Consider the following 72,089-nt stretch of genomic DNA (forward strand, 5'->3'; position numbering starts at 1 on the left):
ATCCCAGGGTCCTGGGATCAAGCCCCACATCGGGCTCTCTGCTCCGCGGGAAGCCTGCTTCTCTCTCTCCCACTCCCCCTGCTTGTGTTCCCTCTCTCGCTGTGTCTCTCTCTCTCAAATAAATCAATAAAATCTTTTTTAAAAAATAAATAAATAATAAAAAAATAAAAAAAAGTTTTTTTTAAATAAAAGCCAGGAAAAACAACCATGTTATTCCTCAGATCCAGCTAAGGTCCCCAGCTGCTCTGCCTTCTCTGAACCTTTCAAGTCTCTTCTTTTGTTTTATATATAATGCTTGGGAATTTTAGTTGTACTTAGTTGAAGGAGCAGGGAAAAGTACTTCAATCTGTCTTTCTGGAAGTGTCTCTCATGTTTTTGTATTTCCCATCTTCTCTATTTTTCAGTTGGGATTTTCTTCTGGTCTGTTTCCCAGTTTACTAATCTTCTTTAGTTTGTCCAGTCTTCTGTTAATTTCATCTATTGAAGTCAATTTCAGACATATTTTGGCTCTAGGGTTTTTATAATGATTCTAGTTCATTGTTCCTAGTTTTCTGCTAAAGTCCTCCATTGTTATCTTGAACATATGGTCATAATTCTTTGAAAATAATTTAATTATATCTGGTAATATTAAAATCTGGAACCTCCTGTTGATCTGTTTCTCTTCTCTACTTTCCCTCTTGATTTTCAGTCAGTTTTTTTGTTTGTTTGTTTGCCTGGCTACTTTTATTTGAATGCCAGGCATTGTGTATGAAATTACTGAGACAGTTTGGAGCCCAAGATGTTATCTTTCTCCAGGAAAGGTTTACATTTACTTCTGACATGGAAATAGAGGAAAGGAAAATCATTCTAATCTAATTAGGTACTGTACTGATTTGAAACTAGGTTTCAGTCTTTTTTAGGACTAATCTATTTCCAGGCTAATTTTACTCCTGAGGTATGTACTCAGGTAGTCTCAGTCAGTTTGGGTTCCCCTAGAGGAAGACCCTTAGACCTGAGTTTGAGTGCAAGTAGTTTATTGGGGAGGTAATTCCATGGAGAACTAGTTGTGGAATGAGGAAATGAGGCAGGGAAGGAGAAACATTTAATATAGGGTACATCATCAAGCAAGTTACCCACTTGTGGATAGTTGGAGTTTAATACCACCGAGGAACTCTGGGAAGCACAGGTGTCTTAAAGTTATCCCAGCTGAGGGGCCAGAGAGAGATTTATACACCAGCTCCTGTTAGTCACTGATTTAGGGTGCGCTGCATAAACACCAGGGGGGTGTTAATTCTTGGCACTTCTGGACTCTGCTTTTAGGCAGTTTGGGCTCTGGCTCAGGCAAAGTCCTCAGGCAAAAAGATGCAAGTATTGATAGGAGAAGTGGGACCTGTGTGTACTATTTTGTTAAGTCCTGAGGGGATAAGGAGGGTACAACATCTACTACAGTTCATTCTTTGCATTGTTGAGATCCACTTAGGACCTACATTAAGTTTACTCTTTCCTGTTACTGCTTCCTCCAGGTGATGGCTGGTCATAATTTTAAAAAAGAAGGAAGGGCACCTGGGTGGCTCAGTTGGTTAATCATCTGACTCTTGATTTTGGCTCAGGTCATGATCTCAGGGGCATGGGATCAACCCCCCTATTGGGCTCTGTGCTTAGCATGGAGTTGGCTTGTCCCTTTCTTGCTGCTACTCCACCCCCCACCCCCGCTCTCTCTCTAATAAATAGATAAATAAAATCTTTAGAAAAGGGAACTTACAAGAGGAGATTCATTAGAATAAGCTGTAAAGTCTGCGCTGCTGTAATTGGCCCTGAGGCCAATACTGATATTTATCTCCTCTCTCGTCTACCACACACTCTAGATTTGTACTCTGCTGGTCTAGAAGGCTTGCCCCTAATGGGATGCCCATACCTTCATCCCTTCTGAGGCAACTGAGTCCCTGCTTACCTTGCCCTTGTAAGGCCATGGTTGGTACAATTGCCCACTTGTAATTATCAAGTCATAGATGTAACAAGAGAGAGTCTGCCCAGCTCCTATAGCAGCAGCCATGTCTTTCATAATAATCAGGCCAAACTCCCTGCCAGTATGCTACCATCTTTATTTGGCTGATGGTCAACCAGCATGAAGAGCCCCAAATATTCAGGCAGCAGTCATACCAGCAAGTTTAATGGAACTCTCACTGGGTATCCCCTTGTGGAAGCTTCCTCCTGTCCCTGGAACAGAACCTCTAGTTCAGGACTGTTCCCAAGTGAGTTGCTGGAGCAGTGGTGAAAGAAGCCATTGTACCTCCACTTACTGTTCCCCAGACACATGTTCCAACCAGTGGGGACATAGCAGCATACAATGGTCACTGGTTCAAAGTATATACCACATCATGAAGGATAGTGCTCTCTCTCAGATTATTACCCCTAAGTTGGTGTCTTGGCAGCACTTTTAAGAGGCTGTTACATATTCTATCTGATCAATAGCTTGTATGTGAGGTGGTATAAAAATAGGACTGGTAAATCCCATGGTCATGTGCCCATTGTAACACCTCCTTTGCTGGGTGGCCCAGTCGGTTAAGTGTCTGCCTTTGGCTCAGGTCATGATCCCAGGCCCTGCTCAGCAGGGAGTCTGCTTCTCCCTCTCCCTCTGCCCCTTCTCCCGCTTATGCTCTCTCTCCCTCAGTCACTCTCTCTCAAATAAATAAAATCTTTTAAAAAAATACCTCTTTTGTCATAAACTGATACGATTTTTAAGCAAGATCCCATTATGATAAGGCAGACATTCTGTAAAACCCTGGATAGTGGTGCTGGCCAAAGCACTAGGGCAAGGAAGGCTAACCTGTATTTGGAATATGTGTCCAATTTCACTTAGGGAAAACTGCTGTCCCCTCCAGAATGGAAGCAGTCTGATACAATAAATTTGCCCCCAGATGGCTCATTGGTCTTCTGAAGGTGAAGTAGCATACTGGGAGACATCAACTTCTGCTGCCAACAGGTCAGACAGACAGCAGTGGAGAAGTTATATCAGTCTTAATGTCCCCACTGGATAGAATACAGTTTTACTGTTGGGCCCAATCATAGTCTCCATTCCCGTCATTAGTTTCAAGGCCCCATGGGCAGGAAAGGGGGTGGCTGGCCTTTCATAGATGGATCATCCGAAAAACTTGAGTATTCAGTGCCTGCCGTGCTCTGAGTAAATGGGTATCTTCTCCTGCCCACACCTGTGGGTCTGTCCACATGCTTTTTCTCCAGATCTTTTGTTTCCAATCTCTCGGTTGTTAGTCCTCACAGGCCCCTGGCTTACCCACTAACTTATTTGCCCCTGATGCTCAGGAGTCCAAGTATATACTTACATCAGGTCACCTTTGTCCCTAAAACAGGTTAATGGCCAGGTATACTGCTCAAAGCTCTGCCCAGTCTTTCCCTCACCACAATCTTCAAGAGTCACCCCTGAGCAGGACTGCAAAAGCAGTCCATTTTCAGCTATACCATCCTATTGAGCTGTCCCATCCATGACAGGCCACCCACTCACCTCCTCCCTCCAGTGCCCCAAGCCCTAAGGTGTCAGATAAGAGAGAAAAGCTGGTGTAACATAAGTACATGATGTGACTTACTTGTGCCCTCTGGACCTGCCTTTAGCATCCCATCAATAGATTGTGTTGGAAGACAATGCTCCGTGAACACTTGCATATTTCTGCACAATTAGGGTTTCCTGCTCAAAAATGACTGTCATTCTGGGTTAAAGAATGACGGAATGACAAACATATCTTAGAAATTGGAGATAGTGAATTACTCCCGAAATTTTAAAGATTCATCTGCCCTGGGGCCACTTGCTTATATTCTAAGAGTAATAAAAACCTAGGGACTCTCAGGGTGCCTGGCTGGCTCAGTTAGTGGAGCATGAGACTCTTGATCTTGGGACCATGAGTTCAAGCCCCACACTGGGTGTAGAGCCTACTTAAAAACAACAACAACAACAAAAACCAACCTAGGGACTCTCCCCCGTCTTCCTCCCAGAGAAAAGAGAAAGATAGAGAAGGCACGGATGTGCCAGCCACCCTATATCAGATCTGAGTCTCACAGCTTCAAAGCTCTGCTCAGAAGCGACCCTGGGGGACTGCAGATATATCTGACCCTCATCACATGGCCCCGTGGAGAGTGGGGAGGTGGGGAGTCAGCACTGCAAAGATGCTGTGTGAGAAAATGTTCTGTTGTCTAAATCCAGACGTCTCATGGGCTGTGTGTGCGTGTGTGTGTAGCACTGTGACGGCGTGGCAGGCTGACTGGATCATCCAGGATAGATAAAGTCTCAGACCTTCCCAGTTTTGGACTTGACAGATGGCTGCTGCCCACCTGACCTCATGACTGTGTGTGCTCATGTGTGTGTGGTGGGTGGGGGTGTTTGAGAATACTCAGCTGAGTGGGCAGCTCGAGTCACAAACTCACTTGATGTCTCATGGTCAGGGTTAGCTGCATGCCAGAAGCTACTTTTCAAATGGTGAACAGATCCCTGCTACAGACCGCACAGCCTTGCTGCAGAACCTGAGAGATCTATGCTGCCACACTTCTTTGGAGGCTTTCCCACAACATCCTCCTCTACATGGAAACTTCCAGCACCACACCATATTCCATGACCCAAGAGGCAGGGCTGTTCATACCACAGCCTGACTTGGTGCATTGCTCGGTCTTGCACTGGGCCTCACTCAAAATTGAAAGCCTTCTCAGTTACATAGTAAATGAGTAAGAGCAGTATTTCTAAGTGGGATATGTGCTATTTCCAAAAGCATAAAGAGGTCTACCAACCACTGCTGCTCTCTTTTAGTGGTAGAAGTTACAGTGGGTCTACTACTTTGCAGAGAATGTACTGGTAGGTCCTCTTCCTGAAAATTTCGCTGATATGGGAGACTCAATCTTCGTAGGGTTTACTTCCCACCCTCTGACTTACAGGTGTGTTTCCAGAGCAGTGTACCTGCCACTTCCCCAGGTTTGATTTAAATGAGGTCATTGATACGAACCATGAGAGGCCATGGACTCTCAGAAACAAACTGAGGGTTTTAGGGGGAGGTGGGGAGGGATGGGTGAGCCCGGTGATGGGTATTAAGGAGGGCACGTATTGAATGGAGCACTGGGTGTTATACATGAACATTGAATCATGGAACACTACATCAAAAACTAACGATGTAATGAATGGTGACTAACATAATAAAATAAAATAAAATAAAAATAAAAATGAGGTCATTGAAAAAGTGGGCTGGCGTGATGTTCTGTGGAATGTGCCGATTCTGTGGCAGAGAGTAGGAGAGCTTATGGCGTTGGGACAAGACCATGGACAGGAATTGCTGGCCTTTCCATGTAAATGTGACTTTCTTCTGTTCTCATCCTCTATCTTTATGTGATTATAAAGACTGCACCTGACAAATCACTAGCTGCATACTGGTTTTTTGTTTTTTGTTTTTTTGCATACGGTTTCATAGACTGTTGATCTGATCTAATAGATACTAAACCTGATACAGTAGCTAAAATTAGGGCTACCACTTGGTTAAATTTAGGGTAATCCATTGTTATCCACCATGATCCATCTTATTTTTATAGATGTCAAATGGATGAGTTAAATGGGAAATAAAACCATCCCTACGTTTTTAAAGACTTTGAAGGTATCATTCATTGATCTTTAATAGTCTACCTGAGATGCAGAATTGCTTCTGATTTACTATCTTGGCTGGGGTGGGGAAGAAGTTTCAGAGGCTTCCACTTGGCCTTTCCTACTTCAATATCTCTTCTACTGCAGCTGAGGGATTAATGTGAAGATTTCATCAACTGCTAAATTGTCCATCCTTATGTCAAAGAATGGGGCCATGACTACAGAGTAAGACCTTGGGACCCATCGGACTCACTGTGAGACAGACTTGGGCCAGAACTCCATTTACCATCTGGACTCTATGTGCTCTACTCTAACAGGAAGGCTATGATGGTTATTTGGGTTTCCCTAGGATAAATACCAATTCAGACCCTGCCTTATTTTGGACTGTTAAAACAAAAATACCATTGACTGGGTGGCTTAAATAATATTTATTCCTTGCAATTTTGAAGGCTGGGAAGTCCAAAATTAGGGTGCTGATCAATTTGGTTCCCGGTGAAAGCCCTTTTCCTGGTTTGCAGACACCTTGCTCTATCTTTACATGGCAGAGAAAGAGACTGAGAAAGAGCAAACTCTCTGGTATCTTCTTATAAGGGCACTAATCCCATCATGAAGGCTCCTAATTACCTCCTACAAGGCCCTATCTCTAAAATACCACCACACTGGGGATTAGAATTTCAACATATAAATTTTGAGGGACACAAGCATTCAGTCTTAGAGCAGACCCTGACTCAAAAGGCCCTCAAAAGTTCTAGATATTCCAATTTCACCAGTTTACATTTACTATGGTAATGGTCTTTGGGGAAAGCAAAGAAGGATTGGCACTGTATACACTTGAAGTGCTGAAGGATTCTTCCTTAAGGGGAACCCAGCCTTCCCTTCAATCTATGGGTTGTCAGTCTGAGCACCAACTCAAGCCTGGCAACTGGAGGGGCACTGCAATCTTTTACCATGGTAGCTAACATCAGCCTTCTGCTCTTTTGTTCTTGAACTTTTCTGGTTTTTATATACATCAAGCAGCACTCTCAAATGCTACCTCAACACTAGGAGGGGTGACATAGTTGTCACAGATCCCTGCAGGTCAGGGCTCTCCTAGCTGCCAATTTGAATTTGCTGACACATTACATCCACCTTGCCTCTGATGATAAAATAGTGTACCCTGACCTCTGCTATTCTGTAATCCATTTATCCCAACTGACGCTAAAAACCCAGTTCTTTAGTAATATCCCCCACTGATAATCCTGGCCTTTAGGGGAGACCTACCTCTAAGCTTCTCAGTGATGCTAGGTGTCCTGTTCCTTATTGATTTAGTGAAGATAGTGTCCTGTGGCTCCTATGGAGCATGGTTAGCTGATGGATTCTCTCATCTAACATCATAAATTCACTTTAGCATGTCTATTAGTATCACTCTAAGAAGTCTGGCCTTTTCCTCAACATTCTGTCAAGACAATTCCAGCATCCCCTCCTTATTTTACCGTAGGTCATCATTTTTCCTGAGTTTCAAGGTGTGATCTCAGCAGCATACTAGGACAAGCTTCAGGTATCCTTGGAATTAAGTCCTCAGCCAAGGGAATATTTCCCCATATCAACAAATTCTTCTTTACCCAGCCTTGTATCATGCCATTCTCTCCATCCCTGGTCCAACATCTCCAAGTTCAATTCCAGTCATGTTCTCTCAGTTCCTGCTCTACATATTAGCCAGGTATTGTGACACTTTTGGTAAATACCTTTCTTCCCAAAGCAGTCATAGGATTTCTCCAAATAGGCCACGGTGAAAATCTGATTATAGTCTAGAAGCGATGAGGACAGGCAACGATGGATCTTCAGGAGGAAATAAATCATTTTGTGAGGCATCTGCTTTATGTGAAGGCTTTTTGTGGTCATCTGAAAAACTGGAGACATTATCCTCTAGCAAGGGTCGGGGGGAGTGGGCAACTTCAACCAAGTCAGAGGGTTCAGGGAATCTGGAGGTTCAAGGTTCTCAAGTATATCCCATTCCAGGTCAGATAACCCCACTCTCTGACCAGGGTCCAGATATTAACACTGAAGGGCTGGCTGTAAATGTAGCTTTCTTTAGATTCTCCTACTTCCACAGTCAGGTACAGGACCTGTTTTTTTTTTGTAGGAGAAGAAATTCTCTTTAAATGCTGCTGTAACCAGGGCCCAGTTTTAGGAATTTAATATATTTTCTAGAACACTTATAGCATTTGCCCATGCAATATAACCTAAGAATGTTTTTTGTCATATGTTTGACAATGCTTCCCACATAATATACCAAATAAACAACCTGATTAGTCAAAAAGACTTCATTTAGAATTCAAATCCTGGGAAGTTTGTTAAAAACCTCAGAAGGATTTAAAGCCCATGCTTAAATAGGATTACACATTATAAAACTCAATATTTAATTATCTATTTATTTAAGGTGGCATTAAGAGATTCTAAATGCAAATACAGAAGGTTATGTACTTGTTGGCAAAACTTAGCTTTTAATATTGAGAAGTTTTAAGTTTAAGTAATCAAAGACCTGATAAAGACAACATAGAAATTTTGGTTCTCTGGAAACAGAGAACAAAACAAACCTCTGTTTACAATTTATTATCAAGAGCAGATGAACAATCCAAGAAAACTTTGTCTTTTTAATGGAGAGAAAAACCAAATCTCAATGTTAAACCAGTGTACTTTTAAAACTCATTCATTCCAATCTTAGCTCTGACCACGCATAAAATTCTTTTCCAAAGATTTCCTTCAAAACCTACAACTTTCTTTTTCATTCTGGTTTTGTCTTAAGCCTTCTCTCTCTAAATAACCAATCTCATTTTAGGACAAAATTACTTTCCTTTCCCTCAACAAAACTGTATTCCCATTCCTCACACCTTTCTTATCAAAAACATATCTCACTTTCCTTGCATACAAAGTTCCTTTCCTTATTTTCCAGCAGTCTTAATTACATTTATCAGAATTTTTACTTATAGAAACCTTAGTCTCAAACTTCCAACAAAGTAGGTTTAGAGGGAACATATCTCAACATAATAAAGACCATATATGAAAAACCTACAGCTAACATCATACCCAATAGTGAAAAACAGAGCTTTTCTTCTAAGATCAGGAATAAGACAAGGATGTCCACTTCCACCACTTTTATTCAACATAGTACTGGAAGTTACAGCCATAGCAATCAAACAAGAAAAAGAAGTAAAAGGCATCCACATTGGTAAGGAAGAAGTGAAAGTCTATTTGCAGATGACATGATAACACACGTAGAAAACCCTAAAGACTCCACCAAAAAAACTAGAATTGATAAATGAATTCAGTAAAGTCTCAAGATATAAAATCAACATACAGAAATCTATTGCATTTCTATACACTAATCTGACGTAGCAGAAACAGAAATTGAGAAAACAATCTCAGGGCACCTAAATGACTCAGTTGGTGGAGCATGCAACTCTTTTTTTTTTTTTTTCAAGATTTATTTATTTTGAGATAGAGTGAGAGGGAGTGTGAGCACAACAGGGAGGGGCGGAAGGAGAGGGAGAAAGAGAGAATCTTAAGCAGATTCCCTGCTGAGCACAGAGCTCTACACAGGGCTCAATCTCATGACCCTGAGATCATGACCTGAACCAAAATCAAGCATCAGATGCTTGACTGAGCCACCCAGGTGCCCCTGAACCCTGCAACTCTTGATTTTGGGGTCATGAGTTTGAGCCCTATGTTGGGTGTAGAGATTACTTAAAAATCAAATAAAAAAAAAACAAAACAGAAAACAAAACTAGCAACCAATCTCATTTACAACTGTACCAAAAATAATAAAATACCTAGGAATAAATTTAAACAAGGAAGTAAAATACCTGTACCCTGAAAACTATAAAACATTGATGAAAGAAATTGAAGATGACACAAATGGAAAGATAGTGTATGATCATGGATTGAGAGAACAAATATTGATAAAATGTTCATACCATCCAAAGCAATTTACAGATATAATGCAATCTCTATCAAAATACCAGTAGCATTTTTCACAAAAAGAGAATAATACTTAAATTTATATGAAACCACAAAGGACCCCAAATAGTCAAAGCAATCTTGAAACAGAAGAACAAAACTGGAGGTATCACAATCCCAGATTTCAAAATATACTACATTGGTGTAATCAAAACAGTATGGTAATGACACAAAAATAAACACATAGATCAAGAGAACACAATAGAGAGCCCAGAAATAAACCTACAATTATATGGTCAATTAATCTTCAACAAAGGAGGCAAGAATATACAATGGGAGAAAGTTTCTTCAATAAATGCTGTTGGGAAAACTGGACAGCTACATGCAAAAGAACGAAACTGGACCACTTTCTTACACCATACACAAAAATAAACTCAAAATGAATTAACGACCTAAAGGTGAGACCTGAAACCATAAAATTCCTAGAAGAAAATAAGCAGTAATGTCTGACATCAGCCATAGAAATATTTTTCTAGATGTGTCTCCTTTTGCAAGGAAACAAAAGCAAAATTAAACTATTGGGACTATACCAAAATAAAAAGGTTTTGCAAGGTGAAAAAAACCACCAATAAAACAAAAACAGAACCCACTGAATGGGAGAAGATATTTGCAAATGATATATCCGATAAGGGGTTGCTATCCAAAATGTACAAAAAACGTATACAACTCAACACCAAAAAACCAAATAAACCAATTAAAAATGGGCAGAAGACATGAACAGACATTTCTCCAAAGAAGACATATAGGTGGCCAACAGACACATGAAAAGATGCTCAACATCACTCATCATCAGGGAAATGAAAAATCAAAACCACAATGATATCACCTCACATCTGTCAGAATGGCTAAAATCAAAAACACAAAAAACGACAGGTGTTAGTGAGGATGTAGAGAAAAAGGAATGCTTGTGCACTATTGGTGGGAATGCAAACCAGTGCAGCCACTGTGGAAAATATGGAGGTCCCTCCAAAAATTAAAAATAGAATTACCATATAATCGAGTAATTACACTATTGGGTATTTACCCAAAGAAAACAAAAACACTAATTCAAAAAGATACATGCACCCTTATTTTTACTGCAACATTATTTACCATAACCAAGATATGAAAGCAGCCCAAGTGTCCATCAATAGATGAATGGATAAAGAAAATGCAGTGTATATATACAATGGAATATTACCCAGCTATTTAAAAGAATGAAATCTTGCCATTTGCAACAACATGGATGGATCTAGAGGGTACTAGGCTAAGCGAAATAAGTCAGTCAGAGAAAGACAAACACCATGTGATTTCACTCATATGTGAAATTTAAGAAACAAAACAAAACAAAGAGACAAACAGCAACAAAAAACCCAGATTCTTAAATATAGAGAACTTGGGTGTTACCAGAGGGGAGGTGGATGGGTGGGGGAATGTGTGAAACAGATGAAAGGGATTAAGAGCACACTTATCACGATGAGCACTGAGTAAAGGATGGAAGCGTTGACTCACTATATTGCACACCTGAAACTAATAGAACACTGTATATTAACAATACTGGAATTGAATGAATGAAAGAAAAAAAGAAAAAGAAAAGAAACCTTAGTCTCCAGTGAAAACTAAGTAGGTAAACAATTGTAAACTCTCAGGGCGCCTGGGTCGCTCAGTCGTTAAGCGTCTACCTTCAGCTCAGGTCATGATCCCAGGGTCCTGGGATCGAGCCCCGCATCGGGCTCCCTGCTCCGCGGGAAGCCTGCTTCTCCCTTTCCTGCTCCCCCTGCTTGTGTTCCCTCTCTCGCCGTGTCTCTCTCTGTCAAATAATCTTAAAAAAAAAAAAAATTGTAAACTCTGTTACACCAGAATTCTTTAGATCAGAAATTTATTAGTATATTTCATAATTCCTAAAAATGTTTTTTTTTTTTCAGTAAAGCACAAAGCAGGTTTACCAACAGACCCAAGCATCCTCAGTTTCTCTGCAATATGAAGCCAAAAGAAGACAAACCTATGTTCTGTAGGGGCGCCTGGGTGGCTCAGTCGTTGGGCCTCTGCCTTCGGCTCGGGTCATGATCCCGGGGCCCTGGGATCCAGCCCCACATCGGGCTCCCTGCTCAGCGGGGAGCCTGCTTCTCCCTCTCCCACTCCCCCTGCTTGTGTTCCCTCTCTCGCTGTGTCTCTCTCTGTCAAATAAATAAAATCTTAAAAACAAAAACAAAACAAAACAAAACCTATGTTCTGTAATCAATGCTTCAGTATTCTATCTTACTTGAAAAAGACTTAGATAGCCAATGAATTCAACCCAACTCATCATTTAACTTAGCAAAACTTTGAAGTTTCAGGTTACCAAAAGTTTTTGAAAGCTTTAAACCTTTTCATTTACTCAACCTACTTGTTCTTAAGTTGTACACAAAAACTTTATGACACAGACAAAATTAATATCATTTTATGTCATCTTTCTGCTGACAAATTGCAGCAGAAATGACATGAACTTATTTGACCTTTAGTAAACCTTGGCAGAATAAAAGTTTTACATTTAATGCTGATAGCTCCAAAGATGTGTCTATTTTAATGAAACCAACAAACTTAAATTACCTTTAATCCTGAATATGTTGCACCTGTGTCCACTAAAAGTCAGTTTCTTCTCCACCATCCATTTGACTTGGGACTCCTGTGGGGAAATCTGAAGTGGGTGGTTTAAGTCCAGGGGAGCTCTTGGGCCCCTTCATGTTGACTTGGGAGATGCTGCATTTTGAACCTCATAAGGAGGTGGCCCAACAGCTTGGGGTGTGTTTTGTTCCTCTCTAGTGAGGGTGAGGAGCAGGGGCTGATGGCACTGCAGGCACTGAGGATGGTGTAGGAGCTGGTGGTGACAGGCACAGGGGCGGGGGGAGGGGGAGGCGGGGGCAGAGGCAGCAGGGGTGCCACCAGCAAGGCTGAGGTCGATTTTAAGTTTGGACTCACATTGCTTTATCTCCATCTCCTGTCTCTCCCTCCTGCAAAATAGGCTTTTTCTCTGGTTTTCAGGCCTCTGCCCCATTTATTCAAAATATGTCCTGGTGGGCTTTATTCGAGAACAGGAGTATTCCCCATCTTCCTGTCAAAAGTTCAGAAAAAACACAGAGAAACAAATCTATAACTGAGCCCAGAGTTTCTGCTGTTAGCATTTGTTCTTCCCCAAAATCAGTGTGTGTGGTGGGGGTTGGGGAGAGTTCACCGACTGAACCAAACAAACAGCTTCCTAGAAAAGAGAAGAGAGCTAAACCCAAACCTGCTGTTTGGAGGCAACCAAATGGAAGGAAGAAATCCAAGAGAGCCATTTAGAGCTTAACAGAGACATAGGCCAGGTGGTGTTACAATAAAAATCATTTTCTTCTTACTCTTAAGTTTATAATTAAAAGTAGACCAGTCGGGGGTGGCTGGGTGGCTCAGTCGTTAAGCCTCTGTCTGCCTTCGGCTCAGGTCATGATCCCGGGGTCCTGGGATCGAGCCCCGCGTCGGGCTCCCTGCTACATGGGAAGCCTGCTTCTCCCTCTCCCACCCCCCCTGCTTGTGTTCCCTCTCGCTGTGTCTCTCTGCCAAATAAATAAAATCTTAAAAAAAATAAATAAAAGTAGACCAGTCAGCCAACCTCCTCCTCAGAGTCTTTGGGAAGGGATAGAGCTAGCACTCCCTATCCTGTACACAGGTACACACACACACACCAGTTCCAACAGAGATCTCGCCAAATGCCTTCCCTGGCTTCCTGTGTACCTCACGTCCTTCCTCTCTCCAACGGTCCCTTCACCAATTACAAGCGGCCCCTGCCACAACTCCAGCGATGGGTCATGAGCACGCTGTGAAGGTGCACACACAAGCTGTGTATTTCCACAGTGTTGGCTTTACTCAATCATAAAGCAAAGTTAATCCAATTGTATAAGGCAGGTTCAGGACTCCAAACTCCATGACATTTCACCATGGGATGAAACTTGGCTTCTTACACAGCACACAGAGCAGGACAGAAGACAAACCACACAATAAACAAGATAACAGAAAGGTGTAGGAAGTGAACGAACCAAATGGGAAGTCAGCCTGCAGACGCACAGCTGAGATAAGGTCTCGGTCAGGCCCAGGTCAGCTCTCGGCGCTAACTGCTGCTTCTTACGTTCAAGCAGTGAAGGATCTCTGTTCTGTTTGGAGATGCATCGGGCAGAGCCTTCCATGGCAGTTGCCTTTTGTAGGTGGTCAGACATTGAGAGGTCATGTCTGAAGAGTCTGACAGTTTGCTGCAAAAATCTTCCCCTCTTTAAAGGGATTTAATCAGGGGCACCTGGGTGGCTCAGTTGGTTGAGCATCTGCCTTTGGCTCAGGTCAGGATCTTGGGGTTCTGAGATGGAGCCCTGCATTGGGCTCCCTGCTCAGCGGAGAGCCTGCTTCTCCCTCTCCTCCTGCTTGTGCTCTCTCTCTCTCTCTGATAAATAAATAAAATCTTTAAAGGGGTTTAATTGGTCTTGGGCCCCTGCAGCCCTGCATTGGTTCTGCTCGTTATCAGCTGATGCTGCAGTACTTTTAACTACTTGTGTCATTGGTTGACACAGCCTCCTGCTTGACATGAGAGACTCCATTTTGTTCTCTACACTCTGCAAACCTGAACAAATGGGTTATGAAAACCCAGAAGAGATGCACCTGGGTGGCTCACTTGGTTAGGCATTTGACTCTTGACTTCGGCTCAGGCCATGATCTAGGGCTGTGTGGGCTCTGCGCTCAGCACAGTCTGCTGGTCCTTCTCTCTCTGCTCCTCCCCCCTCCCCCGCTCACACTCGCACCACACTCCCTCTCTCATATAAATAAATAAAATCTTAAAAAAACCACAAATGGTTCAAAAGAACTCAACAGCTGGGAACCAAGGAGGGACGGGGTCGGATGTGCAATTATCCGGGGAACTTACGAGGAGCAAACTTCTAAGGCCCACTACTTCTAATTTGTTTCTCTGCTTCACCAAATGCGCTTAAGGCAGTCCATGCCAGCTCTGGGCAAGGGAGAAAGGAAATCCTCCGAACGAAACAGGTTTTGGCAGCTGTCCTCTCCGACATCTCCGTCCTCCCGGCTGAGATCGAGCAGTCAAGAGTAGCTGACCCCGATCTATCACTGCCATTGCTCGGGAGGCAAAGAGTGAGCCCTGGTGAGCTTCTGAGGCCAACTGCTCCATCCGGAGAATCCCGAGGAGGCTGGACAAATTGAAAGCATGCTCCCGCATGGCTCACCAAAATTAGAGCCAGGCCCCCTGATAGCACTTAACAACAAAACAAGCCTCGGTCTTTATAATTCCCATTGCCATCTCTCAAAAGCCGGTGATGTTGTATAAGCCAGCACATCTCCTACCACCTGCATCCTATCTCAGTTCACAAGTGAGGGTCTAGGTGGTGGTGCTACAGCATTCCGGGGATTATCAGCACCCCACATATGGTCCTTGTTCACCATCTAGTCAGTGAATGATCCAATCAAGAGTCCCATCTTGGGAACCCCATTTTGTAGGACCATTTCTTGGCCCAAAGACTTTAGTTTGTGGTTTTCCCAGAGGCAGAAGTTCTGAAACATGATTTCAAACGCAAGTAGTTTATTTGGGAGGTGATTCCAGAAAACACCTGTAAGAGAGTAGAGAATTGAGAGGGAAAAGTGATGACATCCAAGACAAAAGGTATTATCAAGGAAGTTCCTATTGTGGGTGCCTGGAACTTAATACCTCTGTGGAACTCTGGGAGCCAGCGTAGAAGAACCTCAGAATATTCTCCCCAAGGGGCAATGTTGAGGACAGCTAGGGTGGAGAGAATAAATTCTTGGCACTTCAGCCTGCCAAACATAGAGTGGGCTCTGCCAGCCAAAAGAGGCCTTCAGACAAAGAAATGCAAATGAGAGAACAGTCGCTGGAAGTTAACCTCCATCTACTGTAATGGGAAAACCTGAGGGAAATGGGCAGGGCACCAATGGTGTCTGCCACAGGATCCCAAGTAAAAAATCTGGGGTCCTCCTTGTCAGGCTTCCAGCACCCATTTTTCCCTCCACCCCATGCAGCGACCTAAAATTCTGCTCAACCTTTCAGCCACTATTGGTAAATTCCCTAATACTTTGAAGGGTTGCTTCCTTGGTCCCCCCACATTTTCTTTTCTCAAGGATATTGGTCCCTCAAGTCATCGCTGCCTTGGTAACTCCTCAGTTTTTGCAAGCTTATGCATTTTACATTTTGTTCAGATTTTCTAGTTATCCTGCCATTGCCAGAAGCAAAAATCACAGCCACAAAATATTGAAGAGAAAAAAGAACATGGGAAGGATCCCTCAGATTTTGTTTAAATCAACCAACAAAAAACCCTTGGTACATTCTCCTAAACAGCAAAACTTGGGATTTTCATTTTGCATGCAGATTAGCAAATAAATATTTGTAAATCTGTATTGCCTACTGTAAATTCTTAGTTTCCCTGCATCATGTGGAATTTACCTCCACTGCGAGATTTTAAGTTTGGTAAGTGTCAAGCATGGAATAAATCCCATCGTTCTGCCTTTAACAAAGAGCTTTGAATTGCAGGTTCTAGAACGTCTCCTTTCATATGTCTCACATCCCTCTGGAAAACCCTGTGTTTCTTTGTAAGAAAAAAAAAATATTTGACAGAGAGAGAGATAGAGCACTGAGCTGGGAGGAGAGGGAGAAGCAGGCTCCCCGCTGAGCATGGAGCCCGATGCGGGGCTCAATGAGGGGCTCAAGCCCAGGACCCCGGGATCATGGCCTGAGCTGAAGGCAGACGCTTAACTGACTGAGCCATCCAGACGCCCTCACCCTTGTGTTTCTAATCCCTGAGCCCTAGTCAGTGGTATTTTATTATGTCATATATGTAGTGTCTCTCCTGATCAGATGGGGGCCCCCAGATGTGGGGCGATGATGTGGGGGGACAGTGGCATGGGCAGTGAAAGAATTCACCCAAGGCAGAACAAAGGAGATAGAAATTTATTGTGTACAGTGCTAAGGAGCAGGGGGCAGGGCAGCAAAGCAGAGACTGTCTGCTACGAGGCAGTAGGTGGGGGCTGTTTTTTAAAGAGGGAAGGTGAGGAGGTATGGGAACATATGGAATTTTCCCTTTTCTGTTACGTGTGCCTGATTCTAAGTAACCCATTGGTTAGTTAGGGCCTATGGATACTTTGTGGTGGGTCACCTGATGGACCTGTCTATATTCAGCCCGGTGGTTGCTGTGGGCCCTTTTGCCTTGATCAAGTTAAAAGCAGCCTCTACAATATACATGTTGCCTTACATTATTTTTTTGTCTTGTAAATTGAAGGCATCCATACATTATGTCATTTATTAAAAACTGGTATTTTCTTTTTTTACTGATATTTTCAACATTGATATTTTATTATGCAAAAAACAGATAAGTAATTCTCATTGTAAAAGATTCAAACAATATGATGTAGATCAAAATATATGGAAGCCCAGCTTTTTAAAAAAATTTTATTTATTTATTTGTCAGAGAGAGAAGAGAAAGAGAGAGAGCACAAGCAGGGGGAGCGGCAGGCAGAGGGAGAAACAGGTTCCCCCCCAAGGAAGGAGTCCGACGCGGGGCTCGATCCCAGGACCCTGGGACCATGACCTGAGCTGAAGACAGACGCTCAACTGACTGAGGCACCTAGGCACCCCTGAAAGCCCAGCTTCACCCACCTCCTTCACCCCCGTCACCGAGGTAACAGGTACAGAATCCCATTCCCTTTCAGGTCTCTCTCTGTGTATTTGTATCTGTACATATGTACCCATTTTTTAACTTCACAAATAAGATTGTGCCTGTTGCTTTTTTAATTAACAAATACAAGTTTTCTATAAGATAGATGTGGCAGATTTTTTTCTAAAAATGTCTCCAACTTCACTTTGGAACTGCAGGTTCCATCTTGTTTTCATGGAACACTTGCTCTCAGCAACTCCCTCTTGAGGGACTGCCTTTTGGAATCCAGCTCCCATGCTATGAGAAGCCCAAGCCACTGAGAAGGGCCACATGTAAGTCAATAGCCCCAGTCTCCAAGTCATCCCAAACCACCTTCCAGGTGTTTCCAGACCTCTGTCATTTGAGTCACTCCCCTGTCCCAACTGTTCAAATTTTCCTGGGTTAGGCCCTAGACGTTATGGGACAGATGCAATCAGTCTCCACTGTGCCCTACCCAAATTCCTGAACCACAGAATCTGTGAACATAATAAAACAGTTGTTATTTTATGTCACCAAATTTGGGGGTGATCTGTTACATAGCAATATATAATGGAAATGAATTACTGGGATTGGAACAGCTAAATCAAAAGATATGCTTATTTAAAATTTTGATTCATAATGCCAAACTTCCTTTCACCAATAACTGTCTTAAGATGAAATAGAAGAAATAGAATAGGAGTGCCTGCAGGGCTGGCCCAGTTGGTAGAGCATGCAATTCTTGATCTCAGGGTTGTGGGGTGGAGTCCCAAGTTAGGTGTAGAGATTACTTAAAAATCAAATTAAGAAAAATTTTTAAAATAAAATCTTAGTGGTGCCTGGGTGGCTCAGTTGGTTAAGTCTCTTCCTTTGGCTCAGGTCATGATCCCAGGGTCCTGAGATTGAGCCCTGCATTGGGCTCCCTGCTCCTCGGGGAGCCTGCTTCTTCTTTTCTCTCTGCCTGCCACTCCCCCTGCCTGTGCTTGCACTCTCTCTCTGACAAATAAATAAATAAAATCTTAAAAAAAATAAAATCTTAAAAAAATAGAACAGAAGACATAACAAGAGATTGAATTAGTAGTTAAAAACTTTTGCATGAAGAGGGGGGCCTAGCTGGCTCAATCAAAAAGGTATGTGACTTTTCATCTTGGTGTTGTGAGTTTGAGCCCCATGTGGGTGTAGAGATTACTTTAAATAAAACTTTAAAAAAAAAATCTTTGCACAAAGAAAAGCCCAGGCATAGATGTCTTCACTGGTAAATTCTACCAATGTTTAAAAAAATTACCATCAATTCTTTGTAAACTCTTAGCAAACACAGAAGAAGAACACTTCCCAACTTATTCTATGAAGCTAATGTTAACCAGATACCAAAAACAGACAATGGCCTCACAGGTAAAGAAAACTGCAGACCAGGGCACCTGGCTGGCTCAGTCAGAAGAGCATGCAACTCTTGATCTCAGGGTTGTGAGTTCAAACCCCACATTGGGTGTAGAGAGTACTCAAAAATAATATCTTTAAAAACAAAATGAAACAAAAGAACTACAGGCCAATATCCTTTATGAATACAAATGCAAAACTCTCAACAAAATACTAGAAAACCAAATACAGCAACATATGAAAAGATCGTACTGTGACCAAATGGGATTTATCCCAGGAATGCAAAGAATATGGTTCAATATATGAAAATCAATCAGTGTAATGCACCAAATTAATACAATAAAAGACAAAAAACACTTGATAACCTCAACAGATGTGGGAAAGTCTTTGACAAATCCAACATTCTTTCATGATAGAAACACTCAACAACCTTGAAATAGAAGGGAAATTCCTAGAATATTATTCAGTCATATAAAAGAAGAAAATCCTGCAATTTGTGGCAACATGGATGAACTTGGAAGACATTATGTTAAGTGAGATAAGCCAGACACAGAAAGACACATACTGTAAATTCTGATTTTTATGTGGAATGTAAAAACCATAGAACCAGAGAGTAGAATGGTCGTTGCCAGAGAATGAGGGATAGCGGATGGGAGAGATGTTGGTCAAAGGATACAAACTTTCAGTCATAAGATGAATAAATTGGGGGGGTCTAATATGCAGCATGATGACTATAGTTAATATTACTGTATTGAGTACTTGAAATTTGCCAAGGGAGTAGATACTAAGTACTCTACACACACACACACACACACACACACACACACACACACACACGGTAAATTATGTGAGGTGATGGATGTGTTAATTAATTTGATTGTGGTAATCATTCCTCAGTGTATACGTATATTAAATAATCACTTTGTATACCCTTAACACATACAATTTTATTTGTCAGTTATATCTCAATAAAGCTGAAAGAGGAAAATTCCTCAATCTGATAAAGGACATCTATGAAAAACCCACAGTTAACACTGTACTTAATGGTAAAAAGACTGAAAACTTTCCCCTTAAGATCAGGAACAAGAAAAGGATGTCTGATCTTGGCATTTCGGTTCAATAATGAACTGGAGATTCTATCCAAGGCAAATAGGCAAGAATTCCTCAGAAAGGAAGAAGAAAAATTCTCTATTTGCAAATGACATGAACTTGATGTGTGTCAAGAAAAATCCTAAGGAATCAATAAAAAAAAAAGAGAAAGAAAAATCCTAAGGAATCTACTGAAAAAACGCATTAGAACTAATAAATGAGTTCAGGAAGATTCTAAGATACAAGACCAATATATAAAAATCAATTTTTTGTATCTCTATGCACCAGCAGTGAATAATTTGAAAATGAAATTTAAAAAATTCCATTTACAGTAGCACCACGAAGAATGAAATATTTAGGGATAAGCTTAGCCAAAAAAGTTCAAGGCTTTACACTGAAAACTACTAAAACATCATTGAAAGAAATTAAAGAACATAAGTAAGTGGAAATACATTTCATATTCATGGGTTGTAAGACTTAATGTTGTTAAGATGGCAATACTCAAATTGATCTAAGATATAACAATTCTTTTTTTTAAGATTTTATTTATTTATTTGAGAGAGAAAACAAGTGGGGGGAAGGGTGGTGGGGGGGAGAAGCAGATTCCCTGCTGAGCAGGGAGCCTGATGTGGGACTCGATCCCAGGACCCACGGATCATGACCTGAGCAGAAGGCAGATGCTTAATGGACTGAGCCACCCAGGCACCCTAAGATGTAACAATTCTTATCAAAATCTCAGCTTCCTTTTTTGCAGAAACGGATATGCTAATTCTAAAATGTACATGGAAATAGCCAAGATAATTTTATTTTTTTATTAGAGATTTTATTTATTTATTTATTTATTTATTTGAGAGAAAGAGAGAGCAGGCAAGTGAGGGGAAGAGCAGAGGGACAGGGACAAGCAGACCCCATGCTGAGTGTGGAGCCCAACATGGAGCTCCATCTCATGACCCTGAGATCATGACCTGAGCCAAAATCAAGAGTTGGAGACTCAACCAACTGAGCCACCAAGGTGCCCCCAAGACAATTTTAGAAAAGAACAAAGTTGGAGGATTCACGCTTTTCAGTTTCAAAACTTACCACAAAGCTACAGTGAGAATCAAGATGGGATGGTACTGTAATTAGGATAGACATACAGATCAATGGAGTTGAAATGAGAATCGAGAAACTGGGCATTTTTGAAAAAGGTGCCAAAACAATTCAAAGGGGAAATAATAATATTTTCAGGAGCTGTTGCTAAGACAACTGGATTTCTACATGCAAAGAGTGGGGTTGGATCCCTACCTCACACAACATAGAAAAATTAACTCAAAATGGATCATATACCTAAATGTCAGAACTAAAACTATAAAAAAGCATAGGAATAAGTCTTTATGAACTTAGATTAGGTAGTGGTTACTTTGATAGGACAAGAAAGGACCTGGGATAAAAGACAAAAATAGATAAATGGGACTTCATACAAATTCAAATTTTTTTCTTTTGCTTCAAAGGATAGCATCAAAAAAATGAAAAAACAACCTACAAATAAAATATTTGCAAGCCATATAAAGAAATTATGCCCTTGTATGCAGAATATGTAAAGAAGTTTTACAACTCAATAATGAAAGGTAACCCCATTTAAAAATAGGCAAAAGATTTGAATAGACATATCTCCAAGGAATATATACAAACAGCCAAGAAGATATGCAACATTATTATCAGGTTTCCTTGCAATTAACCAAAATGAGATAACACTTCATACTCACTAGGTCGGCTACAATCAAAGAGGCCAACGATAATGTGTTGAGGATGTAGAGAAATTTGCTAGAGGGAATGTAAAAATTGTGCATCCATTCTTTTTTTTTTTTTAAGATTTTATTTATTTGACAGAGAGAGACACAGTGAGAGGGAACACAAGCAGAGGGGGAGTGGCAGAGGGAGAAGCACGCTTCCCGCGGAGCAGGGTTCCTGATGCGGGGCTCAATCCCAGGACCCTGAGATCATGACCTGAGCCAAAGGCAGACACTTAACCAACTGAGCCACCCAGGCGCCCCTGTGCATCCATTCTGGAAAACATTTGGGTCCTTCTTCAAAAAGTTAGATGTGGAGTTGCCATGTGGCCCAGCAATTCCATCCTAGGTATATACTCAAGAGAAACGAAAACAAATATTCAGGGGCGCCTGGGTAGCTCAGTCATTTAAGCATCTGCCTTTGGCTCAAGTCATGATCCCAGGGTTCTGGGATCAAGTCCCGCATAGGGAGCAGGGAGCCTGCTTCTCCCTCTTCCTCTGCCTGCAGCTCTGCCTGCTTGTGCTGTCAAATAAATAAAATCCTAAAAACAAACAAAAACTCAGATCTATCTATTGTTGCTTTGTAATGCTCAGCAAGTCCGTTGTTCATCTTCATGGTCCAAAAGCCCTGTTTGAACCCCAGTCACCATGCCCATTTCCCAGCTACAGGCAGAAGAAAGGGAAGACATGACCTCTTCAAGGCCACTGGAAATAGCCCATTCCACCATCCAGAACTTAATCATGTGGCCATACTCCTAGTCTCTCCGAGGGAGGCTAGGAGATACTTTTTGAGCAGTCATGTGTCCAGCTAAAAGTTGGGGATTCTAAGAAAAAAATCAGGGAATATCAGGGAACACTGTTAGTTTCGGCCACACAGGTGTACAGTGCTGGGGATCTACCTGTTATATTAGTTTTTCAAAATTTTAATACAGTGCTCTTACTCTTACCATATCCACCAGTCCATAGGCCCCACCTCTTTTCCCTAACTTTTTTCTGCAGATGGTAAACCTGTTTTCTGCTGTTTAAGGGCAGTCACCTGGCGGTGTAAGTTAAGGGGAGCACACAGAGAAGGTGGCTACTCCTTTTAGACTCCAATAGTCTCATCTGTTTTCAGCCCTGCTCCTTGCCTTAAAAGAAACCAGTGCCCCCAGCTTCTGAGACTTCCCTTGGTCCTGTAGTATTGATCTAAGTTATGGCTGGCTCTCCGCTGCACTGCAGGGGCTTAGCAGAACAGAGAAAGCTAAAGCCACACCAGTTGGTCACCTATCCGCTTGCTTTCTTTCAACATGGATTATCTGTCATCTACCATCGACACTTTGTGGGTTTCTAAGTTTTACATGGTTATTCGAATGGACATTGACTGGGTACTTGACCACACTCACAAAACATGGCTTCCGTTCTTGCTACTGGGCCATGAGGATTTCAGTTCATCTTGTGTCTCTTTCTACAGTGGCTAAGGCAAGCATGGTGGCTTTTGGGACTTTCATTACCTTCTACTAGTTCAAATCAAACAAGAAACCTGGATTCAGGGCTTTAGTAGTGTCAGTAGCTTTTTGCTCTAACAAGAACAGCCACAGTTCACGGACTGATTATTAGGACAGGACTGTTTTAAGTACCTTCCTTTCATTTTAAGTATTTTATTGTGAACTTCCCAACCACTCCATGAGATAGGCATCATTCAACCACTGTAATTCTTATTTTATAGATGCAGAAAACAAGGCTCAGAGGTTGAACTCTTTGCCCAGTGACACAGCGAGTAGCTGAGTATCTTTCTCCAACGTTTCACGTAGGCACGTACAGTCTGTTTTGTTCAATGTTAGGGCGTACAAACCGTATTTTTTGGAAGTGTAATTTGTCTCCCATGGTTTTAATCATTTACAGATTATGTAACCTTTGAAACCAGACACTCCGACTTGCCAGCACCTACCGTGTCCTTGGTTTTGCACTCACCCCACTCTTGATTACCTGTCTCCTCCTGTAAACCTGAATTTTGGTATCCAATTCTGTTTATTACCATAGTGCTAAAACTCAGCAGAGCATCGGACAACATGCATCTACAATTTGTTGGCTGACAGGTTCTTCTACTTTGGTCACTTGTCATAGACATCCTCACCACAGGACAGACGTATCTCGGATTTAACCTTGGGCTAAGTTGCTTCTAAATATTTACCTATTTCTAATTCACAGAACCTTGTGCTTGCAACAACCCCTCGTTTTTCATATCCTCAACTTCAGTATTCTGACTAAACCCAGGAAGTAATATTGTGCAAGTTCTCACTTCTCCACTTACCTAGTATTTAATGCTTGCTACCTGACAAGTACTATTACATGCTAGGCATATAGGGGTGAATGACAAAAAGGCGGATTAAGCTAAAGAATTAATCATGCAGGTCTCTCCTGGCAAAAAGGTCTTAAACTGTTTTACTTGCATTCAGAGACTACTCTGTTAATAGATGCCGGTGGCCTGAATTAGAGTGGTGGCACTGGAGCTGGGAGTTGAAATGGACAGAACTTGACCCATCAGACGGGAGGGCTGAAAGGGAAGTGAGCTGAAACTTTCCAGGGCGGGTAGATGGCACTTTTATGAAGTGAAACACTGAATATTTTTTGACCGTTTGGATGAGTCTGAAGTATATGTGAGCCAAACAAAAGCAAAAGCGGCCTGAAAAAAAAAGTTCTCTGGAGGCACAGGCCTTCTGATGGTATTTAAAACACCAAGGGAAAACCGAAAGGACCAAGACGAGAACTGGAGCCACAGCCAACTCCAGTGCGTCAAGGTTATTAGAACAACCAATGCAACAGTCATTGCTTCTCTCTTTATGTTAACAAGGAGTCTCATGAAATTTTATTCCATTTCAAGGGTACAGACAAGCAGCAGATTTCACAGTTAACACAGAAATAATGCAGCAATGTAATTACTGGTTTGGATGGCTGTACTTGAGGTGGTTCTGAGTGCCAACAACTATCTGGAAGGTCAGCTATCCAGTTTTCTCCGTTCTTCAACTGTTTGCCATGCCGGGGTCCATTACTCCTAACTAGAATGGAAATGAGGTGTATTTACAGAGAAAATATTAAGATGCCAGAGAACACAGAATAGAGGCCTCAGTCTATAATGGGTCTCTTATTTCCCTAATAGGTTAACCTCTAAGTCAACTGCGTAAGCACAGCCTTCGGGATTTCAGCTTTAAAAAATGGTTTAAACTATTTTTGTCCTTAGATATTGTAAGACAGTTACACTGACTGGAAACTCCTGAAACGGAATAGCTCAATTATATTTGATAACTTTGTCACATCCCAAAATCATTGTATACACTTAACGCACAGTTCCCAAGCCTGCCATCAACAGCCATCAACATTCTGTCATCGTTTGAACAAGGTATCGGTCCCTCCAGATAGTCTATGAAACAGAAGACTCAGCAGATTTCTCACCAGTGTTTCCTCATGGCACTAAAGGGGAACCACAAGCAGGTGAGCTTTTCATTTAAGTTTCTTACTAAAAATTACTAAGGTGACAGTGATTGAGTGCATCTGTAAATATCCTCATCCTTTTCTTTTTTTAAAGATTTTTATCTGAGAGAGAGAATGAGAGAGAGAGAGAGCGCATGAGAGGGGGAGGGTCAGGGGGAGAAGCAAGCAGGCTCCCCGCCGAGCAGGGAGCCCGACGCGGGACTCGATCCCAGGACTCCAGGATCATGACCTGAGCCGAAGGCAGTCGCTTAACCAACTGAGCCACCCAGGCGCCCTCCTCATCCTTTTTTCAATTCATTAAGAGGTGAGACTATGCTCCTAGAATGAGAAAAAATTATTTTTAAGTGCATGGAAAATAAAAGATTGAACTTGCCAAGTCAACCAGAGAAAGACAATTATCATATGGTCTCTCTCACTCATATGTGGAATTGAGGAAACAAACGGGATCATAGAGGAAGAGAGGAAAAAAGACGAAACCAGAGAGAGAGACAAACCGTTAAGAGACTCTTAGAGGAAACAAACTGAGGGCTGCTAAAGGGGATGGGGGACGGGGTAACTGGGTGATGGGCATGTGTTGTAATGAGCACTGGGTGTTACGTAAGACTGATGAATCACTGACCTCTACCTCTGAAACCAATACATTATGCTGTATTGTATAACTAACTGAATTTAAATAAAAGAGATTAAAAAAAGGATTGGATTTGATATGGCTGCTCACTGCCCAGTTAAACAGGGAGAAAAAGTTGGGAAGCCTTTCTAATCCACATTGTTGTCATACAATTATGCATGACTGGGTTTAGACACAAATCTACTGCAATTCATTTTTAAACAAAAGCCAATTATAAATTCATTATTTTGAAGTCAAAAGTACTTATATCTTTTAGAGTCCACTTAAATAAAGCCTACTGAAAAACTTATATTTTAAACCTTTAGGCCTCAGGTAGGCTGGTGAATAGAAACACCTTCTATCAATACTAAAGGACAAATACTTTACATAAAAAAAAAAAAACCATAGCAAGGCAATTTACCAGAATTCCCAGAAATGCTTAGCCTACTTTACATGGTACCTGTAAATAGCGTCTGAGGAAAATTTTCACAAAGGTAGTTCAGTAGTCCAAGTGATAATGAACACTAAAATGTTGGCATGTTACACTTAAAGCCAACCAATATTTGTCAGTTCCCAATCTCCTGTAAAGTTTCATTAGTAAAATTTCAATACCATTATCCATGTGTTATGTCTAACAACTTTAAACCATTCACCTAGGATTTTAATTGATTTTTATAGATTGGAAGGATCCCAAATGATTCCACTTATGATACATTTACAATCAAGAACCTGTTAAGACCTTCAAAGCCAATGGGGAATGATATGTCTGTTGTCTATGGTGGGCTGGAGTGTAAAGCCCAACTGTTAAGACCGGCAGAAAAAAAATACTATCTCAGGATATGGATACACGTAAAGATATGTTTGCCAATGCAAAGGTCTAACATTAGGTACCCTCCTCTTTAAAAAAAGATATATTAGGTCATGCATTCACAATAGGGGTGATGTCACTGCCAAGTGGGACCAAAAACAAAAAACATAAAAATCACCCTTACTCTTTTTCATGTATAAAGCAGATACATCTCTCAGTCACATGCATTTCCTCTCACCTCCATCACTATGCTATGTCCAAATATGCTGTGGCATTTTTGGTATTTGGAATTTTCTAAGAACAGAGTAATAAATATCTCTAGGACAATACTCCCAGAATAATTAAGAAACCTATGATCAGCTCTAAACACATATTTAATTATGGCACCTAAGGAGACTTACCCTTAGAAACCAACACCAAGTTTGGAAAATCAACTAACATTTATCCAATCATAATTAGAAGTACAATTTTAACATCTAGATTAAGCATTACATATTTGAGGCCTTAGGTGGGCACTGGCAGCTGAGTTCCAAAATTACCACTTAAAATTCAAAATGAAAATCTGCAGTCTTTAGGAAGCATTCCCTTTCTTTACACTATACTGTCACAGGTGACTTATCCATTTACTATAATACTGAGGTAAGTAAATACTACTTTGTCATTATGAAGAAAAAAACTACGATCAAAGATCATAATGTAGTTCTGGAAGACTACACACTCTTTCACTATACACAGTATATAATAAAATAGGGTACACTTTGTATGACAGTAACATGCAATGGTTTGGCTGTAGAAATAGTAAATGTAGTTTCCACTACATCAGAATTCTGTGCGGGTGTTTACGGTTTGGGGGTCCTAAGGATGAGGAGTTATTCAATGCTTACACAGTAAAGACGTCTGAACGCGTAACATACAGCTACTCCTAGGTATTGACATGGGATATATAAAAAAAATTAAAGAAGACTGTCCTATAACCTAAGTGTAAGGATGGACTTTATTTTTTAAAAAAAGTCTTTTGAGGACTACAAATTACAAAGTAAAAGCAGATCACTATGTAGAAACCTAGTGAATACATTTTGCCTGTGCATGAAAACTTTATCAAAATTATTCATTTAACAATTTCACCCCATTCACAATGGTATCAGTTATAATGTTCTTCATAAGGTTATATATTACATGTTATTCCCTCAAGATGAACTTTTAAACACCAAATTCTTGGCTCATAAGAATGGCACCTTTGAAAGGGGCAATTTCCATTCAGTCTCTGGTGGCATTATTCCAAGCTAGTTTCTTTCATCAAGAAAAAAAAACACCTTTCAAAATGTTCACTTTTAACATGATGTCTCTCCACCAAAGTGGTCGTATTTGTTTTCTAATGACTACATATATATATATATGTATATATATATAAAATATATATATGGGTAGCAGCAAGAAAAGAAAAATGGAAATTAAAAGGCAGCCATTAAGATAAATGGATCAATTGTATAGAAGATATTTGGCTCATGGCAATTTAAAAAGATGGCAACTCAGGTATGTTAATAGCCAGGTGCCTGAGCTGTGAGTATGTTAAGGGAATGAAGCTGATCCAGTATGATCAAGTGGGAATATATTACCATTGCACTTCATTCTTTACAACAAATACTCTAAGCCAAGAGGAAATGAGTTACATTTAGAGTCTCAATTAGAACATGCTGACCACTTAGTATTTAACAACTTACTGGGGTTAGTATAGTCATTTCCTTTACTCGCACTATTTTTATTTATTTTTTTAAAAAGTAATCTCTACACCCAATGTGGGGCTTGAACTCATGACCCCGAAATCAAGAGTCAAATGCTCTACCAACTGAGCCAGCTAGGCACCCCTAACTCACACTCTTTTGAATCCTTTCCTTTCAATCGAAGTGCATGACAAGTGTGAAATACTTTAAATGACAAGATTTTCCTAAGGTACATTTGAAAATGGTTGTAATGAAAAGAATATCCACCTGTTTTGCCTGGAAAGATACAAACTGAATGCAGAAGTTTCTCAACGGGAAAAAGCTCAACTTTCTTCTTCCCACAACCTCTGCCTCATACAATTTCCCAAAGAACTCACTCTTAAGCTTGTTCTCAATGGCTTTACTAACGAATGAAAACCAGAGAACAACCAACCAAGCTCAAGGACATCAGGGGTTAAAAATGCAAGAAAATATCAACATGCAAGCAATGGTCCAAATACTCAAGATTCATGTTAATGAATTCAATTACTGTATATGAGATTCTCATTGATGAGCAGGGCTTTGGGCATACCAAATTATCACACAAATCATTGCCTTTTGAGACTTTGGATACTTTTACAGTTTAATTTGCAAACAGAATTTTTATAACAAATTATTTTTAACCAAATCATATCTTGAAAACTGTTTGTATAGAAAACCCAGGGAATAAAGTGAACTGTTCATTGTGGAAGGCCTTAAATTACATTATTACAGTAGAAAATACAGGAGGTAGAAGATAACTGAAAAGACTAATGCAACATTAGATTCAAATCTATAGCTCCTGTAGCTACTTAAAACATGGTTTTAGAAACTAAACCCAACATTTCCAGTAACCATAGAAACAGTTAAAATAAAATTTGCCATGAAAGCCCTTATATCATGCTTGATATAGGGAGGTAGGAAGATGTAAGAACCAGGACACATGAGACATGACATTTTATCTACAACTCCTGTTTGCTTTACTGAGGGTGTAGTTTCAAAATTCAGTCACCTTCTTCAGCTTCAGACTCAGATTCTAGAAAAGGGGAAAAATGCAGTCAAGCATTATATAAATATCAGAAAGCAGAAGTTCCCATTTATAACTTTGAAGCTCTTTATTACAATTAAGTAATTATATTAATAATCCCCTACTTATGAGGGGAATATTCAAAAGCCTTCATTTGTAAACCTAGTATTTACTAAATAGTCTTAAAATTTTCAATTTCCCTTGTAAGTATGTTAGTATATTGGTCAAGCCAAAGTCAAGTTCTCTCCACCTGTCTTAAAGCAAATGAATATTTGCAGGTTTGTCACGAACAAAAATCTGTACTCAAGGTACAAAATGGTATCTCAAAAACGGTAGCACATTGTATGGCCGCATTAAAATTAGTTCTCGGGCTTTACCAAACAAACTGCACTAAGGAAAAGACTTACCTTCTTCAGCATTTTTGAGCCATTCTACAAACTTTTTCATTTGCTCAAGGAAGACACTTTTCCCCTTTGCAACATGTGCATCTTTATACCACTTCAGAATGGGCTCTTCACTCAGGACTTCAGCTATAAAGAGAGCAATCATTACATTTGGGAGTTTTCAGGCAGTCAGAAGCCATCTAACGTGCAAATGCCTGCATGGCGAAAAAAAGCCTACTGAAAAGTTAGGTATGAACAATTACTGTATTCAAAACACTCAACTGGTTTCTTCAATTTTTAAAGGCAAGCCCTCTATTAAGAAATGCTTTATCAGGGGTGCCTGGGTGGCTCAGTCGTTAAGCATCTGCCTTCGGCTCAGGTCATGATCCCAGGGTCCTGGGATCAAGCCCCGCATCAGGCTCCCTGCTCTGCGGGAAGCCTGCTTCTCCCTCTCCCACTCCCCCCGCTTATGTTCCCTCTCTCGCTGGTCTCTGTCAAATAAAATCTTAAAAAAAAAAAAAATTGCTTTATCAACTTGTTGCCAACATATGACCTGCAACTAGGAAAAACACTTATTAAACCAGTGATTCTCTCAACTGAAGGCAATTTATACCCCCCTTTGCTGGGACATCTGACAATGTTTAGAGACATTCTTGGCTGTTACACTGGGGAGATATGCTACTCAACACTCTACAATGCACAGGACTGTTACCAACTAGAGTTAAATGGCCCAAAATACCAGTTGTACCAAGGTAGAGAAACGTTGCGATAAACTATCAGGGATACGCAATAAATGACCAGGGATATCTGACGGATTACATTAAAATTTTTAGGTGTGAAAATGGTACTGTGGTTTTACTAAAAACAAAAAAAAGTCCATGTACTTTATAAACCCATACTTTTGAAAAATTAAAGGTTTCTAGGATTTGTTTACAAATAATTAAAGTGGGAGGAGGATGCAAATGGGGGTACACTTTCAAGAAACCTAACTATAACCAAAGCATGGAGTACTTACTTAGGAGTTCATTACCCTATTCTTTCTTAAAAACAAAAAATTCTGGAGATGGGGACATAGACCTCTGTTCTAAGTTTAGAATATAGGAACCATCAAAATCATTTATGTAAACTAGGTCATGGAAATAATACGTGTGCACACAAACTACACTTACTGGGGTCAAACTGGTCTGATTTATGCAGAATCGAAGAAAACATTACTAACAACCATAGTAAACTAAATATTGCAATGGACTCTCTCCCAACAAAGTCCTTACCTTTCTTAACCACTTCAGACCAGTTTTCTGAAATAGGATCACAGAAAAGAGAATAACTGAAACAGGTTTTATAATAAGCACTGTGAACTGGTCTTAAAATACAAGTAAAAGTCTACTTTGGGTAATGGGGTAGGATGAAGGGAAGTCAACTTGTCATGGGCCAAAGACTAGAGAGATTTGGAGACTACGTCTGGGGAAGAGAACTGGTAGAGAATGGGAGGTGAAGTATGAGGCCACATCAAGAAGATTTTAGGTTTTAACTTAATATGATTTAGAGATGTTTTGATATTAATGGACTAAAAAATACCCAATTTAATTAGAAACAATTTTGTCCTATGATTAGAGTAAAATATTTCATGGAGCTGATGTTCAGACAACTATTCCTTGGAATTATTAGGGAGTATTCTAGGATTTTTTTTTTTTTTTAAGAATTTATTTGAGAGAGAGAGAGAGGAGGGTGCGGGGGGGGGAGGAGAGAGAGAAGCAGACTCCCTGCTGAGTGTGGAGCCCCACAGGGGACTCAATCCCAGGACCCTGAGATCAGGATCCAAGCCGAAGTTAGACATTTAACTGACTGAGCCACCCAGACGCCCCTAGGATTTTTATCACCAAATTTAAAATTTAAATTACCTTTATAAAAAAGCACCACGATTTTCTGGAAGGCTTTCATGAAATGAATGTTGTCATAGCAATACTCCTGAATCTTCAGTAACAGAGTCAGCTCAGACTGACCTTGAGTAGTAAAGGCAGCAAGTAGAGGGCTGTATTGCTTTTAAAGGGAAAGGAGAAAAAGTCTTGTCATTTATTATAATGACCCTCCATTCCAAAATTCCTAAAATACAAAACAGACCTTTTAAAATCACTGTGAATTATATTCCATGTAGTGGAAACTAAAACAAACAAATAAATAAAACAAAACAGAAGAATCTACTAAGCATCTAAGTCAAATAAGCAATACTGCACCAGGGATTCCAGACAACTGTCAATACGATGTTAGTAATTTAGAGAATAAAAAAGGAGTGCTCTTATTTTCCAATATTCCCTCAAAAGCAAACACCAAATTGCAGGCATATGCTATTTTTAAATGTGTATTTGTTTTTTTAAAATTTTATTGTTATGTTAATCACCATACATTACATCACTAGTTTTTGATGTAGTGTTCCATGACTCATTGTTTGTGCATAACACCCAGTGCTCCACACAGAATGTGCCCTCCTTAATACCCATCACCAGGCTAACCCATCCCCCCACTCCCCTTAAACGTGTATTTGTTTTTAACCTGTGAACCAAAGAAAGGTGAAGTCAGACTTTTTAAAAGATTATCAATAGTTTATAACTATCACAAATAGTTATTTGTCTACTCACTGGTGGTTATCCCCAGGAACCACAGGATGTGATACATCCTCTAAGTACAGTAACACCTCACTTATCCCCACTAAAAAGCAGAATGTTTTGCAAAGGCGTAGTTCTAATACCTTCAAGTGCTTGATGGCTTGCTCTGCTACAAGCTCTTCCTTTTTGTTCCATTCCACGGTGCTCATTACGCTGGACCAGACTATTCCAATGACAACGGGTTCTGGGATGTTGTTTTTTTTCATCTCCTCCTTGACATACAAAATTATCTGCAAAAAGATCGATTTTAGTAAAAGAAATCAATTTTGGTATGTACACTCTACACATCAAACTCAGACCTTTTACAAAAACGTAAAACCACCTTTCCATGCAATTGGCAATGACCACATGTGTGCCACATGTGATCAGAGAACTTTTAGAACTGGAAGGGATGGGCCTGTAGTCCAAACCTTAATTTACACACAGGCAAACTGGCTAGGAAAGGACGGAGATGGAAACAGATGATCTACCCACTGGCTTGCACCCTACAAAATCCCCAAGCATTTCAATTTCTGGGCACTAATAAAAGCACGAAATATGAAAAATGACGAAAAGCCCCAGCATAACATCCTATAGCTATTAATTAAAACCCACTCTGGTGAAATACTTTAAAACTAGTCAAGCGAATAAACATTTTCTTAGCCAGAAAGAAATCATTAAGATGGTTTAAACAAAAATATCTTACATCCTTAAATGGATCACCACGGGACATCTGTTCCTGAAGTTCTTTCTGGAGTTCCTTTCGAGCTCCTATGGTTTGCTGATTTCGAACATATTCTGAAAGTTCTTTCAAGCCTGCCTCAGTAAAATACTTAGTGAAGTGTTCAACGCTTTGTTTATTGGCAGGAAAAAGTTCCTGAAAGGAGAATTTAATCTGGTTAAACGGTCTTTAATCCTATCAAGAAAAACACCTCCTCTCTCTTCACAAATTAGAATAATGAGAAAATTCCCTTGTTACACCAAGTGTTGGCAAGAATGGGAAGAATGAAACAAATTACAAACCATCAGTCTGTTATCCATGCTGACTTTCCGAAGACTTGCAGCTACTGCATTGATATCTTTTTCATTTATCCATGATTTAAAGAGCTTTACAGCAAAAGCTGCTGAAACCCCTGTAGAACAAGAGAGCTTACTTAACAGAAGTGTAAGTGGATTTCAACCACTCTTATCTCATTTCAACCACACAGAATTACTTACTTTATCCCTAAACTTCCTTCTGCCACTAAGCTGCTTACCATTTCACTCCCAATTTCTCTCTTTTATCATTTGTTAGTTATGTATTTTAGTCGTTAAACTGCCTTTGAAATGTGTAAAATGAGGGTAATAGTACTGACACTCAGACAGGGTCATTGTGGGAAATAAGGCACATTAAGTACTTAGTACTCTAGTTGAAAAAAAGTTAGTTTCTGGAGCGCCTGGGTGGCTCAGTCGTTAAGGGTCTGCCTTCGGCTCAGGTCATGATCCCAGGATCCTGGGATCGAGCCCCGCATCGGGCTCCCTGCTCAGTGGGAAGCCTGCTTCTCCCTTTCCCAAATAAATATAAATATAAATAAAATCTTAAAAAAATTTTTTTAAATAAAAAAAGTTAGTTTTTTAACTGTAGAGAATTATTTAACTATGAAAATGACAACAGGGACCTTATTTTCTTTTTGGCTCAATATTTCCCCCAACCGGAATTATTATTTCTGGGTTTCCCTCCCACTTCTTTTTATGTTATAACCACATTTTGTCTGAGCTTTGGGTATCTGCTGTATGCCTAAAGATAGCCAAAGGTATACATGAAATATCTAATGAATTTTATTAAATTTAAGGATAGTTAAGAAAACTATCACACAGCTGTATCTACATAACCTATATCCTAGCTTTTGTATCAGTTCACATCTTTCATGCTCTTATCTATCCCCTCAGCCAAGGAAAGACAACTCTTTACTAAAGGTTGATTACCTTCTTTAACCAAATTCTCATTATAAAGGCTATTAAGAATGGATGCATTAAGTGTTCCATTAGCCAGAAGAACACCAGTCAACATAGCCAGCTTGTTCCTCTCCGACTCTGAAAAGCCCTTTAAGAACAGCAGCAGCTATAAAAGTAAATAATTAAAAGTTAAAAGAGCAATTACATTACATAAAGAGAAGCAGTAAGGCAAACTATATTGGTTAAAAGTGTGGGCTCTGGGCTAACCATCCAAATTTGTATCTCAGTTGTAATAGTAGCTGAGTGATCCTGGGAAAGTTACTTAACTCTGTGCCTCAGTTTCCTCATAAGTAAATGTGGATAATAAAACTTGCCTCATAGGGTTTTTGTATTAAATGAGTTAATAACTACAATGGTGCCTGAAACGTGATGTTATTATTACATTACTAGATTTTTTGGTCTGCCTATATACAGAATACCTAAGACTCCAATAACAAGTATGTTAAATTTCTTTCTCAATATGCTTAGCTCTGATCCTCTACCCCCTATCTTGAACAGACCCCATTTTGATCTTTAGCCTTTTGTCACTTGTTTGGACACAAAGCTAAGAAATATTATATAACAAATTAAACTAAATGATATACTCCCAAACCACATTTCAGGCCTATGTAAACAGCTAATCATTTCAAACCTGTGGCAGTATTAAGATACAATGTTCTCCTCTTTGACCCCAACCTTTTGTTTCCATAAAGCATACTGTTCTTCATACCTTTTTTACTTCATCTTCAAAACCTTTCTCCAGGTATTTGTAGCGCCTGATTAACTTGTTAAAAACCTATTAAGAACAGTGAAGGAATTTAATAATTTCATAACTACAGATGCCAGATTCCTAAAAGATCTGAGTATCTCATAGTATCTTTTTAAAACATCAAAGTAAACCTTCCACTGGATGAGTTTACAAGCTGTTAAAGCCAGCTTAGGAAGAGTCTGTCAACTCCCAAACCCTACAATATACCGATCTTAACACTTAAGCCACCCCACAATAGATTTTTATTGCCAAATGTTAAAGCAAGGACTAATCATTGCTCAAATACAAGTCATTTACCCATTTTTTTTTTTTTAGTCATTTACCCATTTGTAGGATATTAACAGAGTAAGATCACAGAATATGGTTCTACTTTCCTAATGACACAGACAACAAATATCTAGGCTAGATACACTTGAATTCTTTGCTTACAATGACACAAACCTAACTATGTACGAAACCTTCAAATGAAATTTTGATTGGTAAGCTAATCTGCCTATAACCCATTCATCTTTAAGAAGTTATATGCAGGGGTGCCTGGGTGGCTCAGTCAGTTAAGTGTCTGACTTTGGCTCAGGTCATGATCTCAGGGTCCTGGGACTGAGCCCCTGCCTGTCCCTCTGCCCCTCCCCCTGCTCATACTCTCTCTCTCAAATAAATAAAATCTTAAAAGAAAAGTTATATGCAGAATAATTCTATGATGCAAATCATGACAAGGATATGATTTTCCTTTTCAGCTTGAGGTTTCTCTTAAAAATGGACTAACTCCAAAGGAACAAGTAGGAAAATAACTAATTCAATCTTTTCTGCTTTGTTTTCCTTAACCCATTTCATTATACTGCACCCAAAAGTATCTCTAAATCTTCAGTTCTAATTCCTTCAACTTTCCACCCACAACCTCTTAAAAGTAGACTATTCCTATTCAGATGGATAGCAGCTAACTGAAATAAATATGTAAAATCTCATTTACCTGAGCAAATGCTTGCATGGTCTCTAGGTCTTCTTGTGCTGCGAACACACAGACATCTGTACGCATCATGTCATCTGCCAGTGTACCACCTGGGGCTAGGGTATATTTTACAAAAAATTTGCAGTGACATTTAAAATTAGTAATTGTTTCCATCTTACTTTCTGTAAGGATTCCCATTATAAAATGAAACGATAAAAATTCTAAAAGATGACCTGAAAGCAAATTCAGTATCTTAGTAGGAACATGGCTAGTTGGTTCAGTATGTGTGAAAAAAGTGAAACAATTTAAGGGAATAACCCCCTTAAGCAATCCAATTAAACTTGCTGTACTAACCATTCAATAGTATCAAATCTGTCACACAAGTGGAGATGTTGAGTTGGTTTTGATAATGTAACTTTTCATACAGAAAACAACCCTTCAAGTTGCCAAAGAGGCTGGGCTATAAAAACCTACAAGTTAGAGACTTTATGTTTTACATACATTTGTACATATTTATGGATAAAGTGATGTTTGATATACACTTTGAAATCTGGGGAGACGGATGAAGTCAGTGGGGACACAACCAGACTAAGACCATTGACAATTACTGAAGCTGGGTAATAGACAAGAAGTTTGTTTCACTATTCTCTCTAGGGTATCTTCAAAAATTTCCTTAGTAAAGGTTTTAAAAAAAGAATTTTAAAAGAAGGCTTATTGATAATACTGTAACTAGAAAATGGATTTTTCTTACTATAAACTGGTAATGCAGTGGGAAGGAAATACTCATTGGACTAGGCATTAGAACATAGGAACATTCCTTGGTTCTACCACTGAGTAATTATTTGCATGTGAGTCACTAAAACCTCTCTAAGCCTCTACCCTGCAAGCTTACAAATAGAGTTCTGATTCTATCAGCCTGGCTGTGAGGGTCAATAGTTATCACTGTGAAAACATTTTGAAATATCTTAAAGAGCTATGGAAATGAGATTGCCATCATCATTTGAATATATATAGCTAAACGGCACATTCTCTTAAGATACCCTGAGCTGCTGAGGGTGGAGGTAGAAGTTAAGTTAGAGCAGTGCTGTGCAAGAGAAACAGAATGTGAGCCACATGATGTAATTTCCTATCGTCTAGGAACTTTATTAAGAATATTAAAAATAAAAAGTGTAATTTTAATATACTCTAACCCCACATATCAAAAATATTGATTTTAACATTTCAGTATTCAAAATATTATTGAGAGGTCTTAACATTCTTTTTTCTATTAAGTCTTTAAAATCCAGTGTATATTTGACACTTATCGCACCTCTCAATTTAAGTAGCCACATTCCACGTGATTGATAGCCACATGTGGGTAGTGGCTGATGTATTCAAGAGCGCAGTATTAGTCCTTAGGCATACAGAGGTAGTATTTCATAAGACAGAAGAGGTAAGGGTTTCTCCATTAACTAAGAGTGTTCAAACACAACCTGGAATAATTATTGACTGGGGATGTATTAAGGACATAAGTATCAGAAAAGCCATCCCCAAGTGTTACGGTTTTGTAACAGATTTCAACTATAAAGCTAGACAAGGCACAAGGCAAGATAATTTGCTAAGTTACTATGATCTGGGAGGAAAAAATATGGAAAAATCCCAAAGAGGTAAAAAGCCAAAAACAAAGCCATCCCAATTTGACAGGACTGTCAAATAGTTCATATTCTGGATTCCACATAATCTCTATACGTTACACCTCCCACAAAACCCACTTACCCAGCATTCCGCCGGCCACCAGAATGTCAAAGAGTGTTTCTGCATATCGGCGGTAATCAAGTTTTGCTCCAGAAGCATCAAGAAACTTTGCTACTGCTTCCAAATCAGTACCAGTTTCAGTTAAGCCTTGAATAATACAGTCTTGAAACTGAGTAGGGTCAAACCTCTCTTTTTCATCTGGGGGGAAAACCCCACAACATTTAGTTTAAAAGGCTTACCAAAATGCCACAAAACCACCACCTTATGAAAAGGGTAAGTACTGAATAAATTAACCACATTTAGCACAATCTCATTTATTTCAACAGCTGGAAAACACAAACACAAGAAAAGACCTAACCATACACTCTCCGCAAATGCAAGGCACGACTGCCTAGTCACAAGAATTGTGTGGCTTTTTTTCCCACTATTTTTTTTACATAAGTCTCATAAACGAGTTAAATGAGCTAGTGTGTTCCTACGGCCAGGAGACAATTTCTACCCTGAATGCTCTCCTACTGCCTCTGGGCTTTTCTGAAATTTAGGACATCCTCTAAATTTCAGGTAAATTTTTTTCTTGAGTGAAATTTTGTCCAAACACTGGAACTCTTCATTCTTTTCTTTAAATGCCCATAACACTTTCTATGTTGTTGTTGTTGTTGTTTTTTAAATCATTCATTTGGTACTTAACAGTGCCTTACACACATATCCAGCCTTTCCTGAGGTGCTATCACACACTCCATGACAGGGTTTGACTTCCCTATCTAGGTTAGATGCTATCTTAATTTTCACACAGCACCAGAGTGATCAATTCCTCCCTGCTTGTCCAGGACTTTCCTGTTTTAGCACTGAAAAGCCTATGTCCTGCGAACTGTGTTCAGTCCCAGACAAATTCGGATGATTGTTCATGCTACCCAGAACCCCATCATCAAAACTAGGAGGGCATGAGTGATCTCAATCTGGAACTGGGGAAGTGACAGCTCTTTCTGATGCCAGTAACAATAAAATTACTTGACACTACCACATACGCAAGAGGATACAGACTTCCCCCATCACTGCTGAAATGCTCTGGTTTCCAACTTCTGTTCCTCCTCTTGAGGAAATTTACTAGGTTAAATCTAAAAAAATTCGTGAAGGCTAGAATCGAATCTTCTTCAGTCTCCCCACTACAAGAGGGCAGTCTATGATCAGGGATTACAAGACTCTGTAAATACACATCTCAAAGTGTTTGTTACCCAGGGCAGAGAAATAATTTATAACCAGTAGCTGACCCAGTTCTATTTCCTCAAAATTTCCTGTAAAATACGGTCAGTATGTGTTTTTGAGCAATAACACTTAAAGATTTTGGGGAAAGTATTAAGCCCAATACAAAATATACCTGAGACCACATCTCATTTAACTTTGTATCACTAGTATAGTGCCTTGCTACAGAATTAAATATTCACCTAACCACCCACTAAGAGAAGCAGTTAACATAATCCTAGTACTTTTCTTACTAAGTCTGTGAGAAATATTTAATTTCAAAGGATATTACAGTGTGAACTCTGTTCCATAATTAACTTCCATGCATAAGGTCTGGTTTTTCTCTCACAAACCTTCACAAAGTTTGGGAGGAATTAGCAATCACATTAGGAGCTCTCCTTTCATAAGTTAACTTTTTCCCTCAACCATAAGTCTGCTTGAATAAAACTCAGCTAGTGAAAATGCACTCCATACTTAAAAAAATGTACTTTAGCAATAAAAAGACCATTCAGTAACCTGCTTAAAGATATATATGTTGATACTAAAAACTAAAGGCTTAGAAAAACAGTAGAAATATTAAGGATATTATCTGAAATGGCAGTGAACTAGAAATTCAAGTTCCTTTCTGGTATTTTCTCTTAAAGTTTACTATTAAGAGAGTGCCTGCCAGAGAAACCAAGATATAAAAGTTATTCTGGAAGTTTGAAGAGAGATATTAAAACATAAATATTTACCTCTTTTTCTGGTTTTAAAACGCTGGCCTGATAGCGTTGGCTTTTGCTGCTTTTGATTATTCATAAAAGACACCCTAAGAAAAGAAAAATAAGGCCTTAATTACCTTTGCCTGAATTAAATGTAACTTCAAACCTGCATTTCTCCCTACAAGAAACCCTTTAAAGATGTGGTGCACACTTTTTTAAATGGCTTTACAGCTCCATAGTGACCGGTGGCAAATCACCCATCATAAACATAATTGTTTGGTTTCCTCCTTGTTCCTCTTTAAATTCCCCTACATATTCCACTACTTCTAAGCACCACAGTAGGCTAAAAGAGATTACCACCATAGTCAGGAGGTATCCAAAACGTGTCGGTCCATTTTCCAGACACCGGCAAAGGCGAATCCCTTCTACAGAGGGGCTTATGAGCAGCACCAGCCTACCAAGTCGTGCCTGTGACCGCAGCGGCCGCTTGCACCACTCCAGCCTGCAAAATGAACTGGGAGCCGGCCTAGCCTCCTTTGCCCCATACCCTGCAATCCAAGTCTCCTCCCCGGGCACGTGTCTCCCCCTCCACACCCTTCCTGTGTCTGCCGCTCGAACGCGATAACGCGCCCCCACCCCAGGACCCCCTTGGCCAGCGCGGGGCGCCGTAGGGGCTGCTCCTGGCCCGCAGCCCCTTCCCCACTGACCCCGTTGCCGGCGGTGGTGGCCGCCGCAACGAGCGCACCACAGGAGCCGAGGCGCTTCGCGCCGGGGGCCCCGCCGCCCCGTACATCCGCCCGCCCTCCAGCGAAAGCAGCGGCGGTGGAGGCGGCCGCAGAGGTGGTGGCAGCTCCTCCGCCCCGCCCGCCAGAACCCCCCACGCGTACATCACCCAACAGAGGCCGCAGCGGCTTTGTTACCCAGACGGGGCAGGACGGCAGCGGGGGCCTGCCTCGGCCACTGCCTCGGTCTCCGGTGCCGCAGCGCACACCCGGGCCCCACGTTCCGGCCCGGGCCGCAACCCCTCGACCTCCCTACGGAGGCGGCGGTGGCCCTCGAATCCAGGCCCCGGATCCGGCCTGACCTCATGCGGCGGCCTCCGCTCGGGCCCATTCAAGCCCGGCCGCACCTGACCTGCCACCCGCCCCGTCCGACGACGAGGGGCCACAACCTCGGCCAGGGCCAAGCGGGCGTCGCGCCTCACCGAATTTAAGGCGAAGAGAAAAGAGCCAGAAATCCTCGATGTGGCGGCAACTGTGGCGGTGTCTCCTTTGCGACCGGAACTAACGCGAGGAGGAGGGAAGAGGTGTCACCCCCGCCCCGGCCGGCCTCCTATCGCGAGATTTCTTCCCCTAGCGTCCTCCCCCGCCACCCTCTCTGTCGCGGCCTTGAGCCTCCGCCTTTTCCATTCCGTGGGGTTCGGGGTGGGACAGTAGGAAAGGAGAGGAAGGAGAGTTTTCAAGGCTTCTTTGTTTCTTTATTGGGTTCCAGGTTTTCCGGAAACTTATCCTAGGCTAGCCTCTCTTTTTTCCTTCTCCGCTTCATCCGGCCTCTTAGCACATGGAAGGGTTAGAAGAGCAAATACCCCGCCCCCACCCCCTCCAGTCCTGAAGAAGTTGGACACGTCCGTCCGGAGTCCCTTCCCGTAGACGTTCCCCCCGCCCCCAGGGCAGGAAGTTGAAGTCCCAGGGCCGGTTGCGCTTGGACCCTTCTGGAGCGGTGACTAAGCTTGGCCTAGGGGCGGTCTGCCGACCTGGGCTCCCGCCGGGGCTGGTAGAACTCGCCCAGGTTAAGTCCGAAGCGGGGTGACTTTGCTTTGCGGTGCTGGCGGGGTGGGTCGTGCACTGCCTCTCAGGAGGGAGGGAGATCCAGATGGAGGGGTTCAGAAGAAAATCTGCCCTCCAGCTGTGGCCGCTACTCCTTGCAGTGAGTGGTCTTTGTCGCTCTCCTCTGAGTGTAGTGTTTGCGGGGACCTGGAGAGCATCAGAATCCCCTGAAGGACTTTTTAAAACACAGATTACTCGGTCCCACAAGCACGGATTATGTAGCTCTCTTGTGGGACTCAAAAAATGTGCGTTTCTGACCAGTTCCATGTGATGCTGATGACCCTGGTCTAGGAACTACACTTTGAGAACCACTGAATTAGAGGGCTGGGGATCAGGGTAATGTGTGTGAAAAGCACTGTGGACATTATAAAACTGAACAAATAGCGATGCTATTTGTCTCGCGTTTTTATTCCGTTTGTATTAAGTGGTTTGCCTCTGCATTGTTACTTATCCTCCTACCAAAAAAAAAAACCCAACACCAAAACCCCATAAAATCAGGGTTTGTACCTACAGTCACCTTTCCTGGACTCTGCTTCTCTTCCTTACCAAACATATTGGATAAATTAGTTTGTATTAGTTGATTTATTAATTATCTGACCTCTGCCCCTTTTCCCTCGCAACTTTTTGGAGAATTACTTCTCAGAGTTCTTTCCTGAAATTATTACCAACTCCAGTGATCTTTCAGTCCTCACCGTCCTTTCCTCCTCTGAGCATTTAGGGCATTACCCATCTCCTCAAAACTTTGTTCCAGTTGTCTTGGTTACCTCCCAGATACTCCTTTTTGTGCTCATACCTTATATCTTCCATCATGCTTTCTTACATGACACTCTCCGTAAATTCCTAGGGATTTAACTTTTCAATGAATGCCACACTCTTCTATTGAATCATTAAATATTTGTTGAGTTTAGGCTCTGTGCCCTTCCAGGTTGAGGGAATAGCAGTGGGCAAGTCCTGAGGTAGGAGAAACCTGGCCTGTTGGAGGAACTGAAAGGGGCTAGTGTGACTGGATCTTGGTGGGAGATGGGAGGTCTGTGGGGAGCACAGCTGAGTGGTTAAGAGCCAGATTTCTAAGTCTAAACCTTTCCCCCAAGCTGCAGAGCCCCACTCTCTGGTCTCTCCACTAAATGCCAAACTAAACACTCAGCGCTATTGATTATTCTTCCCCCCACCCCAAAGTTGTTTTTCTCATTTCTTTTTTTTTTTTTTTAAAGATTTTCTTTATTTGAGAGAGAGAATGAGAGAGAGAGAGAGAGAGCATGAATGGGGGGAGGATCAGAGGGAGAAGCCGACTCCCTGCCGAGCAGGGAGCCCGATGCAGGACTCAATCACAGGACTCCAGGATCATGACCTGAGCCGAAGGCAGTCGCTTAACCAACTGAGCCACCCAGGCGCCCATGTTTTTCTCATTTCTGAAGTTCTGTTAAAGATACTATGTTCTACCAATAAAAATAATTGCTACTTTATGTGGCAGGTATATGTGTCATGTATTCTAACACTTCACCTTATTTAATCCTCAAAACTACCTTATGATCTAGACACTATTATTAGCCCCATTTAATAGACTGGAAGACAGGCATGGAGAGGTCAAGAAACTTACTCAAGGTCATAGAACTAGTAAATGGAAAAGCTTGATCTGAACCCAGGCAGTCTGGCTGCACCACTATAGCATTATTGCCCTGCCACCAAGATCTAATTTATCCATTCAACAAATAGTTACAGAGCTAAAGACCACTAGAGATACAGAGGTGACAAGTTAGACCTCTGACTTCACAAAGCTTAGCTTTTATATTTGTCACATTTCTCAATTCCATCATCTTTTTCCAGTATCATCTTCATTTAGGCCTCTATTTCCCCTAACTGGGACTTTTGCAATAACTTCCTAACTGCTATCCCTTTCTCTGCACTTCCAGAGTAATCTCCCCAAATTCAGCCTGAAGCATTTCTCTTCACTATTTAAATGCCTTGGTTTGTACTCCAGATCACCCAGGGATCATTCTGACCAATGTTTCTCACCTTTACTTCCCATCACATTGGTGGTTCTTAATCTGTTATAATTGTGGAGTATAGCAAGCAATTTTTGACTAAGAGCTATATTAAATTTAGCAAGTGATTTTTTTTTAAATGATTTATTTATTTATTTTTAGAGAGAGAGTGGGGAGGGGCAGGGGAAGAGGGAGAGAGAGAAAAATCCTCAAGCAGACTCCCTGCTGAGCGCGGAGCCTGATGTGGGGCTTGGTCCCAGGACCCTGAGATCATGACCTGAGTAGAAATCGAGAGTAAGTGTTCAACCTACTGAGCCGCCCAGGTGCCCCAGCAAGTGATTTTCCTTAAAAATTAAAGCGGATTGAAGATTATCTATTACAAGATCATTCTCACTTATTTCCATTCTGATATATGTACCTGAAACTCAGAGAGGGAGGGCGTCCCTGGGCATTGTATATGGCAGGCAGCCTATATTATCTATGCTTTCAGGTGTGCCCACGGGAATAGGTGCCGTGGGCTCGCAAGGGAAATGTTTATAAACTGTATCACGGCTGAAAAGGTTCCAAACACCTGAACTCTATGCTTTAGTCAGACTGAGATGTCCCTCTTCTTGAGATGCCCTTCCCTCATTTTTTACTGTCAAAATCCTATTTATCGTTTCAAGCCTTATCTCAAATACTATCCTTCCCTTAAGCCGTTCTTAGTCACTGCAGCCGATGTGAACACATTCCTTTTCTGAACTTCTTCGTACTTTCTGATATTTGACCTACTTTGAATTTGCAACTGTCCTATCTTTTATCCTATACTGAAATTCTTGGTGGCGATGGCAATTTCTTACTCATTTTAGTTGTGCTTCAGTGTATGGCAAGGAACATGCTTTAGTGAGTATGGGATGAGTTTGATAAAGCTAGTACTTTCCGTGGAGGAGACTTGACCATGGAGGAGAAAGAAGGGTGACAAAGAAGGTCAACCTGGTTTCTTATAGCAATGCCGGAAGATAGACATTTAAAGGAGAATCTCGTCCCTGGCTGTTTTTGAGATTTTACCTGAGTCAATCTCTCTGTAAAATGTGAGTATGGATGCTTTACGTGACAGCTAAGACCCTTCTAACGCTCATAAATGGGGTTCCGTATCTTTTTGTAGATTCGTTATTGGTATCCTTAAACTGACGAGTTCCCAACAATATACTGCATGCCTACCTGATAAATGCTGTACTAGTATAACAGTTTAAGGAGCTTAAAGTGATAATTTTAAGTTTAAGGAGCTTAAAGTTAATGAGCTTGAGAACAGGGATAAATCAGATCTTTGAGCAAATGCCTCATAAGACAAGGTCAGAGCCTGCTTTAAATTGCCTTTTGTTTTTATTAGTGCTCAGTTAAGAATTCCGCAATGGCTAACCTTGCAAACTCCAGCATGTAAATTATAAAGTTTTGGTAAAATATTAGCAACATTCAAGACAATGTCTTATGATAAAAGTATTTTGGAACTTTTTTTCATCATTGCTAGGCCAGGTTGAGTTCCCTGTTTTTTATCTATCTGTCTGTCTATCTATCTGTCTACCTACCTATCCATCCATCCATCCATCCATCCATCCATCCATCTACTTATAAGAAGGCTCCACACCCAACATGGGGCTCGAACTCATGACCCTGAGATCAGGTTGCACGCTTTACTGACTGAGCCAACCAAGGGTCCCTCGGTTCCCTATTTTAAATGAAGATTTATTTCATGAATGAAGATATTTTCAGTAATCACTCCCAGTATTCTTCATAACATTTGTGTAGGATTGGGATTATTTCTTTTTTTTTTTAAAGATTTTATTTATTTGACAGAGAGAGACAGCGAGAGAGGGAACACAAGCAGGGGGAGTGGGAGAGAGAGAAGCAGGCTTCCCGCAGAGCAGGGAGCCCGGCTCTGTCCCAGGACCCTGGGATCATGACCTGAGCTGAAGGCAGACGCTCAAGAACTGAGCCACCCAGGCACCCCGGATTGGGATTATTTCTTTTTCAAGTATTTGATAGAATTTATCAGTGAAGCCATATGGGCTTGGGTTTTCCTTTGTGCGAAGATTTTTAATCAATAATTTAGTTCTTTACTTGTTAGAGATCTGTTCAGATTTCCTGTTTCTTCATGAGTATGCTTTGGTAATATGTGTGTCTCTAGGAATTTGTTATTTTGTCTAAGTTGTCTAATTTGTTGGCATACAGTTGTTCATAAAATTCTCTAATAATCCTCTTAATATCTGTAAAGTTAGTTGTGATGACTTTTGTTTCATTCCTCATTTGATAATTTGTGTCTCTTCTGAGTCAGTATAGCTAATGGTTTACCAGTTTGGTTGACATTTTCAAGGCAAAAAAATCTTTTGGTTTTATTGATTTTTCTCTATCTTTTGGTTTTGTTTTTTATTTCATTGATTTCCACAGAATACTACCCACCTCCTATTCTTATTTGAGGTTTAACAGTTTTTCATGAATAGACATGTGTCAATTTGTTGTTGGCCTGTGTTTAATTATTCTACAGTCTTGAAATTGGAGTTTGGGACAATATTGCCCAGTTTTATCATTAGTTTTGCAGAGAGGATTTGCTGACATCTTCATTTTGCCATTGCTGCAAGTTCCCCATTGTATTCTTGGATTTAAAATTTTTGACCTACTTAGATGAAAGATGCTAGATGCAACATGTGAACTTAATATTAGTTTTAACGTTGGTGGTGGAAATAGATACATGTTTCTTTGTCAAGGGCAAGTAACAATAGGTTTTTCTTTCAAAAACTAGGAAGATGCCAAGGCCCTGTATCAAAAAGCACATTGCTTCCCTTAAAAATGATCTGGGAAAAGTATTTATATTCCTATGCTTTGGATAGAAGATCGTAGAACACCTTATGATTCTGACTTCAATACTGTATCATATATGTATGTTTACACATACATACACATACTCATATGTACATATGAATGCATGTGTACTCCTACATATATATGAATGTATGTATGTGTGTGTGGCTAGAAGTATTTTCATAGGCTCCACAAGATTTTTACAATGAAAAAGTGTTGAGGTGCAGTGAGCTTTCAAATAATTTCATTTTAGATGAAAATGTGTTAAATAGTTGCTACATATCTCATATATATCATTTATTTTTTTTTAAAGATTTTTATTTATCTGTCAGAGAGAGAGAGAGAAACAGCACAAGCAGGGGGAGCGGCAGGCAGAGGGAGAAACAGACTCCCTGCTGAGCAGGGAGCCGGAGTGGGACTCTATCCCAGGACCCTGGGATCATGACCTGAGCTGAAGGCAGACCCTTAACCGACTGAGCCACCCAGGTGTCCCTCATATATACCATTAAAAAAATTTTTTTTTTATTTAAGTAATCTCCAAACCCAAGGTGGAACTTGAACTCATGACCCCAAGATCAAGTTGCTTGTTCTACTGACTGAGCTAACCATGCACCCCTCATATATACCATCGATTTCACTTGCTGTATAGAAGAGTTTTAGTAGTTATTTGACTTTTTTTTAAAGATTTTATTTATTTATTTGAGAGAGAGAGAGTGAGAAACAGAGAGCACGAGAGGGAAGAGGGTCAGAGGGAGAAGCAGACTCCCCGCTGAATCCCGGGACTCCAGGATCATGACCTGAGCCGAAGGCAGTCGCTAAACCAACTGAGCCACCCAGGCGCCCAGTTATTTGACTATTAATAATATTTACTATTAGTGGGCGCCTGGGTGGCTCAGTTGGTTAAGCGACTGCCTTCGGCTCAGGTCATGATCCTGGAGTCCTGGGATCGAGTCCCGCGTGCTCAGCGGGGAGTCTGCTTCTCCCTCGGACCCTCCCCCCTCTCATGCTCTCTCTCTATCTCATGCTTTCTCTCAAATAAATAAATAAAATCTTTAAAAAATTTAAAAAAATAATATTTACTATTAGTAATACTTGTTAAAATCAAGATTGTGAAAAATAAAAAATAGGCATTGCTAATTACCTGAACATTTTAATAAAATTTGGTAAATAAGTTATTCTTTTAAGACACTGATTTCTCCTCTTGAAACAGACTCTATTATTTAGATTTTTGAGGCTTAGGGATTCAAGAAATCTGGCATTCACTCTCTCTCTCCACATAGGAATGATGGTAGGTTAAGGTGAAAACTCTTTGCTCCTGTAAAGTGTTTATTCAGAAAATAGTTTGAAGTAACTTGACAAGTAAGTAATATTTTCGGCAACCATAATAGCTACATTCTAAGTTATTTAACATTCAAGGCATTTATTTAAAGGAAAACAAACAAAGTTAACTGTGATGGCATATGGTATAACAGTTATAGGATTATTTAGGAAGGACTGTTTATTGCTTATTAATTCTTATTTCTTCATATATTAAAATTCATTTAAGGAACAAGAAATCTTCTTGATAACCTAGATCTAAAGGTCTCTGTGTTAGAAAATGATCTTGAATGTATGTTGAACTGTTGCCTGGCATATTTAGATGTCCATCTTTCTTTGCTCTCTTTTTATAAGCCCAAATTTCACTTTTTAGGGGCCTATGTGTGATGATATCAAGTTATTAGCCTAAAATGAGAAAGCAACTGAATAGAAATTAGTTGGTGCTTTATTGTTGTTGTTAGTGGTAGTAGAAACGGCAGCAGGAACCACAGAACTGGTAGTAAGCACCACTACTGCTCCTGATATTAGTAGTCATAGAGTGGTCATTGTGGACCTTACATACAGACAGGATGTTATCATTTACAAAATATTTTCACATGCATTTTAAAGTTCTTCACAGAAACTCGGTAAGGGAGCAGGGCTGTTTTACTTTCAAGGGAAGCTAAATATAATAGCATTGATGATGATGATTCTTCCAGAAGAAGGTCATGAACGGTCTATAATGGAAATCTAATGCCAATTTATCTGATGAGAAAAGTAGCCTTTTACTCATCGTGCATTTCTGATTCTACTCTTAAAATGCAGTATTAAAACTGTCTTGGAGGATTTCCTTTTCTGGTTCTAGAAAGACCAAAAATCGTTTTCTTTTAAAACATAGCTTCATTTTTCAGAACCTAGCTAGTGCAGGTGGTTGTGGCCTCAGAGGGCTATATACAGTAAGGCTTGTCCACAACAGAGGTTCTTAGCATTAGGCAAATTGTCATAGGAAGTGCTAATGTGAAAATCTGCAGCAATTCTCTATACCCACTACTTTGAATATTAGTCAAGTTTTAAAATGCACAAATTCCATGAACTTTTAGGACCCAGGTAAAAAGTGTTATGGAATAACATGAAGAACTTTGGTGTCTTATGACATTTTGAGAATCACTTGTCTAGAAAGAACAATATGTAAGCAACAGATTTGTCTTTGAGGAAAGCATTTGCTAAGAACAGTGAGGAAGGTCTCTGCTTTTCCTTGGCAGAAAAGGTAAGAAATGAAATGTTCTAGGACCTTCACTTTTGTTTTATTCAGCACATATGTGCTAAGTACCTACTATGTGCCTGGTGTGCTGTAATAGAGTTCAGAAAACAATAACTTGTGGGTCTTATGACGTGCACTGTCCAGCGAGGGACACAGATGATAGTGACAAGCGCAGTCACACTGTGAACGTACAGATGGAGAGGCCTGCACTGGATGCCACTAGAATGTGGATGAGAGAGTGGCCAGATCTGCAGGGCTGGGAAGGAAGGGGCTCCCAGACGATTCTGAAGAGGAGATAGCTAAAGTGGGACTTGAAGAGAAGAGGTCAGTCAGATGGAGAAGTAGGGGCAAGAAGCAGCATGTGGAAAGGCCTGAGAAGTGGCAATGGCTGCCACCTTCTAGGAGCAGGGAGCAGCTCGGTGTGTCTAGTGTGGAGTGTAGTTTGTATATATGTCTGTGTGTGTTGGGGGAGCAGCAGCGGAGATGAAATGAGGGTTACTCTGAGAACAACCTAGGCAGATATATTAAGGAGTCTGGTCTTAATCGGTGTTGTTTTCTGTGTACTAATTTACTTTAAAATACTTTAGAAATTTAGTATAAACGATATGATATATTTAAGCCACCAGACAAGGCAAGGAAGGGTTCTTCCCTAGAATCCATGGCCCAGCTAACACCTTGATTTTGGACTTCTAGCCTCCAGAACTGTGAGAGGATAAATATTTAAGCTATCCAGTTTGTGGGAATTTGTGATGGCAGCTCTAGGAAACTAATAAAATGGGGAAGATATTGCCTAGCAGACAGAATTGAGGGCAGAACTGGAGAAGCAGGCCTTGAGATGCACAGGGACAGGAGCACCTCTGAGGGTCTCCCAGCAGAGCTTGTGGACCTGCTCTCCACAGCTGGGCCATCCAGGCAGTCTGTACCAGTGGCCTTTTAACCTCATGGACCTTACTCAAGAGTCTCACTCTTGGGAGAGACTTAGACCAGCTTATCCTGTGCCTTGCCCAGCAGCCCTCCTGGAACACATGGCCTGGAGGATGGGAAACTTCCCAAAGGAAAAGACCCCCAAGCAGATAGAAACAACTGGTGACTACCACACAAATTACAGTACAGTCCTTTTTGGAAGAAGAAACCGTCCTGTTGAATGTTACTCTTTTACCCAGTGAGGATGGATAGGTGGTTATAGATGTTGAGAAAGATTATCCGGGCAGCTATGCACAGAATGGTTTGGAACAAGACCAGTTAGACAGCTGGTGACATCATCTAAAATGAAGTAAAGGGAGTGTGGGAATGTCTGTCCTGCTATGGTGGCTATGCCAAGGCAAGAACATTCTTGTTTTGTACTCAGTGATATCTTAGTATCAACTCATTCAAGGTTGTGTAAGGAGACTGAGAAAATGCCTTTATTTTCTGTCTCCAACTATTTCTGCCTAATTTTTAAACTTCTTTTCAGCATCTTATGAATCAGGAGTGATTTCTTTGTGCTATTTGTCTATACAGTTATATGAGAGAGATCAAATGTTAATTTTTACTATTCCGGGGGTGGAGCTGGAGCAGGCTGTTTTTCCTTTCAGGAGAGGAAACCCACTCAGAGAGCCCAGGTTCAGAAAGCAAGAGTACAAATGCCTTCTATGTGCCCAAGACCCATGGGGAAAACAGGAGGATCCACAGAGCCATGATAAGCGTTAAGGGTTATATTCCTCACTGTTACAGACACCAGGGCGCTGCAGACATGGGGAAAGGGATAGAATTGTCTCGATGGGGAGGGGGGATCAGCACCTCATTCAGTGGGTCCAGCAGGTGTAACATAGGCAGGAACCAGCTGCTCGTCCTGACACCTTAGACTTCCACTACCATCCCAACATTTGGTCACTGTGTCCCATCCATGTGTGGGACCAAGAGTAACTTTAATCTTGACAAGAGTGGAGGGGTCTTCGGGACCAGCTATTCCTGAAGGGGGAAAAAAAAGTAGTAATAAAAATGGTTGGGGCGCCTGGGTGGCTCAGTTGGTTGTGTCCGACTCTTGATTTTGGCTCAGGTCATTATCTCAGGGTTGTGGGTTAGAGCCCCACACTGGCAGGGCTCTGCACTTAGCATGCAGTCTGCTTGGGATTCTCTCTCAAATAAATAAATAAATCTTTTTTCTTTAAAGTGGTTATATTTTGTGCTTGTGTGAGAATTGGCTGGATGGGGATGGTATGAGAGTAAGTCCTTGCACTATATACCTTTTTATATTTTTGAACTGTGTGAATGTATTGCTAATTTAAAAAATTTAGTAACTATCCTTTAACGATGCTTAGAGCCCAAAGAACTGGTTTCAAGTATGTGGTTTCAACTGTGCCTTTTTGAAAAAGTATTTGATTGATATCCATGCCATTCAGATTTTAGTGCATCAACTCACACAAGTAATTTTTATATAGACCCCTCTATTTTTGCTGCTTTATAGTTCTCAACTGTGACAAATACAAAACGCCTAGTAACCATCCTTAGCCCCAACAAGACCAAATTTTTACAAAATATGAATTATATTTACCACTGTTTAAAATGATACAGATGATAAAACAAAAATTTCAAATATTTTATTTATTTAACAGAGAGAGAAAAAGAGAGAGCACAAGCAGGGGGAGAGGGACAGAGGGAGAGGGAGGAGCAGACTCCCCTCTGAGCAGGGAGCCCAGTGTGGGGCTCGATCTCAGGACCCCCCCATTATGACTTAACTGACTGAGCCACCCAGGTGCCCCAAAACAAATTTCTTATATTCACATTAGATTACACAGTTAAGGATTTTATTTCTGAGAGCCAAAACTTTTTTTTTTTTTTTTTTTACTTTCAGCTTATTTTGCCCTGGCTACTCCCACTAAATTCCCAAGCTCTTCTGCTTATGTGTGCAAAAACCTTGTGTAATTTTTTGTCCTGCCTATGACTTCTCTGTTCTAGTCTCCTTTCTCTTTGTGCTTCAGTCCCACTTCTTCCCTTAAACTTCTGTGGCCCTAGTGAAGCCTCCAAAGTCAGTGGACAGGCCTGTGCACAACCGTATCCCAGTCCCTTCAACAGATGTGCTCACTGCCTCCAGCGACCTATAGCCTCCCCTACCGCAAGCCTGATCTCTGCCTCCACGTCACCCAGTGCTCTCAGATCAGCCCCCCATCGCTCATTCACTTCTGGAGTCCTTGCAGATGGTGGCTTGGTGACTTCATCATGCAAACTCTGGCTGACAGAGTGTCAGTTTACCTCCTGACTTTCTGGTCAAATAAGGCCTAATTCATATTCTCCTCTGATGGCCTCAAAAACTCAGATCAATGGAATTTGGTGGATCCCACATGTTTTAAACTACAACGTTGGGATGATTACAATTTAGAACTCTTTTGCTCTGTGTTACTCCCTTCAATATATGGGAAACTGAGCAGGGAAGTATTTCTGAAACTGATACTAGATCAGATATTTTCTATACACAAAAAATTAAAGGGTTTTATGATAATACATTGAATATGTTTTTACATTGCCTTTTTATCTCCAAATTCCAAAAGAATGTTAACCAGTTGAATAGCTGACCTACATGACTAAAATACCACTCCTTTGCTGTCAAATGCTCATGCACAGACCCACAGCTAATTCACAGTAGGAACAAAACAAAACCTAATCACATATTTATTTACTGAGAAGTGTCTTTCATTATAGGTTTGTAACTTGCATTACTAGTCCAGTTAGATTGGATGGACACAGAAAGAAACAATTTGCTTTTAGAGCAATATTTACATGATATCTTCAGAAACAAATCAAACTTAAACTTGGCTATTGTGTATATTGCAAAATTTGTCTGGTGGCCTCTAGCCTAGAAAGTCTAAGTAAATAATTTATAAATAGTGATTAATCTTTAACCTAATCAGACTTGAATAGTGTTTCTAAAATTTGTGTCTTTTTTCCACCACAGTATAAGAATACCAGTTTGGATTAACAAATCACCTTTTTACTTGTGAAAAACTGAAACACCTGGAAAAAAAAGAAAAGAGAATAATTATAAAAGTGTGCAAATCCCCCAACTTTTGCTTGTAAGGAAAACAATAAATAGTTGAAAAATTGGATTGGTAAAGCTTTATGGATCTGAATAAGCACATTTAGGTAGTTCTTATTCTTCCTTGGCCTCCATGTCTTCATTTATAAAATAAATGAGAAGCTGGATGAGCTCAGAGATTTTCACACATTTTTAGCAGAGGTTTAAAATGTTATGGGAACACACACACACACACGATTTTAGTGGGGTACAAATTTAATAAGGTCAGTGTTTAACACTTGCTTATAAAGCAAATATGTGAGAACAATTATGCTACTTTGAAGAAAGCAAAAATCTGAAATTGCGGGTAAAGGATGACAGTTAAAGACTCAGAATGTAATTTATATCTGCATTTTTTTTTTTAACTGCACAGCATGGAGATAATTCTGACACATAAATAGCTGTAAGTGGTAAAGTAGCAAAAGAGATTTTTTTGGTTTGGCTTTGATTTTTGGTTTTTAAATTTCTCTTGCACTCTGAGGATGTTCTTTATTTTGAAGTTTGTACAAAAACTTGACAACCCAGTTCATTCACTGGTTGTCTCCAATTTGTTAAAGTTTGGCACTTAGTGTATCTGAGTGTGTGTGTGTGTGTGGCTTTCCTTGATTGAGTACTAGTGTCAGGCACAATGCTGTGCACTTTACAAACCTTGTTTTATACAGGGATTAGAGTGAATTTGCCAGCATATCCACATTTAATTTTAATACTCGGAAAGAGAGAGGTAGCGAGAGAGAATAATTAAAGAGCTAACTATTCTGCCCTCTATACGTGGGTGTATGTTTTTTAATTACTATTTTATAATAATTTAAAATATAATTTTAAATGTTGACTATTTTGATTTTTGTTGTTACTGTGAAAGGAGAAACAAAAATCTCATTAATTATTTAGTCTGATTTAGCAAAACTATCAATGCAAGTTCTTATGTGACAAAGCACAATGGAATTAAACATATCTGTTAATACACATAGGTTGTTTTAGACATTTAATTGGAAAATTAGAGTTTGAAGAAAAAAAAAATTTTCTCTGAATCTATGATGTAGTTCTCAACTCTGCTTTCATTTTCAACATTAAAAATTGTTGCCCAGTAAGTGTGCACAAAAACAGTTTAATTTTCCAACAATGCAATTTTCCAACAATTTTCCAATGTTTCTTTTTGTCAGCATACATTTCCCAGGCAGTTTTGGTGGTCATGCTCCAAAGCCTTCAGTGCCCTGTGTTTTGTGTTAAGCTGCACTATAAAATTGTAGGGGTTGAACTCAACAAATACAACTAGATACCTCTTTTAAATAGCAGTAATTAATTATAAATGTGGGAAGCAATAGATTTTAGTTTGGTGTTTTGCACTCAAGATATAAGTGATTCTCAAAAGAATCAGGGAATAGGATCTTTAAAATATCTTAATCCAGAGCTTTCTCATTTTATTTTATTTATTTATTTTAAAGATTTTACTTATTTATTTGTCAGAGAGAAAGACAGAGAACACAAGCAAGGGGAGGGGCAGGCAGGGGAGAAGCAGGCTCCCCACCGAGCAGGGAGCCCCATGTGGGGCTCCATCCCAGGACCCTGGGATCATGACCTGAGCTGAAGGCAGACGCTTCACCGACTGAGCCACCCAGGCGTCCCAGCTTTCTCATTTATTTTAAGAGGAAAAGGAAAAACTGGGACGCCTGGTTGGCTTAGTCGATGGAGCATGTGACTCTTGATCTCAGAGTTGTGAGTTCGAGCCCCATGTTGGGTATAGAGATTACCTAAAAATAAAATCTTTAAAAAAGAAAAGAGAAGAAAATGAAAAGAAAAATTGCTATGTTTTTCTTGGATAAAATACCTTGACTTTCCTTGTCAGCATCCAAAGCCATGCATGTTTAGTGTTAAAAAATTAAATGTTGGATAAGATTTAAAAATGAAACTAGAGGGGCTCGTGGGTGGCTCAGTTTTAAAGGTCTGCCTTTGGCTCAGGTCGTGATCCCAGGGTCCTGGGCGGCAGGATGCCCTGCTCATCAGGGAGCCTGCTTCTCCCTCTCCCTGTGCCCCTCCCCTTGCTCCTCCTCTCCCTCTCTCTCTCTCTGTCTGACTCAAATGAATAAAGAATCTTTAAAAAAAAAGAAACTAGATTTACACATTTGTGCAATCCTAAACTTCCTTAGAACAGTTTGAAAGCTACTGGCCTGGCTGATGTTTTTTCTTTCTGAGTAATTATCCTTCAGCTTAATAATCTTACCTTTTAGGAAATGACAGCAATGTTACGCTATAGGGATAGACCAAGGTTTAAATGTCTTTGGGTCATCTCTTGGGATCTAAGAAAGAAAGCAAATAAAATGCTTAATGTCATAATGCCATTGCAATATCTCATCAGAAAAACTATCTCGAATCTGTAGGTTTTGAAAATTTTTCTTTCTTTTTTTTAAGATTTTATTTATTTGACAGAGAGAGAGACACAGCGAGGGAGGGAACACAAGCGGGGGGAGTGGCAGAGGGAGAAGCAGGCTTCCCGCGGAGCAGGGAGCCCGAAGCGGGGCTCGATCCCAGGACCCTGAGATCATGACCCGAGCCGAAGGCAGACGCTTAACGACGGAGCCACCCAGGCGCCCCTGAGAATGATATATCTTAGGAAGATGTTTGGGGGAGGATAGTGGGAAGGGGAGAGTGGTTAGGCTGAGAGTTGTTTGCGTTGGAGCCTACAGACTTGGTCTCCTCTGCACTGATCTGAGAACAGCCCCATCTACACCTTTAGCCAAATGATTTGTGTGGAACAGCGCCCTTGCTAATTAACCCCCAGGCTTATTCTACTATCCTGGACTACCGGCCCCAAGATTTTGACTTGTTTATCCTTCTTCCTTGTGCTCCTCAATTCCCGTGTCTTCTGCTGGGAACTCCCCCCTAAGGTCTGGCAGGAAGCAGATATTCCTCCCCTCTGCTGTTGTCCTGTTTTTGTTTGGAGAGTTGACTTTTAGTTACAAAAGTGTTAAAAACAAGAACAAACTTCCCATAAGTAATGGAAAGTTATGAAGATCCCAAAAAGCATTTCTCCTAATATTTCTTTCACAGAAATACAAAAAGGAGGCAACAAAAACAAACAAAAAAAACCCTCAAATTCTAACCTGTTATCTTTACAAATTCTGTTCTGTTTGCTCTTAGTCTGTATTGAAATGTAAATGGGGGCTAGGTTTGCCTTTCTCAAAGGGCCTTTCCGTATTCTCTACTTAACTGGCGCTTGGGGAGTTGCTTGGCTATCTCATTTAGAATCATCCTGTTGCACCTGGGCTGGGCTAGACTCGGACAAAGCGCTTCAGTCTAGTCTAAGGTGGTTTTAGGTCAGCTCCTCTGCTAAATGGAATGGAATTTTTAGTCTTTTCCAAAACCTGCTTCTAATTCTTTTCACCAGACCTAGGCCCCCAGGTGCCCCTCTGCTTTGGAACACAGATCAATTGTCATTCCTGGCCTTCTTGAGTCTCACCAACTCCTTAGCTTTTGGAGTGAGGACCTAACTCTTGTTTTGGTCTCAAAGGCCCCACCTCTGGGACTTAAGCTGCTCTTCATTGGCTTTGGGTAATCTTCCCTTTATCTTCTTTGCTTGGTGCCATCATCCCCTTCCTTCTCCATTCTATCTCTCCCTGTTGGTTCTCAACAATTAAGGCAATAGTCACTATGACTGTCAAGACCAATTCTGCTTTTCATTAACTCTCAGCTTCTGAGCTATATCTGGCCCAATCTCATTGGTCTTAAGGTCTAGTGACAATGCGTACTTGCCATCTTTATCATCATCACTGTGCAGTAAAGGAGTAAGTCAGCAGGCCTGGGTTGTCCAAACTCTGCACATTCCAAAAAAAGTTTTAGCCCCAGACCAGCTCCTGAGAGGTAACACCAAAGCCCTTGAAATCCCACCTGATAAGATGTCTTTGTTTACCTGGGGCCTTGAGACATGTGGTATCATTTAACCTCTGGAAGGTCTGGACACTGAGTAACTAAGGTCAGATGCAGACAACTTATGCTTCCTTGGCTGATCTCTAATAAAAACTCTGGATACCAAGGCTCAGGTAAGCTTCTCTGGTTGGCAATACCTTGTATATCTTCTCATACATCATTGCTGGGAGAATTAGGTGTTGTCTATGTGACTCCACTGGGAGAGGACAAATGGAAGCTGGTGCCTGGTCTGTCCTGGACCCTGCCCTATGTTCCTTTTTCCTTTGCTGATGTTAACCTGTATCTTTTCACTGTAATAAACCATAACCATGAATATACCAGCTTTTCTCAGTTCTGTGAGTCCGTCTAGCAAATCATTAAATCTGAAGGTGGTCTCGTGGACTTTTGACTGAATCATCTTCATTATCATCATCATCCTCATCCTCACCTTCAGTGTGTATTGACCACTTCCTACATGTGACAACTGTGAAAATGCTATTCATGCATTATCGTAATCCTTACAACAATGCTGTAAAGTAATTAGAATTATTCTCTCCACAGACCTCTCCCCTCATTTTATAGATAAGGAAACCAAATGATCAGAGAAGTTATATAAATCACCAAAGGTAAGGCTAGGATTCTAACCCACATCCTTCTGACTCCAGCACCCGTGTCTTAACCACTAAGTACATTGGAACTCCTGTCCATTGCTAGTTAAAAGGCTGCCTCCTTCCTGTGTCACATTCTGCATTGCTTGTTTCTCTCTTCATCTGAGGAATGCCTCCAGCTTTGCCCTGTTCCTTTTTAGGTGCTCTCCCTACCTCTCTTCTTTCTCTGCTTCTCTCAACTAGAGGAGTTACCTCCCAGAGACCAGGTAGGAGAGCTTTCAGATACAAAAATATACATTCAGTAACAGTGTCAGATAATCACCCTTCAGTAGTAAGAAAGGCCACTGTGTCAAGTGTCACCAAGCATGGCAGGGAACAGATTTGGCCCCTGCACCCTGGGACAAGAATGTTCAACACGGAACCAGTTTCCCAGCCTGTTCGAGTGCCAGTAAAATGTCTTCCCAGATAGCATGAGAGGCTGGGAGGAGAACGTGATGAAGAACTAGAGGGCATGTGCCTGTCTGAGCGTGTGTGCATGTGCATGTGAGTAATGTTTGTGTGTCTGTGTGTGTGTGTGTGTGTGTGTGTGTGTGTGTGCAGAAGGGTAGACAGCATTCTGAGGAAGGCACCATGGGAGCCTTCACTGCGAGTCATCTCCTGAGTGTGCGTTTGTGTCTGCGCTCCAGCTCGCAGAACCCATGGGGCTGAGGTGTGTCTCTGCTAGTTTTAAGGCCTTGCCAAGTATCTGTGGCTTAGCTTTAGCAGGACAGGATGTAGAATGCCTGTTTCTACATGTGATGGGGGTAGGTTCCAACACTACAAAGAAATAGAACACAATCTTGTAGGACTGGCGGTACATGTCCCTCTGTTCAGAGAAATGCAAGGTGGCACACAGGATATGTGGTTGAGGACTAGTGTTTGGGGGCAAACCAGCTGATGGGAGTGTAGGCAAACCGGGCTGCTCACAGTGCAGGAAATGTTCCTGTGTCTCTCCTTCATCTGGCAGGAAGGGCTCCCTTTACTAAACTAAACAGGTGGCACTTTTAATGCTGCCAACTCTCACTGAGTCTGGGCATCTAGAAATGCAAAAGAAGCAGGAAGGGAAAACGAAGCATGGGGGTGGCAAGGTGCTAGTGATGCAGAGGGAAGGAAGCAGGTGGAAGGAGGCTGCATCAGGGTTTGTAGAGTGGGGAGGGTAAAGGCCTTCAGAAACCAGACACCCAGCAACTGTACAGAATAACAGGGCAGGGCAGGCATGGCCATCAGAACTAGGTACCGGTCTAGAATGGAAGGACTGGTTCCCATGAAGTTACTCTAAAGTCAGGCCTCCGCCTAACACGTGACATACCCACTCATTGTGGTTGCAAGTATTCCTTATGAGTCAGCATGATAAAGCTGCCCCTTCAAAATGTGGGGTGAACTGAAACCTGTTTACATACTTGTTTCGAAGCTAAGTGTCTGATTTTAGCTTCCAGGAGATGGAAACTGAATCTGCTCCTTGACTTTACATGGCTTCCCACGGTGGCAGCCCCTACACACCACGGTGTTGTAGCTACTTTAATAAATACTTAAATACTTTTTGCTGCTAGTGATAACAAGGTTTTTGTATTTGTCCTACTGCCAAATTCTTTAAGGCAGGATTTTTCTAATTTTTAAGGCTGTGGAGCTCTTCTTGTCTCTGAATCCTAAAGATTTTTTTTTTTTTTGGATGAAATCACTGTTTCTAAGGAAAAGTTCTAACTTGAAAGTATTAATTAGGTATTTTCTGTATATCTTTAAGAGAAATTTCCTTTTTTTTCCCTTGTGGAATTTTAAGTGACTCTACAAAACACATTTTCCAAGAAATACATTTTTCTTTCTTGCATCACCAGAAAGGCGAATATATACAGATGATGTTTCTGGCTGGGTCTGGCTGAGCCAGGCTGCTCTGCTGGGCTCTGAACAGAACCTACCACCAGCAACACTGTTCTGACCAGGAGTTAAGCACCTAGGAAAGGGCCCATGGATAAAAACAATAATCAACAACTTTGATCAAGGTAACCAAAGCCACAGATGTAAACAATCTTTGATATAGTAAATGATTGTTCAAATAGAAGAATTTTTTTTTTGGCCTGCTTTTTGGTGAAGCTTAGAACTAATTATCTGTGAAAATGAGGCTGCTAGTCTTAAGGGTTGTTTTTTTCAGCCCTTAGCAGGTCAGCTTGATTTAATGTGGAAATTCTTTTTAAGCCCTTTGGAAGAGGCATATTTTGAAGAAAGTCATTAATAGTTATGGGTATTTGGTGGAAACTTCACTTTAATATTTACAGAGTGACTTGTATTTACACAATATTCTTACATGCATTATTTTATTTAATTCCAAAGGACAAATGAGGGTTTGACCGTCATTTCTATTTAAGAAATAGGCAGGCTGTTATTTACCTTATGTAATAACCTCCTCAGGTTATTACAAGAGGAGGTTTTAGACTTTCCAAGGCTCACGTTCTGGTACACAGACCTTCTGAATCTCTTGCCTTCTTATGTGTCAGAACAAATTGTGTTTTGACAACAGAATTCAAAGGCCAAATATACTAGGAGTGTTAATATCTGTTTCTCAAAAAAGTTTGTTTTGGTTTTTGTTTTTTTGCATAGTACAGTTTTATATGCCAGAGTGGATCATTATATACAGTTGACCCTTGAACAATTTTGGGGGCTGGGATGCTGACCCCCCCGTGAAGGTGAAAATCCACTTATAATTTTGACTCCCCCAAAACTTAAGTACTAATAGCCTACTGTTGACTGAAATGAACTCTGTTACTGATAAAAGAGTTGATTAACACATATGTATTATATACTGTATTCTTATTATAAAGTAAGAGACAAGAAGAGGTTATAAAGAAAATCTTAAGGAAGAGAAAATACATTTACAGCGCTGTACTGTATTAATCTGGGTATAAGTGGACTTGCACAGTTCAAACCTGTGTTGTTCAAGGGTAGACTGTATTTCGGTTAAAATACCATGTTGTAGTTTGATTAAATGTAAATCTGATAGGCTCAGATTTGTTCTAAGATGCTTTAAAGAGACTGGTCTGTGTGAGGAGCCAGGCTATGAGGACTTTAGGAGGCCTGCCGTGTGAACAAATCGTAATTTCTAAAGAACTGAAGATATAGACCTGGATTGTGATAGACGCTAGTTGCAACGGAAGCTGGAATAAGGATTATTCAGGTTTCACCCTCCTGATGTAGAGATAAGTAAGTCACAAATTTTATTTTTATTTATTTATAAATTAACTAATTATTTTAGAGAGAGAGAGAGAGCAAGTGTGGGAGGGGCAGAGGGAAAGGGAGAGGGAGAATCTTAAGCAGGCTCCACACTCAGCACAGAGCTTGATGCGGGGCTTGATCTCACCACCCTGAAACTGTGAGCTAAGCTGAAATCAAGAGTTAGATGCTTAATTGACTGAGCCATCCAGGCACCCCACATGTTTTTATTTCTGATATCTTTATGCCAGGAAGAACAACAACTGCAGCCTTTTAGTTACAAGTTTTTTCTACCAATATCAGAGACTTACAAGGTAAGGCCATTTTTGAGGGCTACTTGGTCCCATGCTACTTTGAATCCAATGAAACTGCCACAGGGCTTTTGCATTAATTATTCTCTAACCATATCATTACCAGCTTTATGCTTGCTCCCTCACTTCACTCAGGCCTCAGCTCAAATGTCAATGCCCTAGAGAAAATTTCTCTAATAAACCATCAAAAATTATCTAAAATAATCTCTCCATCACATTCTAGTCCCTGATTTTTCTATTTTGCTTCATAGTATTTATCACCACCTGAAATTATATTGTGTGTTTGTTTACTTGTTTACTGTTTGGTTTCCCCAGTAGAATGTAAGCTCCATGTGGGCAGGGATTGACTGGCTCACTGTTTCTTTAGTTCCCCAGCAGTGTCTGGTGCAGGGAAAAATTAATGATTGATTGCATGATGAATGATCAAAGCTGGGGCCAAATCTATGACCTCTTTGACTTTAAGAAAAGGTTAAGGCTAAGTTAGAAAAGTTTTGTTCTATTAATTCACAGGCATAACCCAGAGTCAGCTGAGCACTTACAATTCATGGTAATTATTTGTCTTTCTCCCCTGCTACACCGTAAACAACTTGCGAGCCGGTACCTGTGAGTCTGGTTCAGCAGTATACTCCCAGTACCTCAAAATATGCAAAAAGGAAAGTATTGAATTGATTTCTTGAATTTGATTAAAAATATGAAAGGTGAGTGGGATTAGCCTGGGAAAAGGATGAAGATGGTCCCTAACAGAAGGCAGAGCTTGGTGGAGGCCTCTGTCCTTGACAAGAGGAGCAGCCAGAAGGCGGCAAGCATGGAGCGAGAAGGCAGGGTAGGGTACCATGCATAGCTGGAGAAGTGGGTGAGGCTGGTCATGCTGGACCTGCAGGTTTATAGGTTTGGCAGGGCAAGTTAAAAAGTTATATCTTTATCTGAAGAGCAATGGGAACCTTCTCACCTCCATACATGCTAGAGTGCCATGATCCTATTTGTCACACCCCAACTTTCTGGCTGCACTAGGTATAGGAAGGCCAGTGAAGAGGCTGCTTCAACCCAGGCTAGGGAGATGGAAGGTAGACTTCGGGTTTCTAGAAAGTAAGCTCCACAAATGGAGAGGCTGCTCTCTGTTTCATTCACTTCTGACTTGCCAGCCCCCAGAACAATGTCTGGCACCTGCTTTGTGGTATAATACAGATGGAGGAGTATTGCCATGTCCTGTGACAGGAAGTAGCAGAATCTACATTTCGTGTGTTTCTGGTCCTCTTTGTTAAACCAAGAGTCAGGACTTCCTCCTCTCTGCTTCCCTTGGGAGGCCCCACTGAAGGCTGGTTTCTGGTTATCCTTTTGCTGTGGGTGTCTGGAGGTCAGAACAGAGAAACTCTTGAATCCCTGAAGTACTGTCAAGAATTTGAAGAAGCCCATACTCTCATCATGAAGTCACTCCCAATTATACTGATCAAATCTTTTTAAACATTTATATTAGGGATATCTCAATTTTGGAAAATGAGTATGTAAATAAATTGTACATATAAATAGTTATGACTTAAAAGATGATTACAAGTGTGTGTGAATGTATATAAATACCAAATTTTTAAAAAAAGATTTTATTTATTTATTTGTCAGAGAGAGAGAGAGAGCATAAGCAGGGGGAGTGGCCAGCAGAGGGAGAAGCAGGCTCCCTGCCTGAGCAGGGAGCCCAGTGTGGGACTGGATCCCAGGATCCTGGGATCATGACCTGAGCAGAAGGTAGACATTTAACCAGCTGAGCCACCCAGGTGTCCCTAAATACCAAAATTTTTATGATTATTTCTGGTTAGTGGGAGTATGGCTGATTTTAACTTTCATCTTATTCTTTGCAATATTTTTCTTACTTTTCCATAATGGACATGTGTTACTTTTATGAAGATAAAAAGTAATACATGTTACTAAAATGAGGTTTATATATCAAATCTAGATTATAACATGAGGTGCTATTTAGGTGTGTTTTAGAAAATGTGAAGGGACTCCTGGGTGGCTCAGTCAGTTAAGTGTCTGCCTCCAGCTCATGTCATGATCCCAGGGCCCTGGGATCGAGCCCCGCATCGGGCTCCCTGCTCAGTGAGGTATCAGCTTCTCCCTCTCCCTCCGCCCCTCCCACTGGCTCACAGTCTCTCACTCGTGCTCTCTTGCAAGAGTCACTCATGCTCTCTTGCTCTCAAATAAATAAATAAAATCTTTAAAAAATAAAATAAAATATAAAAAAAAGAAAATGTGAAGTTACTTTTACATTGACCCTGAGCATTTGATTGGTGGGTATACGAATTAGTACATGATTTATATCCACAAAGACATATTCAATTAGTCTTACCAAAAAGCCATCAGACTTGGAAGAAAATATGGCCCCTTCCCAGGGGCAAGGTACCTGGCAGGCTGAGTCCCAAATAGTAATTGAAATCCAAGTGGTTCACTTCTTACCATTGCATGTGACAGACTGACTTTGCCAGATAACCCAATTATTAATAATGGCCTAAAAATTTGGAAATGAAGGAATTCATTTTCTGAGAGCCAGACCATTTGAAGACTGACAAAGTTAAACATGGGCAAGAAAGGAAAATTAGAACCTGCTGCTGCATGTTTTTAGTTTTGCCAAGCTGCCGCATTTGGGGAAAGGATATTTATTACTGCAAAAGAAGACTGAGAACAGTTTTTGAAAGGTTGGGAGTGCTTATGCATTGGGGTAGAGATCAAGCAATTCTGCAGTTACCTGTGTGACCACTGTTGCTGGGAGGAGATGGACAGGGCCCTCTAGGCCCAACTCAGTCCTGGGAAGGGGTCCCTGCAGTGGAGGAGTGCTGGTTCCCTGACCGCGGCCAACTGGGCAGGACTGACCTGAGGTAGGTGATAGTAAACCTTCTGTGGACAGCACAGTCAGGTGACGGGCCGCCTGGGAGGGCAGAGCTATTGCTGGGACCCTTGGTGGGAAAGAGGGGGTGGTTGGTATGACTGGAGAACAAGCAATGTTGAGTCAGGTTTGGAGATGGGAAGAGGGCTGGATCATGTAAGGGAAGGAAATGTGCTATGATGACATTTCCCTTTGAGCAGTATTCCCAAATCCTGGGTCACATTATTCTTTCACTCTATGGCTGGATGTTTTGGAGAGGTCATTTAAGTATTTAGGCTTCTTTCAGTATAGATCTGAAAACACAAATTTCCTTTAAGAGGTAGAGAATCAATTCTTTTCTCTCTAAGAGGCAATATACTATACTGGAGCCAGATGGTCTGGGTTTGAGTCTTGACTTTGGGCCAAGTTTCCTCAATAGTAAAATGAAGAAAATAATACCAGTTACCTGACAGAGTTAGAGTAGTGACTCATGAGATAATCTGTGTAAAATATCTAGGACGGTGCTCAATCAACGCTACCGAGTGTTAATGTATATATTAGCATGCTATGAGGAAACGGGCACAGGCAGACTCAGTGACCTCCCCGAGGTGGCGACACTACAGCATTCAGCAGGCTGGGATTGCTGCGTGCGTGGGCATCTAGCAGGTGACTCCCAGTCATCCCTCTCCTGGGCTGGGGGGCGTTGTCATGAAGTGGAAGAGCGGCAGCTGGTAATAAGATCCCGTTCTTCTCAAGGAAAGGTAGATTGTGTACTCTGCGTTTGTATTGGGAACACGGACAGTATATTATCAAATACAGCTACATGATACATGGATTATTTTCTGTGTTTGTTTTTCTTGAAGAGTAGGTTAGGTAGGATAGAGGGAGGAAATAAAATGGTTCAGTGAAATCATCCAGTTGTTTCATATTTAGCTATTAGTTTTTGAAGCATGATAAATCATCCTGCTTCAGGGTTGCCGAGACAATCAAATTAAATAACAGATGTAGAAATGCTTTTTAAAAATTTAGAATTGCTACATATACACAAGGTATTTGTGTGATTTATTTTTAGCCTCTTAATACTTTGTTTTTTTAATTAAAAGATTTTATTTATTTATTTATTTGACAGAGAGATAGAGAGAGAGTCCAAGTAGGCAGAGAGGCAGGCAGAGGCAGAGGGAGAAGCAGGCTCTCCGCTGAGCAGGGAGCCCGATGTGGGGTTCGATTCCAGGACGCTGGGATCATGACCTGAGCCGAAGGCAGACGCTTAACCAACTGAGCCACCCAGGCGCCCCGCCTCTTAATACTTTGATAAGCTTACATTTTATAATTTGACCTTGTAATTTGATCAGATTAGGTTATGAATTTACCTTAGAGGTCTAAGAAACAAGAGATAGAAAAGCCACCTTTTAGGAAAATAATCAATAATTCCATACCATCTCTGTGAACCGATCTGCACAAGCCATTCGAACCCATTCTGGCGTTGCTGGGCTCCTCACTGTGAAGTCCTCAGCTATGTCTCTTTCCCTGCGTGCTGCGGCCACCGCGTCAGTGATGGCAAAGAACACAGATGAGCCCAGGAACATCCCGGACTCCCCCAGGCCCTGCAAAAAAGCACATTTGTTTTAGAATCTTCTATACTAGATTACAAGCTACTATATTTCAGGACCCAGGTCTTTATTCACCATTGTATCCCTAACTCCTAGCACAGTGTCTTGCTCACAATAATTTGTTCAGTAACTTATTGACTGAATGAAGCTTGAGTACTCTTAAAAATTGCAACACCACCTGAACTTCCCATATCGGTAATGCCATCTAGGTTAAATCTTTGTTCTATAGGAAAGGTGGATGCACACGCACATGTGTGCGTGTGTGTGTGTGTTGGGGGGGGCATCTTATTATTTATTTATTTATTTATTTATTAATTTAAGATTTTATTTATTTATTCATGAGAGACAGAGATAGAGAAGGAGGGAGCAGAGGGAGAAGCAGGCTGCCTGCAGAGCAGGGAGCCCGATGTAGGACTCAGTTCCAGGACCCTGGGATCATGAACTGAAGACACTTAACTGACTGAGCCACCCAGGCACCCTGTGTGATATCCTACTTAGGGAAGCACATTCAATGGTTAACTTCATGAGCAGAGAGAAAAATGCCTCGTTATGACTCCAGCATCAGGGGAGGTAGGGTACTCTAAAAGAGTACAGACTTGGGTACCAGATGATGAGTTGCAAGCCCATCATCTGCCAGGAACAATCAGGTAATATAAATGAGAGGATGTGGGCAGTTGAAGGACAGCAAAGAAAAGTGGGAATTATGGTGAAGTAGAGATACCTCCATGTCCTGTCTAAAGGGGCCATTGGTGTCTTCTAAAAATGTAGCCAAAATTACCAGATCATCCAATTTTTCAAGGGAATTTAGATATTCTTATTTTAATGTACAATTCCCTGATTTTTTAAGACTTATTTATTTGAGAGAGAGAGGAGGAGAAGGAGAGGGAGAGGGAGAGAGAGAATCTCAAGCAGACTCCCTGTTGAATGTGGAGCCCAATGCAGGGCTCGATCCCAGGACCCTGAGATCATGACCTGAGCTGAAGGCAGACACTTAACTGACTGAGCCACCCAGACACCCCTACAATTCCCTGATTTTTAAAAACACTGTGTGGGTCACAGAAAACACATCTGTAGCCTAGATTCAGCCAGTGGGCCCCCAATTTGCAACCCTAAGCTAGAGACGTGGAGTTTGAAACCTGGCCCTTACTCCCTCTGTTTCTCTGGGTGAGATTATCTCTCTGAGCCTCTGTTCCTTTATCAGTGAAATTCAGGCAATGATATCTATGCTACAGGGTGTTGTAAAGTTTAGCAAGTGCAAAAGCTCCTAGCACAGTGCCTGGTACTCGGTAGGTCCCTGTTATTATTACAGAATATACTCTATGGGGCACCTGTAAACCCATGATTTTCCTCAGGGTCTGCTTATGAGTGGCTGGTCACAACCATAGGACTCAGGTCCTGCCTGTCCCATTGTTCTTGGTGGCTTGAATGCTGCTCTTTGAGTGATTTCCAGCCTAATGAGAACCCACAGGGGATGCTGATTGTCCTTCCTTTCAAATTTGCACCCCCACACCTCTCCACCCTCCAATTCCATCACCGTATGCCCAGGGAAAGTTCCTGGGCTGACACTGGCCTCCAGTTTGGAAATGATAACATTCCAGCAGATATAAATGAACTCATTTTCTCTTATATCAATTCATCACCCCTAGTAAGAAGTCTCCTAAAAGACTTAAAAGAAAATTTTAACAATACATCTCAAACCTAAAGAAAGTTTCTACTCAGAGTGATTTTCACATAATCTGCGTACAGCAATGACAATAAATGCTGACCTTTCTTTTCTTTTTTTTTTAATTTTTATTGTTATGTTAATCACCATATATTACATCATTAGTTTTTGGTGCAGTGTTCCATGATTCATTGTTTGTTCATAACACCCAGTGCTCCATGCAGAACGTGCCCTCCTCAATACCCATCACCAGGATAACCCATCCCCCTCCCCCCCTCCCCTCTAGAACCCTCAGTTTGTTTTTCAGAGTCCACCGTCTCTCATGGTTCGTCTCCCCCTCCGACATACTCCCCCTTTCTTCCTCTCCTGCTATCTTCTTCCCCTTCTTTTTTCTTAAAATATGTTGCGTTATTTGTTTCAGAAGTACAGATCTGTGATTCAACGGTCTTGCACAATTCACAGCGCTCACCGTAGCACATGCCCTCCCCAATCTGACCTTTATTTTCATTTGCAACTCCACTACTTTAGCAATTACTAACGGTTTGTGTCTTTGCTTCCTGACACCATTGACATTTTGGGCCAGATAATTCTTTGTTGGGGGGCTGTCTTGTGCACTGAAGGCTATTTAGCAGCGTCCCTGGCCTCTCTACCCAGACTAGGAACATCTCCTCCTTCCACAACCGCAGTTGTGATAACCAGATATATCTCCAGGTACATTGCCAAATGTACCCTGGGGACCAGTTGAGAACCATTGTTCTGGATCCATTTATGGGTATGGATGAGGACCCTGAGCCCCCAAGAGGTGAGTGATTCATCTATGATCACATGGAGCTGGCGAGGCTAGGCTAAGAACCCAGGTCCACTGAGGCCCGGTCTAGGATTCTTCCCAAGCTGCCACTTCTTCCTAAGATTTTAGTAGTATCAATGAGCCTTCAATCACTTTTAATATTTTAGTCTTAAGGTTCTTAAGTGAAAATATTATTCTTTTTTTTTTTTTAAGGATTTTATTTATTTATTTGACAGAGAGACACAGTGAGAGCAGGAACACAAGCAGGGGGAGTGGGAGAGGGAGAAGCGGGTCTCCAGCTGAGCAGGGAGCCTGATGTGGGACTCGATCCCAGGACCCTGGGATCATGACCCGAGCCGAAGGCAGACGCTCAGTGACTGAGCCACCCAGGCGCCCTGAAAATATTATTCTATCAAATCAGAACTTTGCACCAAATTTTAGCGTTTCCAGTGAAAGAAGATACTAATAAATAAAGACCTTGGCCAAGGATGGCCATTAGGCAGAGATCACTTATCCTCTGTGAATCTCACTTTTCTCTAGGTGATTCTTCTCCAAATTCTACAGTCTCTTGTAATTTGGTCCTGATAAAGGTTGACATTATTATTATTATTATTTTGTCTACCTGCTTTCATTTACCATGCTACTTGATAGATCACATTGCATAGCAGTAGGTTTGAGTGCTTACCTTGGATGAATAGATGGTTGGTGGGGTTTGTGATGATGGCAACAGGGAGACATTGAATTCCTCTGGGACATCAGTGACGGTTGGAATTTTGTACTCATCTGGGCCTCGAGAGTACAGAACACCTTCTGGGGAATATTTCAGCTCTTCAGTGGTATAAAGGCCCATTCCCTGAATAAAGGAAACTTCAACCTGAAAGGGGAAAATGTCAAGCTCTGTGAGGCTGTATGCTCTTTAGACGTACTTAGCCTCCCCACAATGACTTTCGGGAAGTGGCATCCATCTCCGTGGGCCAGCACCTACCTGCCCAATATCAATGGCGGGATTTAGGCTGCAACATGTATCCATGATGATGTCTGTTCTGATTTTCTGCCAAAAATGAAAATATTTCACCATAAAAACTTGAATTAAAAAGATTATCTTAAGATTTATTTAAAAGGTCTCCAGTTATTCCAGAACTCTTGCTGGATAATTAACACTGCATTGCACCTCATCAGTATCAGAGGTGGTAAGAAATCTGCCAAACTTTTCCACTTTAGTGCTAGGACTGGCAGTGACCCCAGGAGATCTTACGTAATCTTGGTTTGACTTCTCTCTCTCTTTTTTAAAGATTTTATTTATGTATTTATTTGACAGAGAGAAACACAGTGAGAGAAGGAACACAAGCAGAGGGAGTGGGAGAGGGAGAAGCAGGTTTCCCCCTGAGCGGGGAGCCCAACGCGGGGCTCAATCCCAGGACCCTGGGATCATAACCTGAGCCGAAGGCAGACGCTTAACGACTGAGCCACCCAGGCGCCCCTGGTTTGACTTCTCTTAAGTGACTCCAGTGATTCTACACCTGGATTTGTTGTTCTGCTACAACTCATGAGCTCATCAAGTCCTCATGATGATTTGATGGAGGTGGTATTATTGCTGATTTACAGAGGAAATCATGTAGCCATAGTGGCATGTATCAAATGGAGATTTGAAAGATCTTGGAACATATGAAGGGAAAATGTTGAGACTACCTTTGACTATGCTAATCTCTTTCCTTCCCTGAGAAACATCACACTAATTTGGCCCTTATGTTTTGGCACGGGGCTCGTGCAGTCGGTTTGTTAAGGAGCCACAGAAAGCCCATGCGTGCCAGTGGTCTATCTCGGGAATATCTCTGGGCTTTCCTTCTGCCCCCATGTCCTGTGCTTTTTCTGACAACATCAGCATTCTCCGTTTAGGCTTACTAGCTGGGCTCCTCCTTTCCATCTGGTCCTTTGGGTTGACAGTTCTCTTTTGACTCAAATGTTGACCTTTCAGACAACCTTCTATGGGCATTGGGACCAGCCTTCATTTATTCTCAACAGATAGGGCAGGAGGTTGGACACACCTCAGAGTGGGCCTTGGATTTATTCCCACCTTGAAAATGGGTATATTTTGCATTAAGGGTGTTGGACAGTGGGAAGAGATGGCTGTGCAGTAATGGGACACGTTTTGACTCAGTATCCACAAGTGCCCAGCAGCAATAGGCCTGTCATTTAATTTCTCTGATTTCCCTTTAGTTAAAAGAAGTTTTGCCTCTTCAAGGAATAAACTATTTCAAGGGTTGAAGTGATACCACAGTGACTGAACCTTAGCCAGTAATAAGGAAGGCACAGGGACAACCAGATTTTAACTTTACTGGTACCATAAATTGTGGAATATCCCTGTGAGATTTGTTTCTTCAGGGATTTATACCAAGGCCCTCAGATAGAATTGCCAGATAAAATAAGTATGTCCCCAATGCTGCAGTAAGCATATTTATACCAGAAATTTATTTGTTGTTTATCTGAAATTCAAATTTAACCAGCCATCCTTATTTTTTAAAATAATTATTTAATTAATTTCTAAGCCTTCTCACATTATAGGGGCCCATATAGACCTGTATGACATAAGTCAAGGAATATCTGACTTTTGTTTTAAGAAGATGTGAAGCCAGCTCAACATCCTCTTTTTTTTTTAAATTTTATTATGTTAGTCACCGTACAATACATCATTAGTTTTTGATGTGGTGATCCACGATCCATTGTTTTCGTATAACACCCAGTGCTCCATGCAGTACATGCCCTCCTTAATACCCACCACCGGGCTAACCCATCCCCCCTCCCCCCTCCCCTCTAAAACCCTGTTTATTTCTCGGAGTCCATAGTCTCTCATGGTTCATCTCTCCCTCCGATTCCCCCCCATTTTTCCCTTCCTTCTCCTAATGTCCTCCATGCTCTTCCTTATGTTCCACAAATAAATGAAACCATATGATAATTGACTTTCTCTGCTTGACTTATTTCACTTAGCATAATGTCCTCCAGTCCCATCCATGTTGATGTAAAAGTTGGGTATTCATCCCTTCTGATGGCTGAGTAATATTCCATTGTATGTATGGACCACATCTTCTTTATCCATTCATCTGTTGAAGGGCATCTCAGCTCTTTCCACAGTTTGGCTGTTGCGGACATTGTTGCTATGAACATTGGGGTACATAAGCCATCCTGTATTTTTATTTGTGAGCTACAAATCTGGCAATACCACCTTCAGGGTGGAGGATCAGAAAAATTAGTTGATTTCTAAAAACAGCTTTCCAGGGACACCTGGGTGGCTCAGTCAGTTAAGCATCTGCCTTTAGCTCAGGTCATGATCCCAGGATCGTGGAATCGAGCCCCACATCAGGCTCCCTGCTCCGCGGGGAGTCTGCTTCTCCCTCACCTTCTGCCCCCGCCTCTGCTCATGCTCGCTCACTCGCTCTCCTTCAAATAAATAACATCTTAAAAAAAAAAAAGTTTAAAAACAGCTTTCCACTGAGTGTGGAGCCTTGAATGGGTTACAGGTGTGTCAGGACCCTGACACTTGGACTTCTGTGGGGTCTGGGGCAGGATTCTCAGGCTGGTTACCTGCCAACATGAGGTCCTTGTTTGTAAATGTGCTGTGCAAATATTATCATTATGTATATGTACCACGATGTGAAAAGCATTAGGAAACACAGTTTTAAAATAATTATATGAACAATTTTTTCCTATTTTCATGGGTTTACTTCTTCACAATGATCTAGAGTGAAAATGGGGATATAACGTATCCTAAGGATGAACTCAAGTGGAATGTGAGGGTGACTGCTCTCCAGACATCTCTTCATTTACTGTATTTTCTATCTTATTTATATAAAATTTAAGTTACGGACAAATTTACTAACATTGGGGCAATAAAAGACATTTTGATAAGATTTCCAAGTCAGTATTTGCAAATTCCTTCCTATTTTATATAAATTGATCATTTCTAGTTTCAGCTAAGATGGTTCAAGATGATGTTGGAATAATCTGTATATGGAATTTAGATGTGTCATTGGTCCATTCTGTAAATTTCCTAACAATTACTATGCTTTGGATATTCTATATATTTTTTATAACTTATTTTATTTAAATTCAATTAGTTAACATATAGTGTATCATTAGTTTCAGATGTAGAGTTTAGGGATTCATTAGTTGCATATAACACCCAGTGCTCATTACATCACAAGCCCTCCTTAATGCCCATCACCCAGTTACCCAATCCCCCCACCTCTCTCCCCTCCAGCAACCTTCAGTTTGTTTCCTATAGTTAAGAGTTTCTTACTGGATATACTATATTCTATTTAAGGTTTCTG

At 41.0% G+C, this 72,089-nt stretch overlaps 2 protein-coding genes across 6 annotated transcripts in view; both read right to left on the reverse strand.

Moving 5' to 3' along the window:
• Window positions 1–24,315: 24,315 nt before the first annotated feature.
• BZW1 (basic leucine zipper and W2 domains 1) lies at window positions 24,316–40,917 on the reverse strand. 5 transcript variants are annotated; one of them, XM_025893863.2, is made up of 13 exons: window positions 40,748–40,917; window positions 39,577–39,650; window positions 37,625–37,801; window positions 35,891–35,985; window positions 34,885–34,950; window positions 34,146–34,281; window positions 33,204–33,313; window positions 32,887–33,057; window positions 32,285–32,431; window positions 31,440–31,578; window positions 29,563–29,685; window positions 29,141–29,164; window positions 24,316–24,541 (listed from the first exon to the last, which is right to left on the reverse strand). In XM_025893863.2, exons 2-13 carry the CDS (start codon window positions 39,638–39,640, stop codon window positions 24,342–24,344), a joined length of 1,452 nt encoding a protein of 483 aa, XP_025749648.2. In that variant the 5' UTR covers window positions 39,641–39,650; window positions 40,748–40,917; the 3' UTR covers window positions 24,316–24,341. The 5 variants fall into 5 exon arrangements, with proteins under 5 accessions (XP_025749648.2, XP_073736373.1, XP_025749641.2 ...); XM_073880272.1 differs by lacking the exon at window positions 40,748–40,917 and adding an exon at window positions 40,464–40,696; XM_025893856.2 differs by lacking the exon at window positions 40,748–40,917 and adding an exon at window positions 40,251–40,351.
• Window positions 40,918–51,300: 10,383 nt separating this feature from the next.
• The window catches only part of LOC112840452 (aldehyde oxidase 2-like), an 80,483-nt gene continuing 59,694 nt past the window's right edge, over window positions 51,301–72,089 (reverse strand). Inside the window, 5 exon segments of the mRNA XM_073905512.1 lie at window positions 51,301–52,733; window positions 55,013–55,088; window positions 65,141–65,308; window positions 68,450–68,638; window positions 68,750–68,815. Coding sequence (XP_073761613.1) covers window positions 55,035–55,088; window positions 65,141–65,308; window positions 68,450–68,638; window positions 68,750–68,815 — 477 coding nt within the window. The 3' untranslated portion in view covers window positions 51,301–52,733; window positions 55,013–55,034.

Source organism: Callorhinus ursinus, unplaced genomic scaffold (genome assembly GCF_003265705.2).
Source record: "Callorhinus ursinus isolate GAN/ISIS: 27379988/994484 unplaced genomic scaffold, GSC_fseal_2.0 scaffold2, whole genome shotgun sequence".
NCBI lineage: Eukaryota > Metazoa > Chordata > Mammalia > Carnivora > Otariidae > Callorhinus > Callorhinus ursinus.

What these genes read in the sequence shown, in the direction of transcription:
- BZW1 (XM_025893856.2), bottom strand. Translation starts at nt 40,336, where the DNA reads ATGTACGGGGCGGCGGGGCCCCCGGCGCGAAGCGCCTCGGCTCCTGTG. An exon ending in TTGAAGATGAAGTAAAAAAG is followed by an intron (nt 34,282 to 34,884) that starts GTATGAAGAACA and finishes TTACTTTTATAG; the next exon opens with CTGCTGCTGTTCTTAAAGGG. An exon ending in TGAGTCTGAAGCTGAAGAAG is followed by an intron (nt 24,542 to 29,140) that starts GTGACTGAATTT and finishes TTTCCATTCTAG; the next exon opens with TTAGGAGTAATGGACCCCGG.